Source organism: Diabrotica undecimpunctata, chromosome 4 (genome assembly GCF_040954645.1).
Source record: "Diabrotica undecimpunctata isolate CICGRU chromosome 4, icDiaUnde3, whole genome shotgun sequence".
NCBI classification, from domain to species: domain Eukaryota; kingdom Metazoa; phylum Arthropoda; class Insecta; order Coleoptera; family Chrysomelidae; genus Diabrotica; species Diabrotica undecimpunctata.
The window spans coordinates 147740948-147792378 of record NC_092806.1 but is presented as its reverse complement, the minus strand read 5'-3'; the positions used below and the strand labels follow the sequence as shown (position 1 = coordinate 147792378).

The window sequence follows — 51431 nt, the reverse complement described above, 5'->3', positions numbered from 1 at the left end:
TGTGATATCCCCGGGTGCTCTGTAGAGGGCTTCGAATATACTGTCGAGAGCTCCTCTACTTAAGTCCATTTTCGGGTTATGCCGACTTCGGTGTCTTGCCTTGAAAAAGGCAAGATATTTCTTACATGACAATTTCTTCGTCGAAATAAAAACAGCAAGTTAAGTTGAAACAATTCTCAGCTACAGAATATGGAAAATAAATGCAGGAAGCAGAGCCCCGAGAGCACTAAGCCCTCGGAGAGCCCGTGAGGAATTAACCTGAAAATCGCCAATATTTATATGCGCTGTTCGAGCGATAAATAGGGATTTCCAGGTCAAGAGCCAATGGGAAAATTCGAGGCAGGGCGATGCGCATCGCAATGCGTACTAGTCCACAGACAATCGAATTCTATGACATCCCCCCTCCTCTGGAGACTCTGCGGCTGGGAAAAATATTTATTGAATAAAAAATACAATAAAAATACATGTGAAAATACACAAGAAAATATGCATAAAAATACAAGTAAAAAATGTTCAAAATAATTCACACAACCCTGCACTACCTACAGGGGGAGGTCGGTGGTGATGACGGCATCTCAAGCTCCTACAGGTCCATCCTCGGTCGGTGTGCCAACTCCTTCAACGGGTTCTCCTTTTTTTCCGTCGTCCGGATCCCATCTGCCATATCCAACGGGGTTTTGTAGGGTACCAGTGTGCCGAAGCCTACGTGGTCGTCCGACCACTTTCGGTAGGGGGCGATGACTGGGTCTACTCTGGGACTTCCATCGGCAACTGGGGCTTCTAACTTCGAAGACACCTGGCTCGTCAAAGGTGTCTACACGTCGAAGGAATCAGGTCTGCAGAAGGCCTCGATGTCGGAGTGTTAGAGTATTGCTTTCTAACACTACGTGCTTCTCCCCATTATTCTCTTGACTTCAACCTATGAAGAAGTCAATGGTGTGTTGCCTTCTGTGAATTCGAGCTGGGTTGTGGGTTCGGATTTTAACCACGTTGTCGGGCGCCATGTCACCTCGGGGGAACAATTAAGGGTCTAACCACCTTCTGATATCCCCGGGTGCTCTGTAGAGGGCTTCCAATATACTGTCGAGAGCTCCTCTACTTAAGTCCATTTTCGGGTTATGGACTTGGAAAATATTTATCTTCGGTGTCTTGCCTTGAAAAAGGCAAGATATTTCTTACATGACAATTTCTTCGTCGAAATAAAAACACCAAGTTAAGTTGAAACAATTCTCAGCCACAGAGTATGGAAAATAAATGCAGGAAGCAGAGCCCCGAGAGCACTAAGCTCTCGGAGAGTCCGTGAGGAATTGACCTGGCTGACCTGAAAATCGCCAATATTTATATGCGCTGTTCGAGTGATAAATAGGGATTTCCAGGTCAAGAGCCAATGGGAAAATTCGATGCGGGGCGATGCGCATCGCAATGCGTACTAGTCCACAGACTATCGCATTCGATGACAACACACAACAACCCAAAAGATACACTTTTATAAACAAAAAGTAATTTACTTGCAGTCGCTGCAAATGCACAGGGGGTGTTCGGCGCAGATCATTTTTGAGCAGTGCTCACATTTATCGCGCGCTTTTCGGTTTTTGCTTCTTGGGCAAAAGTCACAGCGATCCATTGAACCTTGGGGCTTTTGTTCTATTATTTGTTCATCTTTACAATTTTCAAAGTCTTTGATACTGCTGCGGATTTGTCTTGGCAAGTGATTATTATACATCCATTCTTTTAAATAATATTTAACCAAAATGAACGACAGCTCCTTTAGATAGTTTGATGAAGACAGTGGTTTACTAACATTTAGTTTATGTATGACATAACTGATGACTCCTGCAATATCCAACAGGCCATAGAAAATTCGCAATGGCATCTGCAAGTTTTTCTGGCGACTGTTGGTAAATGGCAGAGTTGATCAAACGTATCTACACCACCTTTTGTACTATTGTAGAATAAGATTATCTCTGGCTTTTTCGATTCTTCACCTACATCATCTTGAGTATGTATAGACGATAAAAGAATGACGTTTTTATTTTTTTTTAGAACGAATGACACTAAAGTGTTTTTCTCGTCAAAAGCAAATAGAGATGATGAAACTTGTTTTCCTTTTGTTTCAGTTAGTTGTCGTGGTATTTCTAGCTTGTTTTTTCTAAGCGTTCCCACTACAGTAAGGCCTTTTTTCTTAAAACTTCCGATACTTGATACGAAGTGAACCAGTTATCCATGGTGCAATTTTTATTGGTTCCATATATCACTTGTAAGATGCAGTACATATTGTGTTGGAATTGAATATTGTGAACAACGGACTTCTTTTCCCACGTAAGGCTTGGCTGAACACATGTAATATGTCATAGCATCACAAATTGTTACTATTTTGAGCCTATATTTGTCAGGTTTATTAGAAATGTACATTTTAAATGGACATCTACCTCTAAAACCTAACAAACTTTCATCAATCGTGACATATTCGGACGGGGTGTACATCTGTCTACACCTGCCCTCGAAGATGTCCCAAACTTCTCTAACCGCAAAAAATTTGTCTTTTGCCTTTCTTCTTAATTTTGTGGTTTTATCATTAAACCTAAGGAATGAAATTAAAAATTCAAAACGATTTTAGAACATCGTAGCTCTAAAAACAGGCTGACCAAACTGCTGAGACCATAAATCGTTAGTCGTAAAATTTGAAGATTTCAAGACACCACTGAGATAAAGTAATCCCAATAAAGCGCGAATTTCATCGAGGTTTGTTGGTTGAAGATAACGTTCTTCAGAACAAAAGCGAACTTTTTTAATGCCTATTTCACAATTTGTGTACGTCACAATAATTTCTAATAGATCGTCTGTAAAAATAACTGCCACAATTTGTCTATATTCTTTTCATTACGTCCGCACTCGTTGTAGTAACACCAGATCTCAGGAATGATTTTATTTAGAATTTCGTTATATATCTTATATTGCAAATAAATCCATACAGGGAATATGCAGGAATGCAAACAAATATAACAATAATGATTTTTTTCATTTTTCCCTCAATAATATTAAGAATAACATTGTCATTATAGTTTTCATGTCATGAAGTCACACTGTCTTGTCATAATATTTTAAGTCAAATTTAAAGTGAATATTAAAAAGGCAAGTTCGTAAAAAAACATTAATATTATTTAATTAAGTTTATATATATATATATATATATATATATATATATATATATATATATATATATATATATATATATAACGAGTTTATTACAGCTGCCGCCGTATCTCGCAACCTAGCTTCCAACGCTTGCGATCGTTCCAGTCATCTACTTGTAGACCCCTATCTTCCATTGCACCTTTTATTTCTTGTCTCCACGATCTTCTTGGTCTTCCCTTTTTCCTGCGGTTGGTGGGGATACACTGTAACATTCTCTTTGGCCATCGTTGATCATTCATCCTTTCTACATGGCCATACCATTTTAGCCTTTTGCATTCTATAGTTTCCAGGACGTCAATGTCTATGCCCATACGCTCTCTGATTTCAGTATTCCTTACTCTATCTCTTCTAGTGAATTGGCAACATCTTCTCCAATAATTCATTTCCATTGCTTTTATTTTGGATGCGTCATTTTTATTTATTACCCAAAGCTCTGAACCATATGTAGCAATGCTTTCTATGATACTTTTGTATATCCTAATTTTTGTGTTTCGGGTGATGTGGTTATTCCAAAGTATACTATTCAGTTGACGTATTGCTGTATTTTCTTGACCAATTCTAGTAGCTATTTCTTTTGTATTCCATTTAATTAAGTTTACCTGTTGAAATTTAAGCACAAGAGAGACAAACTAATTTAAAACATCATTTATTTTTCATAAATATAACAAAAGTAAAAAAATCTATAAATAAAACATTTAGTATCCATGACCGTGCCCTCCTTCGCTTCCTTGGTTCGCCCAGTGTGTAACACCAACGTAGCTGGTAGCTCCACCGTGCCCACCATGGCCATGTCCACCATGCCCATGACCATGACCGTAGTGAGCAGGATGTTGGGCGTGACCTACCCTTTCAACGACAGCTTCGAATCCGTTATGAGGTGAAGATTTGTATTTGACAACTCTGTGAGTTCCATCGGCTTCTTTGAGGGTGTAACCTCCAGTGACATCATGGCCATGTCTGTGTTCATGCTGTGATTTGTGGTCGTGGGTGTGAGGATCATGAACGCCATACTCAAATTTGTAGTGAGCGTTATCCTAAAAACCGGAATAGCAAGATTATTGCTAATATTAAGCTATAATTTTAAAACAACAGGAATAAAAAATAAATTTTTAGATAAAATTACCAAAGAAAGCATAGAAATGTTAATTCAAAAAGCACTAGAATCAGTAAAACAAAAAGATTGCAAGAATATAATTGCCTTTTTTGTTTCCATTTTAGATCCTAAAAATTTAATATCCAACTTCAATTTTTCCAATCATTTTTTAGCTTCCAAGTCATTATAAAAATATACAAGATCAAAATTAAAATATTAAATTTCTCTGGATCAAAGCATACGCATGAATAACAAACAATGAAATTGCAGATAAAGTTACTAAAGAAGGCATAGAAATGAAGTAAGAAATAAATTTCGAATTACCGATTAAAGAACAAGTAAACATACCCACACAAGAACGATAAGAAGATAGCTTAATTTGTTGCAACAGTATGTTTTTACAAATCCAACATGATATTCTTTTTCTTTATCTTCTTCCTTCTTGTATATAGGCTTTAAAGCCTGTTTCTTCCTCAATATTAACCTTCTAAATTGTTCAAATTGTCGCAACATCTTTTTCTTGGTCTGCCAATACTTCTTCGTCCATTTGGTGACTTATCTCGTGCTATTCGTACTATCCTATCCTCTGTCATTCTAGTAATGTGTTCGTTCCACTCCTGTTTCAGTTTTTTCACTTATCCATTTATGTTTTCTATAGTGCATGGTTTTCTTATGTTTTCGCTTCTCTCTCTATCCAACAGACTTTTCCCTGATATTCGTCGGAGTATTTTCATCTCTGTTGTTTCTATTAGTCGTCTCGTTTTAGATGTGTCAGGTCTTGTCTGCGCCGTGTATGTTGATATAGGTCTAATTTCTGCTTTATAGATTCTTGTTTTTGTGGGTTGTCTTAGGTGTTTGTTCTTCCAGATTGTGTCAATTTACTTGCCTAAGAGATTTTGCCGCTTTACTTGCTTTTAAGCTTGCTTGTCGTACTTCTTCTTCAAGATCTCCTTAACTAGTTATATCTATTCTTAGATATCTACCTTGCTTCCTGCTTTATTATTTTCCCATCAATTTCGAGTTAAGATCGTAGTGGGTATTTAGATGTTGTCATACATTTAGTTTTTTCTGCTAATATTATCATATTGTATTTCTTGGCTGTTGTATTGAAGAAGTTTGTTAATCTTTGGAGTTTGTATTCTGTCTCGGAGATTAATGCAGCATCGTCTGCATAACATAATATTTGGATTTCTGTGTTCCCCTTTCTGTAACCATGACCTCGACGTTTTGCTTGTATTATTTCGTCCATTATTATATTAAAGAGCAACAAATCCAACATGATCCGTAAAATTAAAAACTTGAAAGTAATCACTGTTAAGTTTCTAATAGAAATTAAAACCTAGACCACATTCTCTTTAAGTGCTCAGAATATAGATGATGGCTTATTAATTTATTACCGTAAGCTGGTTTTAGATAGAAAATTATACGATTATTTATTATTAATCAGAAAAACGAAAATACTAGTGTAAAAGTACCCTTTTATTGGTTCTTTAGGTTTTCCCCTAATGTTTATATTTAACCTGTCTGAGGTCTACTTTATATTGTTAATTAAAATGAACTTATCACTCCATGGACAAGAAAAGTTTCATCCTTTTGTAAAATCCAATATATAGAATTAGTTTCTGGCTGGGTGGTTATGTACCCTAAGACAAAAAATTATTTTACTTAATACCAAATCAACATCTCAGGCAGAATAAACCGTTACCAGGTTTGTACAAATTTACAGTCTTCAATGAGTGTCTTACCAATATTTACAAAACCTACGAAATAATAATTGTTTTGTGTTATTTAGTTAATTTTTGTTAGTATAGTTAGTTCAGAGTATTAGTTAATTAGTTAGTTAGTAAACAATAATTAGTAAGTAATATAATAAATAAATATGCTTATAAAATTAGTAATATCAGCGATATATTAATAAAATACATAAAATGATTAACGTAAGATACAAAATACATGTTCGTTAGCTATTAGTTGCTGTTAGATATTAGTTAGTTTCTTATATTAGTAGAAACATGCAAAACTATTATAAATAACACAACGAAATATTCATTTAAATGTTTCCTTTCAATATTTAATATTACTTACGTGTCCATGGCCAGCGAGTACCATACCAATTACAAAGAAAGTAAAAATTACAATCTAAAAATAATAAGAATAATGGAAAACTTTTATAAATTAAAGTTATGGGGATGAAAACTTACTGAATGCATGTTGGTGTTTCTAACTGAGATACAAATGATGCTGTTTGTGTTTAAACATTGGTTTATATACTTTATTGTCCCACTTTTATATTCAATGTTACGACATTTTTACTGAATGTATACTGAATTTATATGGTCGACGGAGCATTTCAACCAATTTATCAGTTATTATGGATTGAAAACTTAATAATCTGTACTATGTGTTTAGGTATGTAGACTAAGGAACTAACGATGTTTTCATGACACTCTTTGATAAAGGTATCTAATAACTGCTTTTGATAATTGGTGATAACAATATGTAGTAAATAAAACAGGCAAAAGATTAAACATCATTTACTACTTCCATCTAATCAATTTGATAAAATAAGCCTTCCTCTTCAATATAGTGGTTTCAAAATTCATCAAAACCTAATAATTTACGCACAATAACGTAGATAAAATTTCCAATAACTGTTAGGTAAAATTTTTTGAAATTTGTATGGCTGAATATATATGATGTTTTCTCTATTATCACGCAAAATTATAAAGTTTTTTATACATTTTTAGAAAAGTTAATAATTTTTTTAAAAAATCGACTTTTTAAGCTATTTTTGCAATAATTTATTTATTTATTTATTTTCAACGGGCTGCTGCCCAATAAGATTAACAATGTATACAATAAAACAAAATAAAATATAAACATCACAAACTTAATCACGTAATTTAGCTTTACGTATCAAAATGATGATTTCCTATTCCACAGCCACTCAAATAAACACATGCCTGAGACAAGAAATGAATTCGGCCTTCGGTGCAAAAAAATCTAGATCTGGGTGAATATTTGCCTTTCTTAGTGTCCGATATCAAAGATTATTATATGCAAAGTTGGTTCTGTGAAGAGGAACATAAAAAGTTTGGTTTAATCGTGTTCTACGGAGAGGTACATGCAGACCAACCCGCTCAAGTAGCTGAGGACATAAGGCTGTAGAATTAATTATGCCATAAAGCATCTTTACATCTTTAATTAATCGTCGGTCATATAATGAGAGAATACCAAGCTGGGTTTCAATTTGATCATAATTTACTTGATTCGATTCAAAAGGTATACATTGTTCATATGCTATATATTTCAAGAACTTATATGTTGAACTGTCTTACATGATGGATACAAGAACAATACTATAAATGAGGTATAACTAAAAAACCATACAGTAATATAATCGCTTCAATATTCTAAAAGTTTACAAAAGCCAAGCATTTGTAAAGACTTGTAAATTATTGACATATAATGCGATTCAAATAAAAGTTTAAAGTCTAAATTAATTCCCAACTCACGAATTTCGGTAACCCAGTCAACAAGAATGTTCTTTTTATCATAATTAAATTCCATTGGGTCTCTCAATCGTCCAAAAGAAACAGCATGATACTTGGATGCGTTCATGGCCATGGAATTCAATAAACACCACTCACTTAACCGATTAAGATCGTGTTGAAGAATAACACAATCTTCTGTATTATTGATAATTGTGTAGAACTTTAGATCGTCCGCAAAAAGAAGGGGTGAACTGGGCTGGAAGCAGTGGTGTATATTATTGATGAATATGTTAAATAACAGGGGTCCCAAATGAGAACACAGGGGTACTCCTGAATGAACCTTAATCTCACTGGAAACAAAATCCATGATACTCAATATCTAAACTTGGTCAATCAAGTATGTTTTCAGTCATCTAAGAAGTGGCTCATCAACATCCATTTTTGAAGTTTAACTATTAAAATATACATTCAGTTGATCTGCTATTCCGAAATCCAAATTGTGGGTCTACTAGCTGGTTTCCAAGTAAAGCTTTAAAACAGTCACATACAAAACATTCAAATATTTTTGGTATTACACTAATTATACTAATGTGCCTGTAATTATTCGTCAATGAATTATCTCTCGCTTTAAAAATAGGTGTTAAAAAAACTATTTTTACCTCTTTATATTTTTTAGCAATATGGAAATTCACCCTTATTTAATGATAGATTAAAAATGTAAAAACGAGGTCTGGATAATACAAAACAACAATTCTTGAGAAAGCTGGGAGGCACTCCATCAGGACCAGCACCCTTATTCAGATCCAGATCTGATAATTTTAAATAATTATCAGATAAAGTCATGTTGAAATTAGTGAAGTTAGTAAGATTAAGCAACAAATTAACAAAAATAACTATACAAACTCTCATTTAAAATGATTGTCTATGCTTTTTTAGTAAAATTGTGTCACTTTTCCGTATAATTGACCGGTCTTCACATTTAGCATTTAAAATCAAACAGCAATCTTACATTGTTTGTTTATATATTGTTTATAAGTAAAAAATAAAAAATTATGAGAATTTATTTGCTCAACAGGCCTTGTAGGCGTAAGGCGTATAATTCCGTCGTTTACATTATTACATTTCACAAATTTTGCATTAAATACTCTACCTATATATATAATTTACATTTTATTTCAATTTCCAAAAACAATTTAAATTTTGTTTATTGCCTGGTTTCGCTATGCTAATAAGTGTAACTACAACCTGAATTCATGGTATTTTTAGGATTCTACTATAAACCAAAATTCAAAAGCGGCCAAATTGTGTATATATATTATATATACACATCTTTTGAAGTCGACGTTTCTAAGTCATAAAGAATATAAGAGAACACATAACATCGAAGAATTCTTAGGCGTAGCTCCAATCTTATATCCCGACAACAGAAACGTTTGGTTTACATTTTTTGATGTTATCCATGTTTCCAAGTATTTGTAGGTATCCAGAATCTTAATTACGTTATCTTCCATAATCAATTGGATGTTTGCATCTGCTGAATTAGTCATGATCATGCATTTAGTTTTCTTCAAATTCATCTTCGGCCCGTATTTATAACAACATTTGTTAAGGCGTTGCATTACGTTCTGTAAATCATTGTTGTTGTTCGTCATTATTATTGTATCGTCTGCAAAACGTAAGTTATTCAAAATTTCGCCATTGGTAGATATACCCTATATTAAATATCAGAGCACTTCTTTAAATACCACATCACTGCAGAGATAGAAGAGTAGAGAGAACAGCACGCAACCCTGCTGGCGAACACCTCTCTGTGTTTTTTCTGATATTTTTTTTAATATGTCTACAATCTTTTTATCTTGATTTTCATTGAATGCCTTCTTAAACTATATAAATCATAAGTACATGTCCTGATTCACATCTCTGCATCTCTGGGCCAGCACGTTTAATCAGAACAAAGAATCTCTTATGTCCATATCATTTTTTAAGCCAAATTGTGTGTTACTAATTTTATATTTAATAGTTTGAACAATTCTGCTGTGTATTATTGTCAAAAATGTTTTGTGTGTTACTCATTAAAGCTATTGTTTTGTGATCTAAGCAGGTTGTTGCTCTTGACTTTTTGGGTATAGCTCATCGAGCAAAAAGACAAAAGAGGGAATCGTTATGAAAAGGAGACCAAAATTCATAAATGTGGCCTCAATATGGAGGACATATCCGGGAATGCAAAGGCTTCAAATTTAAAGTAGCTATAAAATATTTTTTAGAATGAGTCTTAGACGAGAAAGTTTTAACTAAATAATAACCATAATAGTCTAAAATGTGACACAATTGTTAAAAAACTTCAATATAAATAAACTTTCATGTGGCAGTTGGGACAAACAATAACATAACCCAACTAAATTTGATTTCTTAAACAAAGAAAGTGACTTTCTTTCCTTGTTTAATGTGGCCTCTCAAAATAGCACTTTCCGTATAATAATATTTTTCCCCACTATCTTTACATTCCCTCTTCTGTCTTTTTGCTCGATAGAATAGCTACACAGATCGATTTCCCATCTAACTGTCGATATAGTCGGTGCGGGCATTACCCTTTTCACCATATCAGACGCGTCCGATGGGAAACAGACAACTCCACACGAACACTATAACTTTCCAATTATTAATCTCAGTGTAGGCAAGTTGTAATTACTTCTGTAACTTTTGAAAGCGAATTTTTGACAATTCTGCGCAAGAAATATTAAATTTGCTACCATTGGTGACAAAAAATGTGACATTTCACCCCTCTTCCTATTTAAAATGCATTCGCTCTTTCCAGAGTTTGAATTTTGAAAGTTAAAAATATTCACCGAAAGTCTTAAAAGTGGAATTGATACTTCTCTCTGATTTTCCATAGAATTTAGCAGAACAAAGATATTAGGGATGGAGAAGTTTTTACTTTCCCTTTACATTTAGACTTCGGAATTCGTCCTTAAAATACAAATTAAAGAAATTATTATTTTTGGTTACTTGGGTATCTAAACGGTAAATATAAGGTATTTATAATAGTTTTTTTATTTAATTTTAATATTATTATTTAATATTTATTTTTAATAGTATCATTCCCATAAAATAATATTGCCATCTTCTTCTTTTTCTTAGCCTTCTGTCGTCCATGTTTGGCCATAGGCCTCTCCCAACTCCTTCCATCGGTCTCTATCCTGAGCAACATATATCCAATTTGTTCCGGCTATTCTTTTAATGTCATCAACCAATCTGATCTGTGGTCTTCCTCTTGGTCGTTTACTTTCGTAAGGTCTCAAATGTTGTATTGTAGTATTCCAACGTTGGTCTTTTTGTCTAGCAGTGTGGCCCGTGAAGCTCCATTTAAGTTTGGCAATTTTTGTTGTTATGTCCTCGACTTTTGTTTTGGATCTTACCCAGTCGTTTCTCTTTTTATCTGACAGTCGTATACCTAACATTGCTCTTTCCATTGTTCTTTCTGTTGTGGCTAGTTTATTCATGTTTGTCTTGGTTAGGGTCCAGGTTTGACATCCATATGTTATGATAGGAAGGATGCATTGGTTGAACACTTTGCTCCTTAAGTATTGGGGTAATTTGCGTTTCTTAAGTATCCAACTAAGTTTTCCAAATCCTGCCCATGCTAGTCTTGCTCTTCTAGTAATTTCCGCACTTTGGTTCTCTTTGTCAAGTTTCAGGATTTGGCCTAGCTAGATATATTCCTAGATTTGTTCTATCTCACTGCCATTTATAGTTATACGTCTGGGGCCATCTGTGTTTGTCATTATTTTTGTTTTTTCATATTCATTTTTAGGCCAACATATTGGGAGCTGGCTGCTAGTTCCCCCATTATAATTTGCAGTTCCTCGAATGTGCTCGCTATAATCACTATGTCATCAGCGAATCTGAGGTGGTTTAACTTGTTGCCATTAACTTTAATACCATAGGTTGACCAATTTGTAGTTTTGAAGAAGTCTTCTAGGGCTAGGTTGAAAAGCTTTGGCGATATTACGTCTCCTTGTCTCACTCCTCTCTTAATGAGGATGAATTTGGATTTTCGTCTAGTTGAACTATCATAGTTGCATTTTCATATATATTATGTATTAGTTGCCTATATCTCGAATCTATTCTACAATTATTAATAGCTTGTTCTATGGCCCACATCTCGATACTATCAAACGCCTTTTCATAATCGGTGAATTTAAGAAATACGGGTAGTTGGTATTCATTTGCCTTCTCTATCAATGTTCTCATTGTCAGCAGATGGTCTGATGTACTATATCCTTTGCGGAAGCCAGCCGGTTCAACCGGTTGCTAATTGTTCATTTTGTAGGTTAACCGATTGTTAATAATTCCCATAAATAGTTTGTATACTTGACTGAGTAACGATATAGGTCTATAATTCTGTAGATCACATTTGTCCCCTTTTTTGTGTAAGAGTATTAATAGACTCACGTTCCAGTCTTTAGGGATCTTGCTATTATGGAGACATCTATTAAATAGCTCTGTTAGTACAGGGATTGGTAATGTCTTGCTTGTTTCCAAGAGCTTATACCATCGTGTCCTGGAGCTTTATTATTTTTTAGCTCTTTTAAAGCTCTTTCTATTTCGAATCCCTTTATATTTGGTAGTACTTCTGATCCCACGTTTTTTATTTTTCTTTTGACGTTCTCCTTTGTTGGTTCATTAGGCTAGCCTTGCGAGCTGTACAAGGATGTGTAGAAGTCTTTGACAATATTTGTTATTGTAGATTTGTCTTTCTCTTCCTTATTGTTGGCGTCTTTAATTTTGATGATTTTTTGAACTCCAAGTGCGCATTTTAAGCCTCTGTTATTATTAATGACTCACTCTATTAAGTTCTCGTTCCATTTTTCCATAACGTACTTTATTTCCATAATCGATATTCCCATAATTTAAAACTTGCGGTCCTGCTAGTAAATAATTTAAAGTATTTACCAGAAAATCAACTGGAACTGGCCTGGGACTTTCTTAAATTATTTTAAATTATTTTATCAATCAATATACTTGAGGCTAATACATGAATATAATTTCGTAAAAATATTAAAAAGCAATCCATAGAATATCCCTTAAAATTATTAGTTAAGTTACAAGAATATTTTCTTACTGTAAAGTTAGTTTGTATTACTAACAAGTTTCAATATTAAATCGACAAATTTGGTAAAATGTTCAGCGGACCAAATCACGTCTCTAATAAAAATGTCGAAATTTCTTTTAATATCGTCAATAGTGGGACCATATTTTAAAATATATAAACTGATACATATGAATAAACAACATCAGTAAGATCTTGTTTACGTGTATAACAAAAATGAATACAGTAAGTGTTACGAGTATATTCAGCACAAACTATACTTAGTATCATAAAAAATGAATAGTTCTTTTTATTTTTATAAATACTCTTATGTAGTAGAGCTATTTTATGTTAATCTGTTGCAGGTCATTGTTTTTACTCTCTTCATAATTGGTGCTGTTCTTGCAGGCCATGGACATGTAAGTTTATGTTATTTATTATTTTCTTAAATATTGCATTTATTAAACTTTGTTAATAATTTTTCTCTTTTTTTCCAATATTTTTTATCATTATTTTTTAAGGATAACGCTCATTATAAATTTGAATATGGAGTTCACGATCCTCACACTCACGACCACAAATCCCAGCACGAACACAGACACGGCCATGACGTAACTGGAGGATACACACTGAAAGAAGCCGATGGAACTCACAGAGTTGTCAAACATAAATCTTCTCCTCACAATGGATTCGAAGCTGTCGTTGAAAGAGTAGGTCATGCTCAACATCCCGCTCACTACGGCCATGGTCATGGTCACGGCGGTCATGGTCATGGTGGACACGGTGGAGCTACTAGCTATGTTGGTGTCACTCACTGGGCTAACCAAGGAAGTGAAGGTCACGGGCATGGGCATTGATATTAGAATCCGTTATCTAATCTTTTTATTTTTGTACTGTGAGATTATAAGTTTAATAAACTTTATGTAATATTTTATACCATTTTATTGAATTATATTTATGATTTTCTATTGATACACAACCTAATGTAGTAAATGTATGAAGGACTCTAAAAACTACTCAAAAGTAAAACTAAAGTGTGATTACAAGTATACTGTCATAACTTTTTCGTGGTTCCAAGACAAAAGACGGAGCTACTATTTTTCTAAAAGAATAATAGAATATTTTGAGTGTCATTAATAAACAAGTTTAACCTTCATAAACGAAACTGAACAAGTTAACAGTATTAGTGATCAGCAGTAACCACCAGCATTATATACACTATGAAAATTAACACAATAAATAAAAGCACTTCTAGCATTTCTACTTTACTAATTGTAATCGGAACTCCAGTGTTATAGGTTACAGTATATGATAATAGGGTTATTTCATCTTTGAATGTTTCTTCTACATAACTTTTACTGACTATGTGACTATGCGTTAGTAATGTAATGCTGGTCATGAACGGATGCAAAAAACATGTAGCTCAAATTCCATATCTTAGTTAAACTTTCATTAAGCTCATGAGACCATCATTTTTAGTCTATCTTTTTAAATATAACTAATTTTCTTATATTAGCAATTTTTTGACCTTCAAAAGATTCTCTTAAACTAGGGAACAAAATTTTCTTTCCAAGAATATGAGAAAGTATAGTAAGAGAAGATTGTTTTTTAGCGAGAATTTGAAATTAAATCAAGAATCATTTTTTTTATTTTTTTTGAAGGTGTAGGTACATATGGAAATGTTTAACTAGAGTAGGGAATTTAAAGAAAAGGTTTTTGTTTTATTATGGGAAAGAAAATACTTTTAGTTTAGTTACCAAAAGCCGTTGATTTCCTTTAGTGTGAACCTAGAGGTTAAACATTTGGTTCAATTTTACTTTTAAGACTTCTTATGTATAGTCAAACAGGTATCTCGTGAAATTAAAAAATCACTGCCCAGAAACAAATTTGAGAGTAGGAGTCTAGCAAAGCCATTCGTGCAGTATACGTTATGCAGTGAGGTGCTGGAGAAAAATAAAAACAAATTGAAGACTTCTTATGGAAAGACATGACATTCAGAAGCTTCGTATATACTATTTAAGAGCTGGTAATAAGTATCGAGGAGAAGGTCGCCCTATAGTGTATATGATAAAATATACATTTACTCAATAAATACCACACGTAAAAGTTAAAGGGATGATTCGAATGAAGGTATTAAGCAATCAACATCAAAAGGAAAGTTTAAATCGTTTGATTATTGTACATGCTAGTGGTGAGTGTGGTTTTGTTCAAGCAGCTGCCTTAATTTCAGATCTGGTACTAAAACAGGCGATATGTCTTGATAAGTGGTTTGAAAACAAATTAATACCCAATCTTCCTCCACAAAGTGTTGTAGTAATAAATAATGCACCTTATAACAATAAACAAATTTACAAGGCACCAACATCAACATCAACGAAAGAGTTGATAAAGAAATCTTTAAAAGCCAAAAATAATACAATAAATAATAGTATGCTAAAGACGAAACTGTATGATTAAGTAAAAATGTATAAACCAAATGTTCGTTATGCAATAGACGAGATCGCAATAAAACATGGGCATAAAATTTTAGGATTACCTTCATATCACCCAGATCTTAATCCAATTGAGCTGACCCGGGCCAGCTTAAAATAATATGCAGCATCAAAAAATATTACATTTTATATAAAAAATGTAAAAGACTTATGCGAACAATTATTTCCCACTTTCCCTCCTACTAAGTGACAAGTTTGTCAGGCCATGGAGTTTGGGGTGTGTACATTGTAAAATGGCGTGCACCCCATCCATCCATGCTATGGCATGCTGGACGAGCCATACAGTCTGTAGTCAACACCCCGAAGTATGAGCGGGAACACAAAATGTATCAATACTCATACTCTTATGAAACGCACCTGGCGGATCATAAGAGCCTTCACATTTTACTCTTCTTCAACTTGTCTTGAGTGAAATGTCTTTAATCTTTACTATCACCCTCTCTTGGCTAACTCTTGTTTTCCTCCGACCCCGAATGGCGATTAGGTTTCCAAAGACAGACGGGTTACTATATTTCTTTCTAATATATTCTTCCCATCCACACTTCTTTCCCTCCCCATCCTACCCAACAAAAATATGGAGAAAACCAGATGCAAAAAATCCGTAAGTTAAGGTGGAAGCTATCGTGCTAAAAACTGAATGGTTGAACATCACGCGGCGCTAACGATGCTCTTGGGACACCGGGCGAAATCCCATTGAATATTAGCCTTATTCCTGTACGCGAGGCTCTACAGGAATCGACCAACGTTCCCCAGCTACTCGTGGGAATAAATATGAATACTCACCAACATGCTAGGCAAGCCCGGTGTTTAAATGCCAAAAACCCGACCACTGTAAATCGACAGTCGGAGGCGTCGGCTTCTTTATTCACAAAAGAATTGCTAACAGAATTGTGTCAATAAACCAAATCTCAACAAGAGTGGTCTACTTAAACATCAAAATAAACGCCAGATATATCCTAAAGTTCATTCAAGTGTACGCCACTACTACAGGACATCCAGACGAAGAAGTCCAAATATTCTACGACCAAATATCCTGTGCAATCAAGGAAAATCCTGGCCACTTCTTAATAATAGGTGGTGATTTCAACGCCAAAATAGGCACTAAGGAAGACCCCTCTGAAATAATATTGGGAAATTTTGGAAGCGAATGCAGAAATGATAGAGGCAAACAACTACTGACTTTTCTTTTGGAAAACAATCTCTATCGAATGAACAGCTTCTTTAAAAAGAAAAAACACAGAAGATAGACATGGAAAAGTCCTGATGGAAAAACAAGGAACGAAATCGACTATTTCTTAACAAACAAAAAAGAATTATTTAAAGACGTAAATGTGCTAAACCAGTTCAGTACAAGCAGTGATCATAGGTTAGTAAGAGCTAAAATAACGATATCAACCGAAAAAGAAAGACTCAAAATGATAAATAAGAAACAACCAAAGAAATGGACAAAACCAACTAACATTCAGGAGTTCAAAAAATATATTGGTAATTCATTGAAAGATACAACAACAGCAGACATCAATATATTGAACAAACAAATAGTCAACACAATGCAACAGGCTCAAACTAAATATTGTCCGACAAGCAAAAAAGATGAAAAACTGAGTCAGCCACGAAAACCCTTATAGAACTAAGGCGACAAATGAAAGGAGATAACACTACAAGCAAAGAAGCGATAAATCAAATAAATAAGACGATCACAAAGGCAATAAGAAAAGACATAAGAAACTACAATGTAGAAAAAACAAAACAGGCAATAGAGCAAAATAAGAACATGAAAGTTTTGAAGAGGAGCGTACAAAAGAGGAAAACGAACAGAGATGAAATATTAAGATTAGTCGAAGAGTTCTACACAGAGTTATATAGATCAAGAAAAAAAGATAACAATACGGAACCTCCAATTACACTAAAAACTGGGGTATTAAACCAAGGATCAGATTTAATGCCCGATATAACAAAATCAGAAATCAAAGAAGCCCTGAAGAAAATGAAAAATAATCGGACCCCGGGTGAAGATGGAATAGTATCAGAAGCACTAAAAATTGGAGGGGATGTATTACTTGAAAAAATTAAACAACTTTTCAATATCTGCCTTCACAGCGCCAATATTCCAACAGACTGGAACAACGCTACTATGATTCTATTACACAAAGCAGGAGACAAAGCAAATTTAGAGAATTACAGACCGATTAGCCTCCTCAGCCATATATATAAGTTGTTTACGTGAATACTAGTTAAGAGAATGGAAAGAAAATTAGAGACTTATCAACCAAGGGAACAGGCAGGATTCCGAAAAAGTAACGGAACAAATGACTATCTACAAAGTATAAAAACCCTAATAGAGAAAGCAGTGGAATACAATAAACCTCTAGTTCTAATATTTATAGATTTTCACAAAGCCTTTGACACAGTTGAGCTAAGCAAAATATTACAGGCGCTTAAAAATGCAGGCTAGATTATAGATATACTAAATTATTATACAAAATATACCTGCAGGCAACAACCACTGTCAGATTACATACTAACAGTAATCGCATAAAAATAGAACGGGGGGTTAGACAAGGAGACCCAATGCCACCTAAACTTTTTAATACGGTGCTAGAACATGCTTTTAAGAATTTGGATTGGATAACAAAGGGAATAAAAATAGATGGAGAATATCTAAACAACTTACGTTTCGCCGATGATATACTTATAATAGCTGAAGATCTAGGTATGGCAAGAGAGATGGTACAGGAACTCGTTGTGGCTACAGAAAGTGTAGGTTTAAATACAAATATCTCGAAAACAAAAATCATGACCAATTTGGTACCCAACCAGAACATCAGTATTGGTGGGAAAGAAATAGAACTCGTAGATAGATATAAATACCTGGGACATGAAATTATGATTGGCAGGGATAACCAGACTCATGAACTGAAGAGAAGAATCGGCCTTGGGTGGGCAGCATTTGGAAAACTGAGAGAAACTTTTAAAAGTGAGCTGCCCACATGCCTAAAGAGAAAGGTATTTGATCAGTGCGTACTCCCAGTCTTGACCTACGGAGCAGAAACACTTACCTTAACAAAAGCAGCAGCTACCAAACTGAGAGTCAGGCAGAGAAGAATGGAGCGGTCCATGTTAGGAATAACTCTGCGAGACAGAATTACCAACGAAGACATCAGGAGAAGAACCGGAGTGACTGACATCATCGAGAAGTTAGCCAGAAAATAATATGAAAACATTTGTCATAACTGTAAGAGACAGTGATTCGGAGTGGGATTTTTCTGATGATGAAGAATCAGATACCGAGGATCTCTAACCCCACATGGGTAAAAAAAATCTAATTAGTCTAGCTATGATCGTATAATATTTCTGTATATAATTATTAATGTACTCCTGTCTGAACCCCAATTCTTGTGTGCTAGAATTTTTAGTAAATTTAATCTTCTTTAACATTTACATGTTAGATTATTGATATGTTCTTTCCAATTCAACTTTCTGCCAAAGTAACTATAATTATAATAGATTAGGATACGTTTGTCTTTCTTGTATTAAATCATTATTTTTGTTCTTGTTCTTGTCTTTTTATCAATAATAGTTTTTTTATTGTAAAATGTAAGATAAATTTTACTCCTTTGGAAAAGTTTTTTGAGACACACTGTGTACAGACAACGATTTTTGTTGGAAGTAGAAACCGCTAACGCATTAAAAACTATGAAAGTGTACCAAGTAGAATTAAAAATGCTTTAAAGTGATTCAAACACTTGAAAAAGTGTATACGTACAGGAGTACCTTTTGAAAAGCAAGAATGATATTTTCTGTTACAAATATTGTTTTAACTATTAAGCTCAAATTATAAATAGTAGCTTGGTTAAATGCTCTAATAACACTGATATTTGAAAAAGGGAAATTTTAAAATTAGACAACTATAGACCTATTAGCCGGTTATCGTGTGTGATAAGCACATTGCGACTTACAAACAAACTGGATAGTTATCAGCCTCGGGAGCAGGCAGGATTTAGAAGAGGTTAAGCACGATTTACATATTATATATATTATATACAAATAATAATAACACAAGTTAAAAAATGAAACGGATACAATATAACACTCTGGATAGCTAGGCTAGATTACGAGAAGGCATTAGACTCCATGGAAATTTGGGCCATCTTTAACACCTTAAATAAAAATAGAATTGATGACCGATATTGCAACATCGCAAGTAAAAACAGAAGCAAACCAGAAACAAATGCAAAAACAAACTACAGAGATGGATTAGACAAGGAGATTCTACCTCACCCAAGCTATTTACTTTAGCTCTAGAAGATATGTTCTAAACTTTAGAATGGAGAAATAAAGGAGTAGTGATAGATGGCAAAAACCTGAATCACCTGAGATGATGTTGCGTTAATAGCAAAAGACAGGGAATAATTGCAGGAAATTTGGGTCTGTTAGACCCAAATACAAAATCAAAAGGAATAGGACTTAAAATAAATCTAGCAAAAACTACATATCTAACAAACAAATCTCTAGATATAACTGAGGTTATATGTCTGGACATGGGTTTTTAACAACAACATAGTTCACAAACTTCAAGTAACTCAGACAGCTATAAAACGGAGAATGCTCAACATTAAGCTCAGCGATCGCAAGTCCAATGAAGAAATAAGAAAACAAACAAAAGTTACATAAAGTCACATAGGAAGAATGGAAGACAACCGTTGGACAAAGCGAATTATTGAATGGCGACCACGAAAAAACAAAAGAATTAGGGGCAGGTTTGAGACCAGATGGACTGATGACATCAAGCGAATTGCAGGTCACGAATGGATGCGAAAAACAACCGAAATGAATAGACACATCTAAGGGAGGCTTACATCCGACGATGGATCGGCAAGCTGTTTATAATGATCCCCCATATCCAACAATAGAAGGACGTTGTCCCTTGTATAAAATAGCTGTATGCTATTAATAGTTTTTTTATTTTTAGTTTACCAATATAATACCAATATTCATAATAAAAATCATGTAATTTATAATAATTTATTTGGTATAACAATTGGTATAAAAATAAAAAAAAAATCTAAACCAAGTATTCTCATTTTAATGTCCATGTCCGTGTCCACCTTCACTTCCTTGGTTGGCCCAGTGCGTAACTCCAACATAACTAGTAGCACCACCATGTCCACCATGACCATGACCACCATGACCATGACCATGGCCGTAGTGAGCGGGATGTTGGGCATGACCTACTCTTTCAACGACAGCTTCGAACCCATTGTGAGGAGAAGATTTATATTTGACAACTCTGTGAGTTCCATCGGCTTCTTTCAATGTGTATCCTCCAGTGACGTCATGACCGTGCCTGTGTTCGTGCTGGGATTTGTGGTCATGGGTGTGAGGGTCATGAACTCCATACTCAAATTTGTAATGAGCGTTATCCTGATGAAATCGAAATACAAAATCAAATTAGTAAAAGTTAGAACTCGGAGAAATGATATTTGTATCTAAATAAAAAAATATTTGTATTTATTATGGTATATAAATTAGTAATGAATTGATGTAAATTAACTGTATCACAGAGCACTCATTTTTAAACAATAATATAGAAATATTTTTAAAAATAATAGACAATGTTACAAAATATAAAAGCTTTAAATAAAAGTTGTTTGTGACAATTACTTATTAAAAAATGGTTTTAATATTTAATAGTATAACGACTTTCTCATTAGATTTTATTTATTTTTAAAGATAGTATGTAAAACAATTTTGGTTTTTATCATTAAAAAAAACGGTATTGTATTTGGTTAGTTTATAAAATAAACTGCTATAAAAAATAAGCTAATAAAAACTTACATGTCCATGGCCTGCAAGGACTACGCCGATAACAAAAAGAGTCAAACAAATAACCTAAAAGAGAAAGAAAGGACTTTTTAAAATATGATAATATTTTTATGTCTTTTGTATTAACAAAAAAATACTGATCCATTTATTTTTACAACTTACTGAATTCATGTTCGTTGTATTTTTAACTCTGCTGCTACTGATACTATTTCTTTGCATGGCTCGGTTTATATATAGTCCGTCTATTTAGTCTGATTTAAAAGTTGTGACATTTTGTAGACGCGTGTTGTGGTCTGCTGAACATTTTACCAAATTTACCGATTATACATTGCAATGGCAATATATTTTAAATGTTTGCTGTAATAATATTTTATAATTAAATTTTATTTTAATTTTTCTATTTTTGATAATGGGATTACTCTACTGAAATAAAACAACACATAGGGAAATCAGCCTTTGCAAAGATAAAGCCTGTTTTAGAAGAGACGATTTACCACTTGGTCCTAAAATCTAGATCATCAGATGCTATGTATTTTTACGTTATTATACCTAATAGGGACTTTCACACTTTCTGAATCTTAAGACACATCTTAAGAATTTCGTGCGTGGATCGTGTGACTAATGTTAAGGTCCTGCATATAATGGACGAGGACTGCTAGATTATTCACAATCAAAGAGTGCGAATTAGAATATCTTAATTCATGTTATGAGACATGAACAAAGATACGGTTTGTTGCAATCAATTTTTCAGGGCAATGTATTTGTACAGAGAGGACCAGGGAGAAGAAATCTTGGCTTCAAAACCTGAGAAAGTAGTTTAATACATCTACAACTGCACTATTTGGAATATCTACAAGCAAAGATAGGATAGCCATGCTGATCGCCAACGTAACAGAAGTTGATAGATTATATCTCTTTTATACAGGATGTTTCTTTGGAAAAGTAACATACGTTAACTGTAAAAAGAGGGCACTTAGACGATCTCAAAAATCCCATACTTAATAGGTCTTTCATCACCAATAATAAAGATACTGAGTGTTTTATATATTTTGTATTTTATATTTGGTTCGTCACTCTTTAACCACACTGCATATTTTTTTTTATATTTGCGTAGAGAAATATTTCTACCCAAAAACAACACCCCGTGCAATAGATTTCTTAAAAATTCATTCTGCACAAAAAAAGATGATAAAAAACTAAATTTAGTGGTATACTTTAAATTTTCGGCAAAGTGTTTTTCTGGTAAAAATTTGAATTCTGAAATTTAGTGTTGCGAGAGCTCGAAGTAGAAAAAAAATTTATGCGACTTAATTTTAATTAATACCATTATTTAATCTAAATTGGTGAAATATTAACATCGCAGTGTTGTTTTTGTTTTTATTTTGTGTGACAAATAATTCATAACAAATGTCCATCTTTAATTATTAAATAACTAATCTTCTTTTTAACATGCTATACACCAAAGTGCGTAGGCGACTATCTCATTACTAGAATTCTGTTCTTGGCGGCGTGACACAGCTCGCCTGTATTGTGTATTCCTGTCCATTCTTTAATATCCCTTAACCAGGATAATTGTTTGCGGACGGCTCCTCTCCTACCTTCGATCTTCCCTTGTAGGATTAACTGTGGTATTTCATATTTTGCTCCTCTCAATATGTGCCCAAGGTAACCAATCTTGCGTTTTTTAATTAATTCAAAGAGTTCTCTTTCCACGCCGGCTCTCTTAAGGACGTCATCGTTTCGAACTCTATCCACCCAAGGTATGCGCATCATTCTTCTCAATGACCACATTTCAAATGCTTCAAGTTTGTTGATAGATGTTTTTTTCAAAGTCCAAGTTTCCATGCCATAAAGCAAGATGGACCATATGTAGCACTTGACCATTCTGTAGCGTATTTCGAAATTTAGGTTTTGATTACATAGGAGCGGTCTGAATTTCACACAAGCTTGTCTTGCCATTTGTATTCGGGATTTTATCTCTTGTTGTGGATCCGATTGGTCATTGATTGTGGTGCCAAGGTATTTAAAAGTTTTCACGCGTTTTATGCGATCGTCACCTATGCATATTATCGGGTTTTCTAGAGGGTTTCTGCTAATGACCATATATTTCGTTTTCAAAATGTTGATTTTGAGGCCATATTTTTTACCTAACTAATAACTAATAGAGTCCTCAAAAATACATGTTTTTATTCAACGAATTATCTTAAAAATTAAAAAAAAAGCAACGAGAATTCTCAGAAAAATAACTATTATCAAAACTAAAGTAATTTTTCAAAATGACCACCATTACAGTCAAAGTCTTGCTCTTTTTGTAATATATAGTCTGACTGACTTCCTAATCTCATCTGTGTTAATTTTCATTTCTTGAATAGCGTTGTGAATCCATTCAAGAAGGTCTTCCCTGTTATGTATTTTATTGTTATAAACTTCAGATTTAAATATATAAAACATAATAATCGTTAGCATTAAAATTACGTGATCATTAAGGCCAGATATGGGGAACAGAAATCTATTAGGAAAGTTTTCGGATAAAAAAATCACTAACTATGCGGCTGTATAGAGTAGAATAGAATAGAAGAGAATAGAATAGAATTAATAGAATAGAAATACGCTTTATTGTCACTAAAAATTGCACAATTTGATGCACAAAGCTTCCAAAAAATTTAAAAAATAACAATAACAATATAAAATTTACTGAAATTACATAAATCGTAAATATCACAAAATAAAAGATAATAAAATAAACAAACCATTGCAAAATTTAAATAAATTACAAATTGCATAGTAAAACCTTACAAACTAATAGTTAAGTTGCTGCATGTGATACCCAAATATATTGTTGTTTCATTTTATCAATCAAAAATAGAATAAAAGTTTTATTTTGTTATAGAACGCGGGCACATAAATTTACAACGCCCAATCGATTTGTAAATATTTATTATAAGTTAGTTTTAAGCAGTGGGTTTATCTATAATGAGTTTTACCCTGAAGGACTGAAAAATATTAGTAAGATTATTATAGTAAGATTATTAGTAGATATTATATTTTAAAAGCCTTTGGTTTTGTTTCGCTAGAAAGACCAAAGCCACCAGGCAGTTATTGTATTTAGAAATTATACGATAAAACCGTTATTATTTTCAAAGAAAGTTGTTTAGAAGCGATGCTTGGGTTTTTCTGATGTAAAATAAGAAGCGGGATATAGGAATTTTCTGATTGGTTAGCGAGTTTGGAATGGGAATGAAATAGGGTGAATATTTTGAAAGTTTGGAGTAGAAAAGATTATTGTGATGTGAAGGTCATCCGAAAGCAGCAAGTGAAGTTTTCTGTAGTCAGTTAAGAAGCAAGTACCAGTGTTGTTAATAGTTAGAAGTGGGTGGCTGGAAGGTGGAACGAGAGATAGGTCAAAGTTGAGAAGTCGAATACCTCCTTAATTCAATAAAGTCCAAGTAAGTAAGTCAAAAAACTATAGCTATTAAAAATATTTGCGACACAAAGTAAAAAAAAAATACTTGGGTCTCAGGAGATTGTTAGTATATGAAAGAGAACAGAGAATTTTGGAGTTTGTTGAACGAGAACTAGTAAAAGAGGCCTGCTCGTGTTTTGGAGAAAGAGTTCCTGGTATGCTGATAGTTTGATACTTAGAACGGAGAAGGCTTTGATTGGGAGCCTAACATAATCAACAAGAAGGAGCTGTTTTGGTCGAAAGGAGACATCGTCGTGTGTGAATTAAAAGGTCAGACAATAATTTTTTATGACAGAATTTTTTGTATGTTTCAAATAAAAGACTCTATACCATCAGAAGATAAAAAATTATCGCTATTTTAAAATACCAAAAGTTTTTTTTACATCAAAGGATAATTATTAATATTGCTTAATAAATTTAAAAAGTTTCTTTTGATAATATTCAGAATTTTATATTTTTTTGAGTACAAAAACATATGAACAACGATTCCAATATTTCAAAATTTTCGTAGGAAGTGTAATTATTTACGAATATCCAAATTTCTTGTTTGGATTGTTTTATCAATGTTATAAAAAACAAACCGATAAATATTTGGTAAATTAAAATTATTTTATGTGGTACAATTTTCATTGGGACAGTTAAGCCCATGGATTTATTTGATAAAGTTTCATATTATTTATATATATTTAGGGATTCTACAGTATTCACTGCCTTCCCTCGCTCAACCGTTTCCATCTCTCTCTGTTGTTCCATACTCCATCGTTTAGTCCTCTCTTACTCATGGCGTCGTCTACTTCGTTCCTCCAGGATTTTCGGGGTCGTCCTCTTTTCCTCCTTCCTATGGGGCTCCATTCGGTTATTCTTTTTATCCATCTGCTGTCGCTAGCTCTTCTTACATGTCCATACCACTTTAGTCTTTTTTGTTCTATGTTAGTATGTCTGTTTCTATTGATGTTCTTTGCTTTATTTCGTCATTACTTCTCCTATCCATTCTTGTTACTCTGCAGCATCTTCGCAGGCATTCCATCTCTGTTGCTATTATCTTACTGCTGTTTTTCTTGTTTATGATCCAATTTTCGGCCCCATATGTCATAATACTTCGCACTAATGTTTTATAAATCTGCGTTTTTGTCTTCATATTTAGGTGTCTATCCCACCATACTGAGTTAAGTTGTCGGATTGCTGTTCTTGTTTGTCCTAATCTTTGTGTAATTTCTTCCTCTGTTGTTGCCTTTTTCGTGATTATAAACCCCAGGTATTTGAATTTATCCTTTCCTTTGATTGTTACGTTGTCATCAATCTGTAGATCTTCTATGTCTTCTTCACTTGTAGATAGGTACTCTGTTTTCGCGAGGTTAATATCTAGGCCAGCCTTGGTATATTCTTCTTGTAGTTTCTTCATCATGTAGCTGAGGTCGTCTTGGTCTTGTGCAATCACTACTTGATCGTCTGCAAAACTTAACGTATATAGGTATTCGTTCTGTACCGGTACTCCCATGCCTTCGCATTTTCTTTTCCATGTAGTCAAGGCTTTCTCTAAGTATATTTTGAATAGGGTTGGAGATGTGGAACAACCCTGCAGGAGCCCTTTTATTGTGGTGAAGTCTCCTATGATTCTTGTTCCCATTTTAATGGACACTTTATTTTCTTTATACAGAGCTTTTGTAGCTTCTATGAGTTCCGTCTGTATTTCTAATTTGTACATTGCCTCCCATAGTTCTGACCTTGGTACAGAGTCATACGCCTTTCTCAGATCCACAAATGCCAAGTGTATATCTCTATTTTTTGCTTTTTTCTTTTCCAACAGTTGTTCCAGTGTGTATATGTGGTCTATGCATGATCTTCCTGCCGTGAAGCCTGCCTGATCCTCCCCGATTTTTCCTTTTATCGCTTGCTCTATCTTTTCTCGCAGTATCTTCCCATATAATCTTCCTATTGATGATATTACGCTTATTCCTCTGTAGTTTTCGCATCGTTTTCTATCTCCTTTCTTAAATATAGATGTCATATATGCCGCCGTCCATTCCTTTGGGAGCTGTTCTCCATTTATGGCTTTCTGAAATATCCATTGTATCATCCGGTGTAATTTTTTTTTTTATATTATTTCATATTTTCATATTATTTCTTTTGATAATAAAAGATATTTGTATTTGTTTGTTTATGTTATTTCTATTTAATTCCTTTTCCTAATTTATCCCAATAATGAACAAGTAAGAGATATTGGAAGCCACGAGAAAAGATAAGTATAACCTAAGCTGATTTATTTTTTTTTTGTATAATAAAATGGCACCCTGAGATTATTTTTTATGTATGATTTTGCGACACTTAGATAGTCAATTAAATAATTAATTAAAGTATTTAAATAAATAAAAAGTTAATATACAAGTAAGAAAAAGCAGATCATAATAATATATAAAAATACTTTAGTTACTTGTACATGAAGGTACTGCAATTTCTTAGTTATTCGTTAAGAGTCTCATCTACTGAATAATATGGTCTTTCAGATAGATAGGCTTTTGTCATTTTACGGAACTTAAGAAAAAATGTTGCAGATTTAAATTCTAAAGGGAGATGGTTTCATAATTTTTTGCCGAATATAAGATAGATTTTTTTTTCTAACTCAGAGGACGGGATCGGTAAATATAGATCAAAGGTTGAGTTTCTGGTGGAGTAGTCATGATTAGGTCTTGCTGGAAAAACATGTATGTAGGTGTTTACGAATTAAGCAAACGGTTTCTAAGATATATAAAGAGGGAAGCGTTAAAATTCCGTTATTTTTAAAGTAACTTCTACAATGTGTTGTGTGACTTGAAAGATATTTTGATGTCTTCAATTGTATAAGTAAAAAGTTTTGATATTTTTTTGGAAATGTTACTGATATAGGAGAAAAAGTAAAGGAGAAATACCTGATCTTATTTGTGGCATTGGGTTGAAGCAAGCGTTGTGATGAATAAACAAGCTTTTCTGCAATTTTAAGTTTTGCTCTATTTAGAAGATTATGGATGATGTTAAGATCATCACCACTATTGAAAGCAATTTGCTTAAGAGTATTAAGTTCTAAATTGAAGTTCTCGTTAAAAAGTGGAAATTTGAGAAACCTATAAATGTAAATTGAGAAGAATGGGAAAAGATAAAGAGGTTTTACATAGAATTAAAGTTAGCAAACTGCAATATCTGGGACATGTCATGAGGAGCGAGCGTTATAACTTGCTGCAATTAATAATACAAGGAAGAATACAGGGTAGAAGGAGTCGCGGAAGAAGACGCATCTCCTAGTTAAACAATTTAAGAGCTTGGTTTAACTGCACTTCTGCGGACCTCTTTAGAGCAGCGGTATCGAAAGTGCGAATTGCCATGATGGTTGCCAACCATCTTAGAGGAGATGGCTCATGAAGAAGAAGATAAATGTAACGGTTGAAAGCAGCCATTTTGTGTTAAGTTGGATGATTAGAGGTTTCATGTATAACAAGATCTGTTTGAGTGGGTTTTCTGTAAATATTGTACTCTAGAAAATCTTTTTTACAAGATATAGTCATATCCAAGAAGTTTAACTTATTGTCAGATTCTGGTTCCAGTGTAAAAGAGATGTTAGAATGGTCGTTATTAAGATCATCCAGAATCTGTAGGGCATCATCTTGGGTTTCCTGTATGCAAGCTATACAATCGTCAATATATCTTGACCAAAAAACCATTTTGTTGTTGTTAACATTTTTCTGTTCTAAGTTGTCTAAGAAAATATCAGCTAAAAAAGATGATAATAGAGAACCCAGCGCTAAACACGTTCGTTGTTTATACATATTTTTAATTAAATTAAAACAAGTAATGATCCAGACAAAATTTAAGCATAGTTAAGATGGCATCTTTGTCTTTTACTGATATGTGGTAATTGTTTAAAAAGTTGTGTACTAAAGGTAAAGTTTCATCTCTTGGTACATAACTAAACAAATTGGAAACAAAAGAAACTAAATAAAAACTCTCTTCTATTTTGATGTTGTTTAAACATTATATTAGATCTAAAGAATTTGTAACCGAAAACTTAGGTTTAAAATTAGTGATAGACTGAATTGTGTTGTAAATAAACCCTGTCAATATAGAAACTGGAGTGTTAAAATAACTTACATAAGAAGAAGCTGGCAAAATAGATAAAAAACGCAATATCTTTGTTATTGATGAAGTAAGACCCATTAGGTATGGGGTTTTTGAGATCGCCTAAGTAGCCCCATTTTTTTAGTTAACATTTATGTTACTATCATACATATCTATAATAGATGTAAGACATATTTGGCTTGTATGCGATGGAGAGCCTTTGTCAGGTCTAGGAAGCAAAAATTATATTTATATTTTTATATTTAGTGTATTATATTCACTGGTATTTGTTGTAATTAGTCCTAGTACAAGTTTGTTAAAACTTTTGTAATAATTATTTGTTTTAACAAGCAAAAATGCATGGAACTTAGCTGCATTGGACCCCGAAACAATTACATTGTAGAGCAATAAATTGACATTCCAAAAGAAGTGCCCCACGACAATTAAATCATCATCATATAACGGGGGTCCTACGGCGATTGCCGCTTCCCGCATTTCAGCCTCCATCTTTTCCTATCTCTCCAATCTCCCTCTTCTAAGCCTCTAGATTGCATTGTTTTTGTAATTTCTCTTCTTCAGGAATTTGATGGTCTTCCCCTTTTCCTTCTTTCTGGCGGAACATACATTAAGGCTTTCTTTGGCCACCGCTCCTCCTCCATTCTCATGACGTGACCATACCATTGTAATTGCCTTCCTTGTATTCTATCTGAACGAGTATCTCTAATTCCTGTACGGTTTCATATTTCCTCATTCCTGATTCTTTCCATTCTCGATACTCGACATGACCTTCTAAGATAATCCATTTCCACAACGTCTACTTTATCTCGTTCATTCTTTGTCATCGTCCAACATTCGGCACCATATGTGGTAATTGGTTCTACAATTGCTCTGTATACGCGCAGTTTGGTATGCATCTTTATTTTATTAGACCACAGTAATGAATTGAGTATTCGGATGCATTTTTTTCCTTGGGTTATTCGGTTTTGTACATCTATCTTAACTCTGCCATCTGCTGATATGATGCTTCCTAGATATTTATACTGGTTGCAGCCTTTTATGACTGCGTTTTCAAGCCTCAGATCTGTGGTATTTCCTCCAATTTTTAAATATTCTGTTTTGCTTATGTTTACAGTAAGCCCCCATTTGGCATATTCCTCAAATAATTTTCGATTCATATAATTTATATCTTCCTCATCGGTTGCAACCACCACCTGATCATCTGCAAACAACAATGTATACAGAGTTTCTTGTCCCACTTCGATGCCCATAAATCTACATTTATTTCTCCAATTCCTCAATGCTTCTTGGACGTATATTTTAAAGAGTGTCGGTGACAAACAGCATCCTTGCTTTAGGCCTTTAGTGACTTTAAATTCATTTGAGGTTCTGGTTCCAATTTTTACACAACTAACTGCATTTTCGTACAATTTATATATCGCTCGGATATACGTCGAATCCAATCCGGACCTTTTGAGGACCTCAAACATTTGCTTTAACGGGACACTATCATATGCTTTCTCAAGGTCTATAAATACCAAATGGGTCTCTCTACTTCTTTCGACACGCTTTTCAATTATTTGTCGTAGGATAAATATATTATCAAGGCAGGATCTCCCGGTACGAAAGCCGCTTTGTTCTTCAATATCTTGTATCTGTCTTTCAACCCTCTTCTTTAATATTCTGCCGTACAACCGGCCCACAGAGCTCGTCACACTAATACGTCTATAATTGGAACAGTCTCTTTTATTCCCTCTCTTATATATGGAGCTTATATAAGATTTATTCCAATCTTTAGGAATTTCCTGGTCTCCACACATACATTTATTGAAAAGGTCTACTATTAATTCTAAAAGTGCAGTCTGCCCATATTTAACCAGCTCTATGGGAATGTCTCCAGGCCCTGCGGCTTTTCCGTTTTCAACCTCTTTTAAGGTTTCCGTCAATTCAGATAATGTTATTATAGGGATTTCCTGTCTTTCGTTTCTGTTGTCTATTAATTCCCTTATCTTTATCCATCTGTACTCTGCTCTATCCTCTTTCAGCAGTTTCGTATAATATTCTTCCCATTCATTTAACTTTATGAGAGAAATGTTGTCTTCATTTTTCTCATTTTTCCTAAACTGTTTTAATGTTTTCCAAGCTTGGAATTGGCTTTTTACAATTAAATGTTTTTTCTAATATCTAATCTTCAGCTACATAACACAAAAGTTATTAGAAATATTGTTTTTTAAAGTACTACAAATCTATTATATCTATTACTAATTAAAAAATATTCTAAATTATAAGATATCATTTCAACACATATTCAAAACCAAATAGCTCCAGTGTGTAATCGCTAAATTTGGTAAAGCGTTCAACAGACCAATGCACATGTCTATAAATGTCGACACTTTTATGACATACCAAATAGAAGGACAACATTTTAAACTATATAAATCGGGGAGCGTATGGAAATGCTATCAGTATTAACTACGCTAAGAATACAACAGCAATGAATTCAGTAAGTTATTTTAACTTTTAAAATTTAGTAAATGTTCCAAAGAAATATTAAAAAATTTTACTATGGTAAACGTAAATTTTAACTAAAAATATTTTGTATTTGTTTCAGATATAAAATATTTTTAATTAAAATTTTGGTTTATTTCTAAAACGAGAATAGTTAATATACAAATACTAAAAGTATTAATACATACATACATTAATACAAAATAATACATAATACTTATGTATTATTTTTTTCTGTTTCCTTAAATGTTCAAATAGTACAAAAAGTTCTAAGCTTTCTTCTCTTTTTAGATTATTGTTTTTGCTCTCTTTGTTATTGGAATGGTTCTTGCAGGACATGGACATGTAAGTATGTTTTCATAATTTACTATTAGTAGAAAGAATCTCACCTTGCAACAAAATATGATTATTTAATTAAAATCTATAATAATAATGAATGTAACTGGTGACTATGATAACTTTTGATGTTAATAGGATAACGCCCACTACAAATTTGAGTACGGTGTCCACGATCCTCACACTCACGACCACAAATCACAACACGAACACAGACACGGCCATGACGTAACTGGAGGATACACATTAAAAGAAGCCGATGGAACTCACAGAGTTGTCAAATATAAATCTTCTCCTCACAATGGATTCGAAGCTGTCGTTGAAAGAGTAGGTCATGCCCAACATCCCGCTCACTACGGCCATGGTCATGGTCATGGTCATGGTGGCCATGGGCACGGTGGAGCTACCAGTTATGTTGGAGTTACTCACTGGGCCAACCAAGGAAGCGAAGGTGGTCATGGGCACGGATATTAAAAACTGAAAAAGTGTTTTATATTGTATTTTTTATACCAATTTTTATTTCAAATAAATTATTATATTATATGACTTTTGTTCTTAATCATTTTACTTATAAAATACATTACATTTGATCCGTTTGGTGAAAAGACCAGGTGAGTATATAATATCCATCAATAATTAATAATAATAATAAAGGGTATAATCGACGAAATTAGAGCAGCGTACTCGCAATTCATACGTTTCTGGATCAAAACTATTTTCTTCCAGGCAGCAGTTCCTCAGCAGTTGTATAGTATTTATAAAATCAGTTGAAACACCCAAAAAAAAAAACTGGTTGCAGGTAAAAATTAAAAGAGTATATCATATTACGAGACATGGGCGCATCATGGATCTTTATGTTCAAGTATAAATTAATGAGAAACAGAATAAGGACAATTTTAATGTACGTAAAATGGTCTTAAAGTACATAAGTGTATAAAAAAGCTGTCAACATGCCATATTTAGCGACAAATATAATTTAGTTTTAGGCAGTATGTGTCAATAAATAATAAGACACTAAAATTGAATGAAATTGTATGAAAACGAAAGAGTTTGTTTGTTTGCCCCAACGTTTCATTGTTTAAGAATTAAATAATATTTTTTCCAATGTCTAAATACAAGTAAACCATACAATTAATTTAATTTTACCGATGCTTCTAAAACTATTACTGGTGTTGGATGTGCAGTAACCACTAAACATGAACTTTTAAGATCATCTCGGTTACCCTTCACATGCTGCGTTGAACTATATAGTATTCTGTTGGCTTTTAAATGTATCTCACATTAAAACAGACATATTGCCATTTGTTCAGATTTCCTTTTATTTATCAATTCAGTCAATACAATTTTCACTGACCACCCATTGGTTCAAAACGTTAATGACATATACCAAAATATCTCTGCTCACGATTTAACAGTTTCTCCCATATGGCTGCCTTCTCATACTGGAATTACTGGTAATAAAACAGCAGATCATTTTGACAAAGAAGCTACCAACCATAGTACTGGAGTCATCCCAATTCAACTAGCTAATGATCTCAAACTCGTTTTCAAAAAATCAGTAGAGGATATTTGGCAAAACTTATGACAAAAGAGCACAACAACTCTTCAGGAAATCCAACTGTTTATTGGTCATCTCTCCTTGGACTTCCTAACTAGAAGAGAAGCATCCATTATTGGAAGACTTCGAATCAATCACACCAAACTTACCCATGGTTTCTTGATGTCCTCTGGAACTCGTCTAGCTTGCCATTGCAATAACATATCCTTACTGACTGCAAACAATGCACCAAACTGTATAAAGCACTGCACTTGAAACCTACTCTTAAGGAAATGCTTAACAACCCTACACAGATCACAAAAACTATAGAGTTTCTAAATACCGCTCTCCTCCACAAGAACTTATCTAGTGAAAGTGATATAATCATTATTGATTTTCATTATTTATTACATGTTTAATATTATTGTTCCTGTACCAATGGCCATAGTTATTGAGGTACTTTATGTAAATAAAAAAAACTTAATCATCTATAAAATTTTACACATTTTGTTGAGCAATTAAAAAAAAATTGTTAAGATTATCGCATGTAACTGGAACCCATTTTTGTTATAGTTGGCAAACTTGTGTTTCGAAATCATTTAGTGAACTGAGCATATAACCAGACTATGAATATAAGTTTTACTCATATACTTTTAATCAGAATTATAATCATCAGAACTAGATTCAGTGTCCAAATTGGGCTGAATAATAATTGAGGAGGTTGTAGGATCCATTATGGGGTATTCATTTCCTTTGGGAAATACAATTATTTCAAATCTTACTATTGAACTCACTGACTGCTTGGCGTATGTTGTCTAGTAGCACTGCGCTCAATGTCGGTGACTTATTGTGCGTCTTTATGTGATTTTTATAGTTTTTCAAGTACGTATTCTTTGTTAAAATTGTGTATCTTTACCATATTTAATAAATCTTCCTCTACAGAGACTCTTTTAGGAAGGTGTATGTTCTTATCTCTCAAAAAAGTTACAATATCATCTTAGTACTACTGTCGGGTGTTTTTGTTAATGAGTCGTGAATAATAAGAAGCATTGTCCATGACAATTACAGAATAGGACGGAATAGGTAGAAGTTGTTCCAAACCAAATAAATGAACGGTCAAGTCATGAAAATCGGCAGATGATTCTTTAATGTTTTGGCAGACAGTAACAATGCATTTCGTACAATTCCCTGTTCACTACCTGCGTGCAAAAAACGTTTCTTTCTTGAACATGTATGTTTAAACTGCAGCTCTGAGAGATATCTACCCAACTATAAATATACTTTATAGAAGAATGCTGAGAATATCATGGACAGCAAGGATCACGAACAAGGAAGTTCTAGAAAAAATTAAGAAGGAACCAGAGATTGTGTTTACGATCAAACGCATAAAATTGCAATATCTGGGACACGTTATGAGAAATCAGCACTGTTACTCCCTGCTGTAGTCTATATTGCAAGGTAAAGTCAAAGGTAAGCGAGGACCCGGTAGAAGAAGAATATCATGGCTGCGGAATTTAAGAACATGGTTTAAGAAAACCTTAACGGAGCTGTTTTGAGCCGCAGCGAGCAAGGTCATGATTGCCAATGTGATTTCCAACATCCGAAACGGATAGGAACCAGAAGAAGAAGATAAATATCGACGTCATGTGTATCAAATCAAGTCTCGTCTAGATATATTATTAATCTGTTGGACTGTCGATACTCCTTGATTTTATGTAAATATTCCTAGGTATGTTTAACTATAGCACGCGATTCCATTATTGCCATTTTATTACATATTTTCTTATATCTAAACCCACAGTCTGTCAAAATATTCCGCACTAACGCTAAACGTTGGAAGTCATAATCAGGATACTCTCTAAATGCATTCTAGACCATACGTTGTGTAGGTACCTTGTCTTCCTTGTAGATATTATATACAATATTTTAAAGAACATTCTTATTTTTATAAATATTTGATTCGTTCGTTGTTGTTTTAAACAGTGATTTATAACGTGTAACGATAAATTGTCGATAGTGTTAGTTTTGTAAGTTATTCTATTTTGACTTATTATATTTATAATAGTTCTGTCAGCATTTTTTCATTTTTTTTTAAGCACTCCTTTATGTTCAAAACAATACGTTGACACTGCACATGTAGGTTTTTGTTTATATGCATGATATTCATCATTTCTCCGACAGAATTTAATTCTCTATCTTTCAGTTATCGTCGTAAATCGGTCACTTTTAAAGTACTAAGTCGTGTACCCATTTTTCACAAAATTTATTTTTAATATTCCACTTCTGACACCAACGTTATGTTTTTTTTATTTATTTAAGTTTTCTAACACTAACACGATGAATTTATACGTTTATCTTTAAGCGTACAAATATATTTATTAAGCTAATCCTACACTCTAGTTATTTTTATACATACAGTCCACTTGTTTTATCTAAACACTTCCAGAACTTAGTGAAATTCTCTTGGCGTCATAACAGGCCCAGAGCTTCTTCAACGCCGCGAAGATTTTATCAGGGGCGCAGCAAGTGCTGGAGTAACATAATGCTCACATTAATGGATTAATAGGTCAGAGACACACCATCTACAATTAACTACATAATTACAAAACATCAGAATTTGATATCAATCCGAAGGTACATCGCCTTCAGAGTTTCAACTCAAAATATGTCTATTTTCCTACACGATCGAAGCTATATTTATATATAGCTAAAAAAAATATATATTTTTTATATACACAATTTTAGGATTGGAAACTGAAATGTCAGAAACAAATGTAAAATGTAATTTATTGTCAACCGTCATTAAAGTCATTTATTAATGTACTTATTTGCGGCAATAAAATATCATTTACTGTAGAAAGTACCTACTAAAAGAACAAAAACTTTATGTGCCGCAAATAATAATCAAATTGATTGATACTGAATGTCAGTGGTCGATGTCAGTCATCGATTAATTATTTGAATGAACTTAAATGTTATCTTATCCCAATTATTAAATATATTGTACAAAAAAAACAATATTATTAGTTAAATTCATATCAAAAAGTGAAATTCTGTAATTTGTATTTATAATACATTCATATGTGCAAAAAACTAGTATTTTTTAAGTAAATTTATATATGTCAAAAAATCTAAACTTAAATTTAATTTACTCATTTAGTAATTATTCAGTACCTATCCATAACTATCGATTAAAAATCGAAAGTGGCCATCATACAAAAGTCATCTGTCACCACTTTCATATGAAATTATTAATTTGTCTAAAATTATTTTTTTGGTACGTTTTAAATCTATTTGTTATGTTTTTTATGGTTGGCAATAAAATTTTGTATGCAGCACGCGAGTAAACACTCTTTATAGAACTCGTCTGTTACTCGCCTCGCTCGCTTCGCTCGTAATATCAGATTCGTTCGATAAAGAGTTACTTTACCAACTTGGTATAATGCAAAGAGAATTTGGTCAAAATGTGCAAATGTAGCGTGTGTTACTCCACATTTTAAAAGTATCTGCATACATTACGTAAGCAGATACTTTTAAAATGTGGCGTCCTTGGGAGAACAATAATTCCGAGCTTGAGGTTAAAGGAGCAAAGATTTTTATGAATTAGAAGATTTACAGGGCGACTATGTGAAACGCAAGCAAAGTGTATAGTGAAAAATGTGTATAAAGGACTGTGCTATGAACTTACTACATTCGCGGTCATTACAGAAATTATTGTTTTTAACAAAAGTGCTAAAATCAACTGTAGATGGCGTTATAAGAGAAACATCTACATTAAAAAAAAAAAAAGAAAAGATAGTGGTAAGTTCCAAAAAATAGAAAGCCACTTAATTCAACATAAAAGTACCACAATATACAAAATGTATGCAGCCAACATTTTCCCATGATTGAAACTCTTTGACAAGAACCAATTTAAAAACATATCGTTATTCAGAAGATTACTTGTGGCGTTTTGTTGTTTTTTTTTCCTATTTTGCAAAATTCCTTGTTTATAAACGACAATGGGTAGTCATTTTTTTGGTAAAATCTTTGTTGGCCGGTTTTTTGTTCTTTTCTTTAAAGCAAATGTTTTCGGCTCTATCATGTAATGATTTAATTTTTTTTTATGTTAACATTGTGATTTGGGTAGTTATTTATTATTTGTTGTTGTGGGTTTCTGTAAACTTTAATCAACAACAAAAGTGTAGTAATGAAAAAATCACATAATAAAACAACAGTATATTTGGCGTGAAAATAGTATCAAAAATAATAAAAAATCATAAAATCCACATTTAACTTTTAATATCCATGACCATGACCACCTTCGCTTCCTTGGTTTGCCCAGTGTGTAACCCCAACGTAGCTGGTAGCTCCACCGTGTCCACCATAACCATGTCCATGGCCGTGTCCATGTCCGTAGTGAGCAGGATGTTGAGCATGTCCTATTCTCTCAACTACAGCTTCGAATCCATTGTGAGGAGAAGATTTATATTTGACAACTCTGTGAGTTCCATCGGCTTCTTTCAATGTGTATCCTCCAGTTACGTCATGGCCGTGTCTGTGTTCGTGTTGTGATTTGTGGTCGTGAGTGTGAGGATCGTGGACACCGTACTCAAATTTGTAGTGAGCGTTATCCTGGAAAATAAATTTTTGTACAGATATTTATTTAAATGTAAACTTTTTTATTTGGTCTTAAAATCTAGATATTTCTTATATTGCTACAATTATAGAAAGTTTCGAAGCGGAATTTTTAGAAATTTGTAAATAAAGTTAATGTAAATAATTAAATTAAGATGTATATTCGACATATGTATATAATAAACTATATGTTTTAGCCACTTGAATTTTTTTTCCTAATCTCACCAGCCTTTTCACTAATGTGCCTTTGGAAAAACTTTAAAAATAAAAGAGTCAATCTAAAGAAGGATGATTCATCGACAACAAAGACCAAACTGAATGTATCAGCTATAATGGAACTCCTAATAATTTGCATATATAACACTTATTTTCAAATATATATTGATTTTTTGAACAAACAGATGACTCAAAAATTCACAGTATGGAGGAGACTTGAAGATGATCTCCATGTGGTCTTAAGGATCAAAATCATTAAGTACATTGGATCAAATGTCTGTCATTAAAGAAGATTCAATCAAATTCATCATAAAGAAAGAGAACAACCACTGACTTCCTCTTCTGAATGTGTTAATTACAACAGATGATACAAGATATGCAACCAAAGAGTACAGAAAACCAACCCACACCAACAGATATTTAAATTAACACTAAAATCGCAAAATAAACATTAAAAAGGGAATTATCAAATCATTATATGATAGAGCCCAAAATACTTGCTCTAAGAGAAATGCATTTCAAGAAAAATATCTGTTAACCAAGGTTTTAACAAACACTGAATTTCACAAGATTAAAGAAAGGGAACAACAAAACACAATAAGCAATCCAGAAGCGCTGACAAGAAGGGATATGAAAATTATAACAATACTATATGTAAGGCGCTTAACCAATATACTGAGATCTATTTTGTCCAAAACAAAATCTTACAACAAACAAGAAAGATCAAAAAACTGCATCATAAAGTAATCTGTGAATGCAATTATTTTTACGTTGGAGAAACCGCAAGATCACTCAGTGCCGGATAAAAGAACATGAAACATACATAAAAAACAGAGATTTCGACAAAACACAGATAAGCAAGCATTTCTTATACAATAAACACATAGTACAATGGAAAGATGCATAAATAGTTATTAATAGTATTGAAGAAAAATTTGTAGTAAACTGATCAGCAGAATATAGCAGGCTCTGGTTGCCAATACTAAAAGAAGAAGTCAGCGACAAGAATATGCCAATATTATTGGATTAATAGAAAATCAGATACACATCATCTAATATTATACATAATTCATAAACACACAATACATTAACATATAATACAATACATACATAATTACACAAAACACGCGGCATGAGAATTTTTTCCTAAAAGCATAGCTATTTAAGGATAACAGAAGGTCAACTCTACGTCAACCAATCCCTTGTAGAAAGAGTGACGCACTACAACTACCTCGGCACCATAATAAATGAAGAATGGACCAACAACCAGGAGATTAGAGCACGCATCAGAAAAGCTAGATCCACCTTCAATCTAATGGTGGCCTTCTTCAAGAGTCACAACCTCTCTCTTGATACAAAAGCGAGAATGCTGCGATGCTACGTTTTTTTGTCCTTTCTAATGGTGTTGAATCGTGGACCTTAAACGTGCAGAAAACTGGAGGCATTTGAGATGTGGCTATATCGGAGAATACTTAAGATCCCGTGGACTGAGCGAGTCACAAATGGGGAGGTCCTCCGAAGAATGAATAAGAACAGAGAGGTACTGACCACCATCAAATCTCGAAAGTTACAATTCTTCGGACATATTATGCGAAATGAATCCAGATATGCTCTCCTTCAAGCCATCCTGCAAGGAAAAATATATGGAAAATAAGGTCCAGGAAAAAGAAGAAGATTTTCGTTAAAGAACCTTAGAATCTGTGCAGCTTTTCCGCGCTGCTGCAGATAAGATAAAGATTGCCATGATGATCGCCAACATTCGTAACGGATGGGCACATCAAGAAGAAGAAAGCTATTTGCTTACAAGATCGAGACCAAATCAGTCACCTGTCAATTTGGCAAATAAAAGCGCCAAAGGTTATAATATCAACTCCCTTATTTAAAATAATCTTTTTTAAAACCGATTTCCGCAGTGGAAATCGACACGTCAAAACAATTATAAAATGTAATTTTCATTTCAGTTAATTGTGGCTTAATCCCACTACAATAAAGCGTTAATTGTTGAAAGTTTTGGAAACATTTTTGTAGTTTCTTAAATAATCATTAAAATTTTACTGTTTCTTCTTTAAGCTTCGAAGGCTTTTAAAGTTTTTTTTTTTTTAATAACTACACATCGATATTATTTTGATATTTTACTTATTTTATAATTTAGTTCAACTACAAATTAATATACTTACATGTCCATGACCTGCGAGAACAACGCCAAATACGAACAAAGAGAGAATTACAACCTACAAATAAAAAAACATGTATGAGATTACAATAAAATGTACATAAAAATTTTTGCATTCTCCAAAAACACTGTGGGGGAGAGTGGGCCACCTTGAGACACATCATCATTATCAGCCTCTCTCAATCCACTGCTGGACATAGGCCTCCCCTGTTTGTCTCCAAAATGTTCTATCTTGTGCTTGCTATATCCAATTTTTTGTTCTCTTTCGTAAGTCGTCTTGACATCGTGTTGGTGGTCTTCCTCTACTACGTTTATCGGCTCTTGGTCTCCATTCAACTAGTTTGCGAGTCCATCTTCCGTCCTTCATTCTGGCAACGTGTTGTCCAGTCCTTTTCCATTTTAAGTTACAGCTTCTTTCAATGACATCTATGACTTTGGTCTTAGCTCGTAGATCTTCGGTTCTAATCCTGTCTCGCAGAGTGGCCCCTATCATTGATCGCTCCATTCTTCTCTGCGCTACTGTTGAGACACATCTTGAGAGTTTTATACACATGTTTACGAAAGATTTAGGTTTTAATAGGTACTAAATACTTTAAGGAGTTATAAAATATTCCAGATGTGATATTTTTAAAATATTATTGTTTTAGCTGACCAAGGAGACCTTCTTTTATCTTCTGTTGTGATAGTCTGTTTTATTTTTGCACGATGGTTTACGATATTAATGACTGTTATTTATAATGTATCGTGCGCCTCCTTGAGACAAATGTTTTAGTCCATCATGGGACGTGTCTTAAAATGGCCCACAATGTTGTAACTTACTCTGCAATTATGATTTTTTATTAGAGATGTCGCGCGGTCTAAAAAGAAAATCTAACAAAGGATTGTTTAGCACAGAGGCTATGAAAAGTGCTGTAAATGTAGTATTAAATATAAATTTAGCCTCAGAATAGCAGCTAAGAGAAATAGCATTAAACATCAAACATTAGCGTGATATGTAAAGAAAGCTGAAGAAGCTCGCAATGAGGTATTATTACATAAACCCAACTACTATACTTGAAGGTTAATAAATTATAAACAAGAAATATTGCTTAAGAATTACGTAATACAATGCAGCAAAATGTCTTCAACGGACGTGAGGCAACTGGCTTACAAACTCTGTCTGTATAACAAAATGTATATACCTCAGAAATGAAAAGAAATAAAGTCTGCTGAACATGACTGGCTTCATGGTTTCAGAAAGAGACATCCCGAACTCAGTATTCCCCAACGGGAAGGTTGCAGCTTATCCAGGGCTACATCAGCGAATCGTTATAATGTGGATGCATTTTTCCGAAATTTAGAGGAAGTTTTGAAGCATTTTAATTGATTTTCTGAAGACACACACATTTTCAATTTAGATAAAACACCGACAAGAACTGTAAAAAAGTTATTAGAGATTCTTGCGTCCAGGGAAATAAAACAAATCAATAAAATTACAAGCAGCGAATGAGCTGCAGAGCTGCAGCGAAAGCAGTAAAGCAGTAGGCCCTGATAATTTTCACTCAGAATTCTTAAAACTTATGGACTATGATGGCATAAAATGGTTGACAAATATATTTAACAATATATATGATACAGGCATAATTCCCCAAAAATGGTTAGTGTCAACTTTTATAAATCTTCCAAAAAAACCCAATGCAAGAAAGTGCGAAGACTATAGAATTATAAGCCTTGTGAGCCATTTACTTAAAACATTTCTAAAGGTCATTCACAAAAGAATATATACAAAATGTGAGGAACAACTAACAAGAACACAATTCGGAATTCGTGATGCTCTGGGAACACGGGAGGCCCTTTTTGCTGAACAGGTGCTATTTCAGAGATGCAGGGATATGAATTGTGACTTATACGTATGCTTTATAAATTACCAGAAGGCATTTGACAGAGTAAAACATGACAAATTAATGACTCTAATGCAAGAAATTGGAATTGACAACAAAGATCTTAGAATTATCAGAAACATTTACTACAATCAAACGGCCAAAATCAAAATAGAAGACCAGTTAACTGATAAAATTGCAATAGAACGTGGAGTATTTTGTCTCCATTGTTGTTCAATATTTATTCTGAATGGGTATTTAAGGAAGCTTTAGACAGTTGTGCGAAAGGAATACTAATAAACGGTGAATGGTTGTATAACATTAGATATGCAGATGACACTATAGTTTTTGCCAATAATCTGAATGACTTACAGATATTAACAAATCGCATAACAGAAGTCAGCAACAGATACGGACTAGCTCTTAACATAAAGAAAACCAAATTTATAACAATTAGTAAAAAACCAATACTATACGCTCAACTTACAATCAACCAACAGAATATCGAAAGAGTCGAGCAATATACATATCTAGGCACCAATTTAAATAGCCAATGGGACCACTCAACAGAAATTAACCAGCGAATAATAAAAGCAAAAGCAGCATTCGTTAGAATGAGAACTATTTTCAACAGTCGAGACATATCATTAAAAACAAAATGCCGTCTATTGAACTGCTACATATTCACAGTTCTGCTCTACGGAATGGAAGCGTGGACACTGACTGTTTCATCTATGAATCGGCTCGAAGCTTTCGAAATGTGGTGTTATAGGCGCATCTTACGTATATCCTGGGTTGACAGAGTTACTAATGTGGAGGTCCTGCGTAGAATGGGGAAAGAATGTGAAATTCTCATGACCGTCAAAACTAAAAAGTTGGAATATCTAGGACATGTAATGAGAAATCAAGAACGTTACGGCCTTCTCCAGCTGATTCTCCAAGGGAAGGTAAATGGTAAGAGAGGACCCGGAAGAAGACGCATTTGCTGGCTTCAAAATTTACGAAAGTGGTATAACACGACTACCACTGAACTGTTCCGCGCTGCAATAAACAAAGTAAAGATAGCCGTGATGATCGCCCACATCCGGAACGGATAGGCACTTTAAGAAGAAGAATGAGCTGCTTGAATCGGAAGAAGACTCGGTAAATCGTCTTATATCATCACAAATATGAAACATTTTTCAGCGTGGCCCACTCTCCCCTACCATTAGTCACGTATATTTAATGACATTAATAAAAAGCTAAATCACAAAAAATTAAACGACATAAAAAAAATATAATTTTCTTAATTTTTAGATCTTATTATTATGGTATTAGAGTAAAAGCTTTGTATTTATTATTACCTCTTTTGTTTTAAATTCCTAGTAGTGTTTATAAAATAATTTTATCAAAAATTACAAAATTGTAAATTTATGTAGATATATACTCACTGAATTCATTTTGTATATTCCAATATTTGTTGACACAAAACTGATACAAACTATGATCATATTTTTGTTTATATATCTTAAATATATATCCCCCTATTACATTTATGAAATTGTTGTACAATAATATGGTCCAGTGCTTTGTTATTCTGTTTACCAAGTCGATTTAACATATCGTGAAGGTAAAAGCGATGCAAAGAAATCAAATATTATACGAGTAAAATTGTTTACCGTATAACTGCGTAATATAGTGATTAAGTCAAAAAATTTTACTGAAATTCTTTTCTACAGTGAAGTGATATTTCAAGAAGCTTTATTGGATATTGTGGAAGGTATTATGGTCAACGGAAATAGCATTAATAATATTAGATATGAGGAAGATACGGTCATATTTGCAAGTGACGTGAAAGATCTACAGTACATAATACAACATGTATACAATGCATCTGAAAGGCACGGACTGCAAATGAATCTCAAGAAAACGAAATCAATGATATTCTCAAAAAAACCACAAAATGTAGATAACCTGATCATCAATAATACAACGATCGAAAGATTAACAACATTAAATATTTAGGAACGTGGCTAACCGAAGATGGAGATCAAACAAAAGAAATCAGATCTAGAATAGAAATGGCAAGAAACACGTTCATAAAATTGAAGAACTTACTTTGCAACCGTAACTTCAATCTAGAGATCCGCACAAGAATGCTACGTTGTTACGTTTTTTCTACTTTACTATACGGCATGGAAGCGTGGACAATAAAACAGTCTGAAATCAAAAAATTAAACTCCTTCGAGATGTGGTGCTACAGGAGAATATCGTGGACTGAAAAAGTAACTAATATAGAGGTGTTACAAAGAATGAAGAAAGAATGTAAGGTCATAAAAACTGTTAAAATTAGAAAGATTCAATATCTGGATCATATAATGAGGGACGAGAAGTACGTATTGCTTAGGTTAATTATGCAAGAGAAGATACAAGGGAAGAGAAACCCAGGACGACGCTAAATATCCTTGCTACGAAATTTGAGAGAGTGGTTCGGTTGCAGTTCATTAGAATTATTAAGAACCGCGGCTAATAAAATTAAAATAGCGATGATGATTTCCAACCTCCGATAGGAGAAGGAACCTACCTAGGAAGAAGAAGAATACCTACACTCATTACTTTCAGATATATTTTTAGTTTTCTTCAAATTTCGGAAATACATTTAATTTTTGTAAGTAGAAATAAGTATTGATATTTAGTGATAATATAACAAAAGCCAAACGCAAGAGCTTTTGAAAAAATAATGGATCTTTTTGTTCACACTGGGTCAGTTGTATATGAAAAAAATGACATAATTAAAACTGTTCTTAATGAAGAAAAGGAATATTATGTACTGATAGCTACTACTCAAGATTCCCACATCAGCACTCGTGAAATTTTACGTCAACATAACAATAGTCAAACTTCGGCTGCAAAAATTCTTCGTAAACATAAACTGCATCCTTACCGCATACAGTTACATCAAGAATTGACAGTCGATGATCATCAAATGCAGTTTAGCTTTTTGTCAATGGTATCAGCGGCAAGTGCAAAGAGACCCTTTTTTTCGATTATGTGCTTTTTGGAGATGGAGCTATATTTCACAAAAATGGAACAGTGAATCGGCATATTTTCATTACTATGCACCAAGCAATCCCTATTTTGTTCGCACTTATAGTCAAACTAGGGGTCTAGAAATGTTTGGGGTGGTATTGTTGGCGATTAAATGATTGGCCCACATTTTTTTGACTGTCGTGTCAATGGTGCCATATATCTGGATTTTCTTAATAATCATTTGCCAATACTACTGCAAAATGTACCGCTTAATATCTGACAACGAATGTGGTTTTTACACGACAGTGCTCCAGTTCACCACACTGCTCCTATTCACATTCATCTAGGTAATAACTTTCCTGAAAGGTGTATAGGTAGAGGAGGACCAACTGTTTGGCCTCCGCAATCACCGGAATTCTCCAAAATAGATTTTTTTATGTGGAGCTATATAAAAGACCTTGTTTACTAGAAGCCTTCAACAACGCCAGATGATATGCAAAATAGAATAAGAGAAGCTTTTAATAAAATTGACTTACAAATGTTAAGAAATGTGGCTCGGTCATTTGAATATCGGTTACAAACTTGTGTAGACGTTGAAGGTGGACATTTTGAACATTTACTTTTGAGATTTGAAGAAAACTAAAAAAATCTCGGAAAATAATGGGTTTATCAAAAGATATCGAATTTTGTCCGTCGAGTTGATACAAATTTTATTTAAAATTGTGTGGTTTCTGAGAGATTATACACAAAAAGTGGTAATAAATATTTGTGTGTAAAAGTATTTCAGCTACATTTTTTATTTGAAACATTTTTTTGTACATCGTACAGAATCTTGGGAAATCGTTTTTTTTTTTTTGTTTTTCTCCACCTACGAGGAAGGTTTTCAGGAGAAAGCCTTGTGGTAAAAGCGGTAAAATTATTGGAATCTTTTTGGATCCTAAAATTGACATTCTCAGTAAAATTCAGCTTATTCGTATAATTTTTAGAGGTCAAATCTTTAACGACTAGACTATGATAATTTGCTGTCTTTTAAAAAGTTAATTAAAGAGTACTAACTGAAATAATTTTATATAAAATAAAGAATTTTTTATAAATATGAATACAAAATTAATTTTTAATACACCTGTACGTTAACAACGTAAAATTCTAATATTTTTTAAAATAAATAAATATAATACTTTCGTTAAACAATTATTTTTATAATATTAAAATCAACTAAAACATTTTAAATTTTTATTTCTGTTAAATGGGGCTTAGTTCTGTCCAAAGAAAGTGACCTTAATTGTTCACTAAATTATAAAAAAGCGTATTACTCGTGTCTTTCCAGTAAGTGCATACCGACTAAATGTAATTAAACAACGGATTGCTAGTAATCTATTGATCCGTAAAAATTTTTTATGTTAACTGGTAGCCGCCATAACATAGACGTACATAGAGCGAAGATTTATAATCGTAAATAACAAAATAGATTTAAAAACATTTAATAATTACTTACTGTCAAATAATACCTAAATGGTTAATAATAGAGAGTTTGTCATAAAAATTGGGTAATAAAGTCAGAAAAGTTAAAGCAAGATTAAACACTAAATATAGAATAAAATGTACAGGTCATACACAAAAATATCTATATAGAATATAGAGATTGGGTCTTCTTATAGTTAGTGGACAAATTGGAGTTAAATGCCAATTTGTTGATAAATAGATCGGTCCCAATGACCTTTGTGTAATTATTCACTAACGCTTTTGTTCAATATTACACCCCATAAAGAGGTGGTAAAAAGTTTATCTTATACTTTAAATATGATTTAAATAATAGATGAGTTGATTAATTACAAGTTTAATTATTCCAAAAGAACAAACATACAAAATAAAAAATATTTAACCAACAAGATGACCTGTCTATTAAATTTAGGAATATTAAAACTTAAATAATAAAACTCTTTTAAAATGTTTATTAAAAAGTTCTGTTATATCTACCAATCCTATTGTACACCACAATGGCTGGTAATCACTGGCTATTCCTCTAACTCGAAGCAAATCTGCTGTCGTCTTAAAACTTTCGGTCACGACTCACTAGCCTACTACACAAATCAGCAATCTCCTCAGCACTTTTACCATTTTGCGGGGTAATCACTAAACAAATATATCCCAATGATCTATGCTGATCTAAGTTATACACTTAGGTGATAATTTACCTAACTCACTTTTATATAAATTAAATGGAGTTAAGGTACAATTATTTTAACCAACATTTATTCAAGTCAAATTACAAACTTTTTACATGTGGTTGGCAAATTTTGCAACACAATTGTGTACAACTCAAACTGAGCCAAGGTACCAAATATTTCAACTTTAAGGACGGTCTCTCCCCGCCCTACTGATAAACGTGGACATAATATATCGGCTTATATATTACTTCGCCTGCTAATATTTAATTTTAACTTTAAAATCACGCATTTATGATTAAAACTAGACAGCGATGGCGTTGTAAGTTATTATTTATGGATGTTCATAGTTATTATAGATAATTTATACTATTAAATTATATTAATCTTTTAGGTAGTGAATCATCGTCCCAGGGAGTTAAAAAAGGTTCAAAATTATTAATTACACTTCCCCTTTATGTACTGATGAAAGTGATGTTGACTTAAGTGATACAGATCCAACATTGATTAACATTGAACCTAAAAGAAAAAGAAACTACTTTTTTTAAAATTAAAGATCTTTCATCAGTTCGGCAGATTCCTATCGTTCTTCTGGTAATTATATTTCAAACAAGGGACGCAAACGAACTAAAAACCCTTCCCAATGGAAACAGAATAAACTTAAGCGCAGGCGTAATACAGGAAAATCATATGTACATCAACAGTTTACATAACATTGAAAAACAAGACATGAAACGATTTAATGATAAAACCTAATTTCAAACATCAATTCAACTTAATTCTCCATTGTCTGGAGAATTGTTGTCTGGTGGATTTTGTTGGTTGCCTCTGTATAACTTATCCCTAGAGTCCGGATCCTAGGCATAATGTTTATGGTAAATAATAACAGCAAAACATATATTTTTTAAGTCATATATTATCTTAACTTTCTAACGCGTTTCATCTACGCCTCTGTATCTGAAATATGAATCTCGTTGTACCAAAATTGCATTTGTGTTTACATAGCTCGGCTTGCAATGTTTAGGCAAACATACCAAATGAGACGTGAAATATAGTTTCTTTTTTGGTTTTTTTTTTCAGTATAAAAATCAGTGGAGTGTTGATCGATTGCGTTTCTATATACGTTATGCAAAAAGAGTACAAACGGTTGCTGAGAGGTCAGAAATTTACATAATACGGTATTTTGTAAAGCATTTCTTTTCATGTGGGTTTATAGTTACATATTTTAGTAGATATGGAACAATTTTGATACAGTTCGTGAAGAGAAAAATTGTGTTTTTGTAAACCCATTAAGACATCAAAGTATTCGCAAGTCAATTTTATGTAGGCAATAAAAGATTTATTCGTTCATTTATTTCAACATAGTCTAGGAGTCAGGAGGGGTTGAGTATGCACGAGTGCACGTATGCACTATGTCCAAATTTTTGACCAAACTATGGAACAGAAAATGAAAACCAATACATACGTAAAATCTATGTAGATTCAGAGATGCATATTATTCTATTATTATAAATAATAAAAGTTATAACAGTTTATATTTGAAATTTTCATTAAAAAGTGGTGAATTCATTTGTTTATAAGAGATTTCACCAAAATTGAACTATAAACGTTGACAGTTTGGGTAATGGAAGCTACAAAACAATTTAAAATGAACAGTTTAAGCTTTGGTAAATGTTTCTGTGTAAATTTTTTGCCGGGACAATAAAAATTAATTTACGCCTGAAAGAACGTTATTCAACATGTTAAGCAAGGATGTACTAAGTAAAAAAAATACAGCATGGAGTTTTTTTGTGTTTTGTTAAAGGCTCAATATGTATACATATATTTCAGTTCTAATATTTTAAAATTTGACGTATTTTCTATAATTTTTCTTGTGACATCGTTTGCATCGGTCTGCAAATCGGTCTGCAGAGACGGCGAGGCATCAATGAGATGTCACAATTTGTGGGTTTCTACCAGTTGGTTGTTTGTTTCTTATTTCATTTCCTACACATATTTCATTATTTTACGTCGAAACATCAACAGAGCAGCAAGGCTAACAGTGACTATAAACAACAGCAACGTATAGCATTTTTCATATAAAAATGCTTGCACGTCATTCAAGATTTACAACGTCAGAACCCCACAGCGTTGCCAAAACATCAGAATAGTTAGTAAGTGAGGAATTATATTAACATTAAATACACTTAGTTTTAAGATTACTGCAACACACTAAAATACATAAGAAAACATTTTAATACAAAATTATACATTCTAAATTTTAAACTTACCTCTTTTAGGGCTTTAATAGTAAAAACGTCCCGTCATTATTTCTTGTTCAAAATAATCTATCTTATATGAAAGCTTATCAGCTTTCTACAGACTATTTATTTGTTTTGGCATAGCACAATCACAATACACAACAATAATTAGTTTTTAAAGCTATTAATCTAAATTTAATATGTATTTATAAATCATATTATGATCAAATTGTGCTAGAAATCAAAACATAAACAAAATTCTTACTTAATTCTTACAAAATTATTATTTTAAGGAATATTAGACTTGATTTATTTCATAAAATTTATAATATTAATAATAACAAATGTTTTTCGTTATTTAATCAATATAATTCTAAAATTTCCAATATACTGATGATTTTATTTTTCTGATTATTACACCATGTTGACGCCTATGAAAGATCGAGCAGTTCCGTATAGGTTTCGTATTATTAGCTGTGTTAGGAAAATTTGAACTCTAAGGTTGACGTTCTGGAAATTTTAAATATAAGTGACGTCACTTTATATAAATTGTGACGTGCAAGCATTTTTATATGAAAAATGCTATAGGTTGCAAATATTGTGGGATGAATTGTTATCTGATGAAAATGATAAACTAAGTGAATTTGGGGACGTTTATTTATCCGATAAGTATGTACCTGGGAGTAGTGACAAAACTTGTAGAGACGAAGAAATTCATGCAAAACGTGCAAAAATTTGAAACTACCGGATCGATAAATCTTGAAAAAGAACTTATTCCATCCACGTCAGTTGAATGTATCAGTGAACTTGTAAATAAACACGAAGATGGGACGGTGAGTAAGTTTATTTGAGATGTCTATTTTTTATTCGCGAAATTGCTATTATTCATAAATTGAGACAATTTTCGATCACAGCAGTTATTTTGTTACAGATTGATCGAACTGTTGAAAATGTGATAGCTCGAAATATATCCAAAGACGCCGATGAAGAAAATAACACTACCTAGCATACTCAAATAGTATAGGGACCCATTGATGGTACTTCGCTAAGAACATTTAATTTCTCCAGTGTTGATATGGGAATAAAAGCTAAATGTTATGATAGATATAGGCCGATTCAATACGATTTTTTCAAATTATTTATTACCAATGAGATTATCGACCATATGGTGTACCAAACCAATATTTATGCCGAGCAAGTGTTGAGAGAGAAGCAAAAGCCAAAAGGCTAGGTATGGAAAAATGTCTTAATGTAATTATTTAGATGCGTCTAGTACAGCTACCACGTCTGAAAGCTTATTAGAGCACTAACTTTTTATACGTCAATAAGATAAAAAATCTATGGCAAGAAACAGATTTGAACTGCTTCAAATGTGGCACTTCAATAACAATGAAGATGTGAGCTTTGCCAATGACAAACTTAGGCTAGAAAGTTGAGCACACTAATCAAAAAGTTAATAGAAAGATTTCAGTATGTTCTTGTACCAGGACCTGACATATGTATTGACGAAACTCTTGTTTCTTTTAGAGGCCGTTTAAAATTTAAGCAGTACATTAAAAACAAGAACAACAAATTTGGAATCAAATTGTTCAAACTTTGTACAACTAGTGGATATACCTATAATCTACAAGTGTATTGTGGAAACGATGGTATCGGTAATGCAACAAAAAATGTAGTCATGACTTCGATGGACAATCTTTTGGACAAGAAACGAACCCTCCATACAGATAACTATTATTCTACTGTGTGTCTAGCATCTCAATTATTAGACAGAAAAATTTTGTTGGTACTATAAGGACGAACAGAAAACTGAATGCGACAGAAGTTGAGGTAAAAAAACTAAAAAGACATAAAACATGAAATGGAAAGATACCAGAGATGTTATGCTGTTGACCACCAAACATACCGATGAGGTCTTCTTCTTAGAGTGCCATATCCCTACGGAACGTCGGCGACTACCATGCTTATAATATTGTTATACTGATCTCGGTCTTGCGCTACGTGTAGCAATTGGTCCGCTGTCAAACCTGTCCACT

The 51431-nt window shown here is 33.1% G+C and overlaps 4 protein-coding genes across 4 annotated transcripts; 2 read left to right on the top strand and 2 right to left on the bottom strand.

Annotated features, from left to right (window-relative positions):
* Positions 1-3831: 3831 nt before the first annotated feature.
* On the bottom strand, positions 3832-6529 carry LOC140440163 (cuticle protein 7-like). The gene is made up of 3 exons (XM_072530479.1): positions 6490-6529; positions 6374-6427; positions 3832-4229 (listed from the first exon to the last, which is right to left on the bottom strand). The coding sequence occupies exons 1-3, from the start codon at positions 6496-6498 to the stop codon at positions 3891-3893; spliced, it is 402 nt and encodes a 133-aa protein (XP_072386580.1). The 5' UTR covers positions 6499-6529; the 3' UTR covers positions 3832-3890.
* A 6556-nt stretch (positions 6530-13085) lies between these two features.
* On the top strand, positions 13086-13766 carry LOC140440167 (cuticle protein 7-like). Its single transcript, XM_072530482.1, has 3 exons — positions 13086-13117; positions 13237-13290; positions 13393-13766. Exons 1-3 carry the CDS (start codon positions 13109-13111, stop codon positions 13726-13728), a joined length of 399 nt encoding a protein of 132 aa, XP_072386583.1. The 5' UTR covers positions 13086-13108; the 3' UTR covers positions 13729-13766.
* Positions 13767-20391: 6625 nt separating this feature from the next.
* LOC140438997 (uncharacterized) lies at positions 20392-43448 on the bottom strand. The gene is made up of 6 exons (XM_072528631.1): positions 43412-43448; positions 40127-40180; positions 37409-37730; positions 21352-21410; positions 21202-21255; positions 20392-20787 (listed from the first exon to the last, which is right to left on the bottom strand). The coding sequence occupies exons 1-6, from the start codon at positions 43418-43420 to the stop codon at positions 20449-20451; spliced, it is 837 nt and encodes a 278-aa protein (XP_072384732.1). The 5' UTR covers positions 43421-43448; the 3' UTR covers positions 20392-20448.
* On the top strand, positions 31203-32109 carry LOC140440166 (cuticle protein 7-like). Its single transcript, XM_072530481.1, has 3 exons — positions 31203-31238; positions 31535-31588; positions 31718-32109. Exons 1-3 carry the CDS (start codon positions 31230-31232, stop codon positions 32051-32053), a joined length of 399 nt encoding a protein of 132 aa, XP_072386582.1. The 5' UTR covers positions 31203-31229; the 3' UTR covers positions 32054-32109.
* Positions 43449-51431: the final 7983 nt, after the last annotated feature.

Coding starts and splice junctions, on each gene's coding strand:
- LOC140440163 (XM_072530479.1), bottom strand. Junction 4,230..6,373: donor TACTCGCTGGCCATGGACAC/GTAAGTAATATT, acceptor TCCGGTTTTTAG/GATAACGCTCACTACAAATT.
- LOC140440167 (XM_072530482.1), top strand. Junction 13,291..13,392: donor TTCTTGCAGGCCATGGACAT/GTAAGTTTATGT, acceptor TTATTTTTTAAG/GATAACGCTCATTATAAATT.
- LOC140440166 (XM_072530481.1), top strand. Junction 31,589..31,717: donor TTCTTGCAGGACATGGACAT/GTAAGTATGTTT, acceptor TGATGTTAATAG/GATAACGCCCACTACAAATT.
- LOC140438997 (XM_072528631.1), bottom strand. Junction 37,731..40,126: donor TTCTCGCAGGTCATGGACAT/GTAAGTATATTA, acceptor TTTATTTTCCAG/GATAACGCTCACTACAAATT. Junction 20,788..21,201: donor TCCTTGCAGGCCATGGACAT/GTAAGTTTTTAT, acceptor CGATTTCATCAG/GATAACGCTCATTACAAATT.